The 58,560-nt window shown below is 38.1% G+C and overlaps 6 protein-coding genes across 8 annotated transcripts; 3 read left to right on the top strand and 3 right to left on the bottom strand.

The window, feature by feature from the left end:
• Window positions 1-9,682: 9,682 nt before the first annotated feature.
• Window positions 9,683-14,617, top strand: LOC126782479 (serine/threonine-protein kinase Nek2). Of its 3 annotated transcripts, XM_050507736.1 has the most exons (16): window positions 9,694-9,829; window positions 9,930-10,000; window positions 10,304-10,439; window positions 10,532-10,598; window positions 10,726-10,791; window positions 10,898-10,944; window positions 11,058-11,103; window positions 11,224-11,304; window positions 11,408-11,450; window positions 11,536-11,585; window positions 11,670-11,751; window positions 11,883-11,932; window positions 12,241-12,314; window positions 12,647-12,698; window positions 13,247-13,642; window positions 13,796-14,617. In XM_050507736.1, exons 3-16 carry the CDS (start codon window positions 10,354-10,356, stop codon window positions 14,423-14,425), a joined length of 1,770 nt encoding a protein of 589 aa, XP_050363693.1. In that variant the 5' UTR covers window positions 9,694-9,829; window positions 9,930-10,000; window positions 10,304-10,353; the 3' UTR covers window positions 14,426-14,617. The 3 variants fall into 3 exon arrangements, with proteins under 3 accessions (XP_050363692.1, XP_050363691.1, XP_050363693.1); XM_050507735.1 differs by having other exon boundaries at window positions 9,683-10,000; window positions 10,200-10,439; XM_050507734.1 differs by having other exon boundaries at window positions 9,684-10,000.
• Window positions 14,618-15,707: 1,090 nt separating this feature from the next.
• LOC126782480 (uncharacterized) lies at window positions 15,708-17,141 on the top strand. Its single transcript, XM_050507737.1, has 3 exons — window positions 15,708-16,064; window positions 16,138-16,913; window positions 16,955-17,141. Exons 1-3 carry the CDS (start codon window positions 15,813-15,815, stop codon window positions 17,100-17,102), a joined length of 1,176 nt encoding a protein of 391 aa, XP_050363694.1. The 5' UTR covers window positions 15,708-15,812; the 3' UTR covers window positions 17,103-17,141.
• Window positions 17,142-19,166: 2,025 nt separating this feature from the next.
• Window positions 19,167-22,557, top strand: LOC126782984 (VAN3-binding protein). The gene is made up of 7 exons (XM_050508357.1): window positions 19,167-19,620; window positions 19,719-19,841; window positions 20,870-21,317; window positions 21,519-21,755; window positions 21,829-21,878; window positions 21,972-22,029; window positions 22,156-22,557. Exons 1-7 carry the CDS (start codon window positions 19,261-19,263, stop codon window positions 22,362-22,364), a joined length of 1,485 nt encoding a protein of 494 aa, XP_050364314.1. The 5' UTR covers window positions 19,167-19,260; the 3' UTR covers window positions 22,365-22,557.
• Window positions 22,558-28,817: 6,260 nt separating this feature from the next.
• Window positions 28,818-30,091, bottom strand: LOC126784138 (protein LIFEGUARD 4-like). Its single transcript, XM_050509624.1, has 4 exons — window positions 29,824-30,091; window positions 29,616-29,729; window positions 29,165-29,322; window positions 28,818-29,015 (listed from the first exon to the last, which is right to left on the bottom strand). Exons 1-4 carry the CDS (start codon window positions 30,089-30,091, stop codon window positions 28,818-28,820), a joined length of 738 nt encoding a protein of 245 aa, XP_050365581.1.
• A 2,975-nt stretch (window positions 30,092-33,066) lies between these two features.
• On the bottom strand, window positions 33,067-34,442 carry LOC126784137 (protein LIFEGUARD 3-like). The gene is given in 5 exon segments (XM_050509623.1): window positions 33,067-33,424; window positions 33,599-33,754; window positions 33,967-34,082; window positions 34,176-34,367; window positions 34,370-34,442. Coding segments are annotated over 5 exon segments (735 nt in total). The 3' UTR covers window positions 33,067-33,226.
• Window positions 34,443-46,731: 12,289 nt separating this feature from the next.
• Window positions 46,732-48,132, bottom strand: LOC126783317 (protein LIFEGUARD 4-like). The gene is made up of 4 exons (XM_050508770.1): window positions 47,810-48,132; window positions 47,606-47,719; window positions 47,257-47,414; window positions 46,732-47,163 (listed from the first exon to the last, which is right to left on the bottom strand). Exons 1-4 carry the CDS (start codon window positions 48,057-48,059, stop codon window positions 46,960-46,962), a joined length of 726 nt encoding a protein of 241 aa, XP_050364727.1. The 5' UTR covers window positions 48,060-48,132; the 3' UTR covers window positions 46,732-46,959.
• Window positions 48,133-58,560: the final 10,428 nt, after the last annotated feature.

Below are 58,560 nucleotides of genomic sequence, written 5' to 3'. Positions count from 1 at the left end.
TATCGCGATGTCATGACGTGTTGGTGTCGCTAATATCCCCCATTTAGTACGTCCAACCAACCGACTGTACTGTATTTGGTTAGAGGGGAAAACCCTAGTTAGGATTGCTAGGAACCTGTCCCTCTCCATGCAATCCGTTTAGTTCTAACCTGCCCTCCGCATTGGACGTCTGAGGCCCATAGGCATTTCATTGAGAATCTGACCCACAGGCGAGACAGATTCATAATTGACTATAGAGAGGTTCTATTCGTACCTCATAAAATATTACTTAGATCACCATTATTTTTCGGGTGTCTCTAAATTATGCAACAACTTTTCCAATTGTTAGCTAATGTTCATACGATAATTTTAATTCTTTCGTAAAAGATTAATTATGTGACAAATTAAAGGGAGTGTCGCTTATTCTTTATATCCAGAGTGAAGCTTCACTCTGAAATTTCAGAGTGAAGTTCTAATTTTGGCACACTTTTCGGTCAAATTTTTTCACCATAAGCGATTCAATATTTATGTATGTTATTCAAGATCATCTCTACAAAGTTTCATCCAATTTGACAATGGTTTGAGCTTTCAAAATTGAGATTTACACGAACGGTTCACGTTGAACAGTTTTAATTCATTCATTGATTTAATCTAATTTCAATACCCTAACGATGTCCGAATTTTTGTAGAGATGATCTTGAATAGCATACCTAAATATTGAATCACTTATGGTGAAAACATTTGACTGAAAAGTGTGCCAAAATTGGAACTTCACTCTGAAATTTCAGAGTGAAGCTTCACTCTGGATAGAGACTATATATATATATATATGTATGTGTGTGTGTTGTCTTCGATCTCAAAATATTATGAGATATATCATGTACATGATCACAGACTCACTCACAGTATGTACTGTTGAAGGTATATTAGCCTCCATGAGTTGATGGAGATAAAAAAAAGAGGAAAATTCACCAACAGTCCCTAAATTTATGTGGTAAAGACAATTTGATCTCTGAGCTTTAAAAATGATCAAAGAGATCCATGAACTCTTATTTTGATATCAATAAGGTACTTCTGTTAAAACTTTTGGAATATTCTGTTAAAATATTTTTTTTTCTGTTAATTTTGTCATTTTGTTATTTGTTAGTTGTGAATTTATTTCTTTGAGTTGATCTAATCGAAAATTAAACCTTTTGAGTTGTTCTGCAACTTTGTTATTGTCTTTTTCTCTATATAGATAATCTAGAAATTCAATCAGGCTAGGTCTTGACGGATCAATATCTGCTACTCCAATATCCTTTTGGAGATGAATATGTTCGTCGTATAGGATATTTAATATTCTACAAACGTATTCTATGGAGTACTGGCTTTCTTGAATATGTTTTGAATGAAAGCACACTTGCCACTTATCAGTAGCTTTTTCAGTACAAAAAGACTAGTAATTTTTAGGTCTGACTTCTTTTTTATTGGATAAAAAAGCCAATTTTGTGACATAAGCCTGATCTTCACTTGTTTTTGAGCGAAACAAGCTATGATACCAGCTAGGGTGAATCTAACCGATGCTCAAAATGTGAAGAGGTTTCTGATCTTCTTCAAAAAAAATTTGAAGAACTTCGATATTTTCTTGGGATGCGTAGATTCTACGCTGTATTCGGTAGATAATATCCCAATAATTTTTGGTATTTCTTGGAAAGTTCTTTCTATTTCTTATTAGTTTTTTATATTTTTATTTTTCTTGTTGCAGTTCTTTTAAAGACAGTTTAGCAAACGCTAAAAGCCTAAGTCTAGAAGCTATGATAACTGCTATGATGATAAAATAACCGTTTACCTTTGAGTATAGAGGGTAGATTTAAAGATTAGTAAACTGCTTAGAAAAATAAATTTTAAGAATTAGGTCCACCATGCTCCGTCAAAATTTTAACAAAATGACAAAATTAACAGAAAAAAGAATATTTTAATATAATATTCCAAAAGTTTTGACAGAAGTGCCTTATTGATATCAGAATAAGAGTCTAGGGATCTCTTTGATCTTTTTTAAAAGTCAGAGATCAAATTGTCCTTATCACATGAGTTCATGGACTGTTGGTGAATTTTCCTCATAAAAAAAAGTGCTTTGGTGTAGTCTCGATTGGATTTGCAAACGAAAGAAAAGATTTCCTAATCTGACTAGAAAAGTCTTATGTCATGAGGTCTCTTGCCATATAGGTTGTTATTCTCTCCTTATTTCCATAAGTTGTTTTGGGAAATGATAAGATTAAATAGGAGGGTTTGTTAATCTTATTGGTGAGAGAAAAGATATTTTCGAATAGGTTTTTATTTGGTAAAGATGAGTTGGGAAAATATTCATGAGTTGGTATTTTCCATATTTAATTAATATTTGTTGTTCAAATAAGATGTTTACCTTTTCTAATTGGAGAATTTTTAGAAAGGTTATTATATGGGTGTAATTGTAGTACTTATCTGGATGGTAAGTGAGAGACGTCTCTTTACAATAAGATAGGCATGGCATATATAGATAATGGGACGTGCTAGGGTTTTGGGTGGAGAGCACCGAACAGTGAGAGTAAAAAAGGAGAGAAAAGTCGTTAGTGGCAAGAGATCTTCATGGCTCTATTGAAGACCTATGTGGCTTCAAGTTTTTCGTGGCATTTCAAGACCTTCGTGGCTTTTACGTGGCGTTTACGTAATTCGTGACAATAAAGACATTCATAGCTTTGTAATACATTTGACCATGTTCGTGAAATAATTTTTACTTTTGAGAATTATAATTATGATTGATCATACGTTGTCATTATAATATTTTATTCAATAATAAAGTAAAATTTCGTCAATAAATTCCGCTGCTTATCTTTGATCCGTTCCATCCAGTATTTTCAACTGTTATCATTTAATTATCAGTTATCACTATGACCTTCGGTGAGGGGTCGATCTCTAATACTCCCTACACCATTTTCATTATAAAACACCAAGGTTTTATCAGAGATTCTCTTTTCTCTTGCACTCACTACCATATAACCATATCATGCCTATCAATTCACCTCCATATCTATCTCCCCTGCATATATATCATGCTGCCTTTTGAGCATATACCCTTTTCCAAATTTCAGCCATACAGCTGGTACCGCGCTAGCTATAGCTAGTCGATCTTTTCCTTTGAAATGGCATACATATACGATTCCGATCCTTTACTTATTTACATGATTTTATCCATTGCAGCAGGAGTTTCGCAGATGAGATCTATAAGAAATCTATCCTCATTATTTTTTCTTCTGTATTAATTTGTCAAGTCTCTGATGCCACCAATATTCTCTCAAAGAAGCAATTATAATTAATATAATAATATGTATGCTAGAGCATAAACTTTTTATATATAGGGCTGCTGATCGTTTCATCGATCCAGAACGTCTCATATATAGCTCAAAGATACAACTATAATCCTTTGTCATATCATATTGAAGGAGACAAAACATAATGTGTAGAGATTGGATCGATCGTGGAGAATAATACAGAAAGTCAAGGAGAGATAGATACATAAATGTGCTAGAAAATTATATGAATTAAAGATATGCACCTATAGCTGCAAAAGTACCAGTGAACCCTAGAATATCACATGTTAATCACAAAAAAACAGCACTCTCTCTTGCCTTTAAAAAAAAAAGTACTTCTCTCTCTCTTGTCGTTCTCCACATTCGATCAATTAGTGTACCTTTTGCCCATCAAAACAAAGATGTAAACCCTACAAATCGATCACTCGCTCCACTCTGCCGATAGAGATTTGTCAAGTACGTCTTGATTGCATGAAATTTTGCGTGAGATTGAAGCTAGCAAAGGCTAATCGATCCCACAATGTATGCTTATATGTAGTTAAAGCAGTTGAATGTAGGGTTTATATATACTTGATATATACCAGTCCATCTGTAGTGTAGGGTTCCAGAATCGGATCGGAGTTCATATGCTACTGGATCTTGTGGTGAAGAGGTTATTGATTCCATTAGCACCCCCTTCAACTACTTTGGAGGCGCCTATATAACAGCTCAGAGGACTTCACTGCAGGATTGACCCTAGCTTCCTAAGTCACACACACACACACAAACAAACACACTTGTTGCCATATCATAAAATCCAAACTAGCTCTCTTTATGCATGGATCCCATACCTGATGGTTGACGATCTGCTTTAATTTACGACTTGCAAGTTGCCCTGGTATAATAATGCAGGCTTCGAAAGCGTACGCAAGTACTGTGTCTCTCTGGACTAAACCACAAGGAACAAATCTTCGAACAGAATATGCAAAAGGAAAATGATTTCTTTCTCTAATTATTTGAGAATTGCAAGATGGATAGATGCCGAGACAAATCGATCACTCACGTACGTATGACACGCAAAAAAAAGTGATTGAAGATTCACAACTAGCTCGAACAAATTTGCAAGCTTTTAGAAAACTTTACCTAGGCGCCAATGGGGTACGTGTTGTTGAAATGGATCACGCTTTGGAAAAAACTTGCGTTCAACATAGTATGTATGTATGTGCCTGAACTCTCGTTCATTTGCACACTTGAGGAATTGAAATACATGATCTTAACCATTTAAAACTTTAGTTTATCAATAAAGATCATTACTGTAAAAGATCAATGTAAAAAAAATCGTTTGTTCGGTCGATTGCATCAAACAAATTGACGGTTGATCATAAGACTACTAACTTTCACAATGATTGTTCATTTGTTTGATGCAATCAACTGAGTAAACGATTTTTGTTTACATTGATCTTTTACAGTAATGATCTTTATTGATAAACAAAAGTTTTGAACGGTTAAGATAATATATTTCAATTCCTCAAGTATGCAAATGAATGAGAATTCGGACACACACATACATACTAGGTTGGACGCAAGGCTTTTCCTCACGCTTTTGAGGTTTCGACGGCTTCAAACGTTTAATTTGTTAGTGGCCTAAACTGTTACAAGATCCCAACATGCCATGCATTGCTTGTTGTTTTTGTTAGAAACTTCGAAATGTTATCATACACAAACTAGATTCTTACACCAGAGCGTGAAGTTACTCTTTCAAATTAGCACATATCAACAAATAGATCAAGACATTTGACCGCAACTCCATAAGTGTGTCCCAACCATAGCAGCAGCGACTTCGTGATCACATGAAAAAGATCGAGTGAATAAAACAGAGTGTGGTGCAATTAATCAATCAGAGGCCAATTCCTCTTTTTGTTCGTCATCACTACAAGACGGGGGAAGGTTGGTCGGTGATGGTTTCGCACCACCTTACTTTAAACAGTTCGAAACTTCGAAAGTCCAAAGCCCACCATTAGAACTTGATTTGTTTATAAATGGGTTGTGCCCCGAAATCCCGAATGCAGGGAATTGGGCTTACCACGCAATAGATAACTGTTTTAGTGAGTTTATGGCGTTATGCATCAAAGAGTGATGAGCATCACGCAACTGGTTTTCTACCTTATCTAATACCATCCAAAAAGCGGGCTACCATCAGTCAGAGGCAGATTATTCTCTCCACCAAAGTACAAGGTACTTCATTTACTGCTATTCTTATATCTGTTGATGACACTTCTCTCTGGCAATGATCTTCGTGAATTGGAACATCTCAAAGTCTTTTTTTATTAATGGCTTTGAGACGTTCCGTCTTTCAAGCCATGGCTAATACATGCTTAGAGTTGACATGGCTTCATTATATATGACATGATTTAAAAGTCTCACATGTTTATCCTATATCATTGTTCTGTGATAATTTGGCAGCTTTACGTATAGATGCAAATCATGTTTTCCATGAATGTACAAAACACAATGACAAAAAACTCAAAAAAAAAAAAACATTGACATATGACAAGTTAGGAAAAAAATGCAAGCTGAATGCTTCGTCCCTCAGTACCTACACGCTTCCACATAACATATGTCATTACAAAGACCTTGGGTAAATATCAGTCCTGACATTAAGTTAAGTTGGGCGTTCATGATTTACACTCTCCAACTTGAGGGATCTTCTGCAGTTATATTATTCTTCATAAGTTCATATATCTATTAAATTTTTTACCACAGGTTCACAATGTCACGACCCTAAAATTTTGAGTATAAAACTCAAATTTCGAAGTCATGAAAAACTCTAAAACAATCTCAATAAATCGAAATCATTTTAATGTCACATCAGATCATTACTGAGTTCATAGTACAACTCAGCCAGATTGATTATTACAAACTAAATTTATAATTCAACATTATATCAAATGGAAATGTAAAAATCCTCTCAAATCCTCACCACAAAATAGAATAAAATAACTTCAAGTCTTCATTGTTGTTTGTCGATTTCCGCCAATCCACACCTGCGGAATTATCCCTTACACCATCGAATAGGTGCACCGGGATTGTAAACATAAATCTGGTAAGCTTTGCAGCTCGTATGAGTAAAACAACAATATAACTCGTATACAAATATATACGAAAATCCACAAAGTATCAATCATAAATGCACTCATGAGTCATTGGACGACCCATCTGGTTGTCTAATATAGACAGAAAATATATATGCTCATGAGAAATCGGGCAACCCCTATGTTTACCCAAATGCATTTATAATACAGGTACTCATGAGCGCTGGTACACCTCTGTTACTCCTCATGTTAGTACGCCGCCCGACATTGGGCAACCTCTATGGGTACTCATGAGCGCTGGCACACCTTTGTTACCCCTCATGTTAGTACCCCGGCAGACAAACTAGAGCTCTAACTGAATCGTAACTATCGTTCGGCCAAGGCTAGGTTCCGACATGCCAACACGTCCGAAGACAGGTCCACATACCACAAAAACGTTTTAACATCACTCACGTTAAAACCACGTACAAACAATCATCACATGATATTGTTCAAATCAAATCGACATGCTCAAATAAATAAACATCAACGCTAAAATGAACTCATTCGCAAACGGAAAATATGACAGTATATAATATAGCAAACTATATATATGTACCTATTTTACCAATTATACACATACACAGTCCACTATATCATATACATATCATAGTTCATTCTTTTTAATTAAGCGTAATCATGAATCTTCATAAGGGTAGATTCGTCACTGTGAGATTTTACTCACCTTATACTCCTGAGCGTAATTCCCACGATTCCAAACTCGAATCCTTTACTTGTTGTGTCGATCACCTATAATAGATAAGAAGTGATTTTAGAAGCGTTACGTAAAACCTTAAATGTCGAAACAGTAATAATGTTTTACTCTTCAGCAATTTCTAGTTTTTACGAAATTACTGTTCACGCAATTACTGTTCACGCAATTACTGTTCACGCAATTACTGTTCACGTAATTACTATTCACGTATTACTGTATAAATACATATTAATTACATATTCTTGTACGAGTATATACTATTTACGTATTTCTATACGAGTACATACTATTTACGTATTCCTGTACATCTATGTACTATTCAATCGTAAATACTGTCTTAGTAAATAATAATTACTAATTTACCCTTCAGAAATTACTTTTACAATTACTATAAGTAATTTACATTTACCGTACGTAAAATAAATTAATATTTACTATACGTAAATTACTTTTTACATTCACCGTAGGTAAAAATAATTGTTACAAAAATTACTGTTTGAAATCACTATTCACGCACCGCCGCACATGGCGTCATGTGGTGTTCACGCGCCACTCACTGTGGCAGCGCGTGGGGCCCACACGCCTCTCCTAAAATCGACGCATAGCTCGCCACCGTCGCTCCCAAACCCCTCCATTTTCTCTCCTCATTTCTTCCACGACCTCCTGCCGCCTCTTGGCCACCTCTCCTCCCCTCATGCGCCACCTAAGGCGGCGGTACTCCCTCCACCTCCTCCTCCTCCAATCCTCCACAAAATCAACCCAAATCCAACAAATTCAATCACACAATCACAATAATCCAACTCCTCACCTCAATCGTGCATCGAAACCACCGCGACGTCGCCAGAGAAGCTAGAACCAGGCGGTGGTGGAGTTTGAGCCGAGGGTGAGGCGGCGACGCAATCTAAGCTTCGATTGCTCGCAGGTGGCGCCAGGGTTGAGAAACGGCGATGGCGAGCTGGTCCCCGTGCCCTGGCCTCGCCGGCGAAGACAAGTAGACCGGCGGAGTCGTTGCAGAGAGCGCCTCTTGACGGCGAAGCTTGTCGGTGGCGAGGGGAAGGGCGTCGACCTCGGGGTTTGATGCGGAGGGCCGCACGATGCTCTAGAGGCCGGCGGTGAGGGCCCCGTCGCTCGGAGTGGGAAGATCGGAGGTGAGGTTTTCTGAGGGAGGGAGAGGTCGGGATGAGAGAGAGAGAGAGAGAGAAGAGAGAGAAGGAGGGAGGCGGGGGTGAGGGTTTCCGAAAATGGAAACCCTAGCTCCATTAAATTCCCTTGTATACCCATTTCCAAAATCGAAAACTGACTTCCGTCGTTAATAACTTTCACGTCTGATGTCTTATTTGCACGCGTGACGTGTCCTCGAACTCGTATCGACAAGCTCTACAACTTTCGTGAAGGAAGTTTTTACAAACGAGCGACGAAGTAAAAGTTGATTCTTGCGTCGCGGAAACGTAACGTTTTTCTAAATAAAAGTTCCGATAACGTTTCCGTTTTCGATTTTACAACGTCGCAAAGCGAAACATACGCATTTTAATCACTTTTACAAACTTATCGAATTCTAAAAATTTAATAATTGGTTTCCGAAAAATCGGGTTATTACACACAAATTCCTATCAAACCTTATTTGATTCATGAATGGTAGAAAGACGAAGTTCATCCACAAGAAAAGGTTGTCTTATTTCCAATTAATTGCTCGAAACTTCTTTGAATGTACACGACTACAACGACTCCCCCAACAACGACCAAGTCTTCATCCAAGTCTCTAGCCACCTCAACAATGATGTTGATTCCATTTAAGGAAGATTAGAAACATCGACTTATGATGTCAAGGCTTTTGTTGCTTCAAGATTGTGGATTTTGGAGAATGAACCTCGATCGAGATGAGAAGGCTATTTACAGGTGGCGTCCAAAATTGTCATGTGATGGTCCATAAAGCTGATTATTTGAAAGTGTTAGCATCACTTAATGATAGTGATGCTATGTGGCAATTTAGTTTTGATGATAAGAATTTAGAAGATGATTTTGTGGTTGAGGCCAACTTTCGTGATGGAGAGAAAGAGGAGGATAAATAGGGTGATCGGATAATAAGTGTATAAAAATAATGATAAATTATCGAAATAAAAACGAAACTAGTAAATACGTATCAATGTCAATGAACAAAGGGTAGTAAATACAAAAATGAAAAATGCTAACGAAATATCTCACCAATATCAAATTCACTAATAATTATTCAACTCATTTTCAACTACCAATACATCAAACATTATTGTGATTAATGTCAAGACTACCCAAAAGTCCCCCTACATTCAATCAAACTTGGTTCTCAAAAATCTATGTTTGGTGGTGGAGATGCTACCGGGCCTATCTCGGATTGTATATTTTTGTTTTCATGTCGGAAAGGAAGAACTCTCCGTCCAAATTTGAAAAAAGCGGATAAAAGGGGATAGTCCACATAGAGAAGCAGTACCTCTTTTGTTCTTCTCTGTTGTTTTTGGCTCTTTCCTCTCACCCGTGCAGTGGACCACTTCCTCGTTTTCATTTCAGTCTCCCTCAAGAATCTCTCTCTCTCTCTCTCTCTCTCTCTCTCTCTCTGCAAATTTTGAACTTGAATTCTTGTTTGGCTTTGGGTTGCTTTCTTTCTAATTCTCTTGGCGCTCAACCCTCTCTAATCTCTATCTTCAAAAATAATTAGGAGCAATTAGGTGAAGGGCTCTTATCTAATCTCAACTCCTAATTATAATTTTTTTTGCCCCCATGTGTGATATATCCACCTCACTTTCCTACCTCTCACTCCCTTTCTAGTTTCCTTCAACTGGGAGGTTCACTTGCTCTTCAAAAATCTCTTCTTTGCTTCTTGCAGCTCTTTATTGTTGGTGAGTGTTTCTTTGCTTCCTAGTATTGTTCTTGGTTTCAGTTTCTTTTTGCTATTCCTGTTTCTTGGCTGTTGTTTGGATTTAGCTGAAAAAGATTTGAACTTGAGTGCTTTATTGAGCTCAGAGTGTTAATCTCTTATTGCTCTGAATTGTGCTTTGTGAAAGTTTTGATTTTTACATGGTTACTTGCATGCTGCAGAAACCAAGTTTGGTTCTTTATGTTTAACCCCTTGAAGAATACGATCCGGGTTTCAGTGTATTAGTTTGGTGAGATCCTTTATGGTTTTTGTGCATTCTTTCTAGGAATATTGGTGTTCTAGGAAGAGTGAAGAAGGAGAGTGTTAGGGATTAAGATGGACCAGTATGAAATTCTGGAGCAGATTGGGAAAGGGTCTTTTGGTTCTGCTCTTCTTGTGAGGCATAAGCACGAAAATAAGAAGTGAGTATCCTGACACATTATGTATGATAGTGTTGTTATTTGTGTCTGAGATGAAGTGTTTCTCATGTAATTGTTCATTTATGGATGGATAGGTATGTGCTGAAGAAGATTCGTCTTGCTCGTCAAACTGATAGAACCCGCAGATCTGCTCACCAGGAGGTTGGTGTTGTAGCGTTTCTGGTTTACAATCAATTCCATGAGCATATTGGTTGTAAGGAGTAATACTGATATTATGCATGTAGACATTTAGCATTTTAAATTGCTGTCTTGGTTTGTTCGGATGCAGATGGAGCTTATTTCCACAGTGCAGAATCCTTTTATTGTGGAGTACAAAGATTCTTGGGTTGAAAGGGTGAGCATCCCTCGGGAGTAATTGTTCTTTATTTCCTGATGAGGGTGTGGGAAGTCTTGTTTCTTTTTATTCTCAGCAATTGATGCATCATTGCTTTCACTTTCAGGGCTGCTTTGTGTGCATTGTGATAGGATACTGTGAAGGAGGAGACATGTAAGTTTTTCTTCTTGGTTAAATTGGTTCATCGTCGCTTCTTTAAGAATCATTTTGACTCCTAGTTCCTGCTAGTTTTCCCAACTTTCCGTGTCTGTTTTGGTGTTGTACAGGGCAGAAGCTATAAAAAGGGCCAAGAATGTTAATTTTACTGAAGAGGTTGTTAAATTGGCAGCAATGTTTCCACTTGCTTTTGTATATTTACAATTGGTTGATAGACATTAAATCCAATACATATACTCCACAGTATTTTTTGTTCATACTATTGGAAATGTGCAGAAAATATGTACATGGTTAGTTCAACTCTTGATGGCACTTGATTACTTGCATGCCAACCATATTCTTCACCGTGATGTCAAGGTCAGTGTAAAGCAGAGATTATATGTACTCGTTTACAATTTCAGAATTGCTTCATGAAGAGTGAAAATTCTAATTTTATCCTGATTAATATCCTTTGTCTCAGTGTTCAAACATATTCTTGACAAAGGATCAAGACATACGTCTAGGTAAGTTATTGTTCTTCTGGAATTCATCATTAAATTTGCCTTTGGTAACTGCTTTATAGTATTCATAATGCATGTCTAAATGTAGGTGATTTTGGTCTTGCTAAAATGTTGACTTCTGATGATCTAGCTTCCTCTGTGAGTATCCCAGCTTATGTATTCTATTGTATATATTATATGCTGTCCTTTGGCGTGTTCATGATTTTTCTGCTTCAATTTTAGGTTGTGGGAACTCCGAGTTATATGTGCCCTGAGCTTCTTGCAGACATACCATATGGTTCTAAGTCAGATATTTGGTCTCTAGGTGAGTTTTCTCTTCCCCTTGGCAGCTGTCAACAATTGGTAGAATTGATCAACAACCTCCTTAGCCTTTTTGCACACTATTTCTTTGTTTTACTGCTAAAGAAACACACATGTAATTAATGCATATTCCAGGGTGCTGTATATATGAAATGGCCGCTCACAAGCCAGCATTTAAAGCCTTTGTAAGTTTGCAGATTTTCAGTTGGTCAGATTATGAATGTGTGCACTCTTTCTGATATTTACTTATAAAAGGACAATCATTAGGAATGATGAAGCAAATGGAATGTCAAATATAGCTTTATATAGCTTGGTCTTAGTTTTTTGGAAAGGGAAAATTGTAGCTTTGTCCTAGCTAACTTTTGAATTTTATTTTAAGCCTCCTGCTTATGATTTATATTGCCTTTGCTTCAACATTGTTCTTTGGGTGTATCTGCAGCAAATTCAAATTTTCTTCTTTTTGTTTCTGACGCCTCTTCCTCATTTTCTGCAGGATATACAATCTCTCATCAACAAAATCAATAAGTCAATAGTGGCTCCACTTCCAACAGTCTACTGTGGTGCATTGTGAGTTTCCTTTCCTCTTCATGTGCCTCACATTCTCTATTTATACTGTATATGACATTTACAATTGGACTAGAGCTATGACATTTGCACCGGAAACTCTTATCTCACTTCTTTTCTCTGAAATTAATTAGAGGTGTTGCTGCTACCTGTATTCTAATTCTTTATGATCTTGATATGCAATAGAAATCTGATGAGGAACTAAAAGCCACATTCTTAAAGGTTTTGAGATAATTTCGTAAATTCATCTTTGCATATGCTTGTGTTAATGCATCGATTTGTTAATTGAGAAGGTCGTTTCCCTCATATGTTCTCCTGCTTTTTTTCTTTCACAGTCGAGGTCTTGTTAAAAGCATGCTGCGCAAAAATCCAGAACTTAGACCAAGTGTAAGTTTAACTTGTCAATTTTGCTTTCATGGTAATATATTCTTTGTTGATACCTGCATGTAATACCAGGTCATTAAGAATTTAGTCTGATTATGAGTTAAGTTCTATGTCTGTTGATCTGCTTTGACTTGTTTCTAGGTTTCGTGCGGGTTTATGTTTGTATGAAAATTGACATTAATCTTTGTGTCCGGATATTTGGTCTGGGTTATGGAAGCAAAATTGATTTTTTTTGTCAACATTATTATTATTATTATTGTTATTTATAGGGAGTAATATTGTGTAATAGCTAATAAAATCTTTCTTCTGCAATACAAAATCCTAGTAGTAAAGAGAACAGATAGGTCAATCAAAATGTTGTTGCTTGAAGTATAAGCTTATATATGATGCTTATTATCCTCATCAATTCCCACAATCAAGTCTCCCATGTTATGGTTATCCTGGGCATGCCTTGGGTATGATCACAAACTGTTATATCCTGCAATATGTATTAGAAATGGTGGCTTTGTTGGATTCCTTCACGACATTGAATTTTGTTCATATTTTGTCAGGCTGCAGAGTTGCTTTGCCATCCCCTTCTTCAACCTTATGTTCGTAAGATCCATCTAAAATTAAATAGCCCTCGAAGAAGTACACTCTCAGGTGATTGGTTTCACTCCAGTTATGTAAAGAAAACAAGATTCATTGAGCCAGAAGCTATCCCCATAAACTATATCAGAGAGAAAAGGCGGTCATTCAGCAACGACAGGACCTTAAATCCAAGTATTTCTGGAACTGAACAGGACTCTCCAGGTTCTAGCGTGAGAGATTATGACATCATAAAGTCAGCGGCGACAAAGTTGACTGTTGCCAATACTCCAAGATTGACACCAACAAAAGTTTCTGCAACCCCCAGGAGACAAATAACACAGTCAAAGATTTCGAACATCAGTTCAAAACGTGATTCAGTAAGTTCATGCTCAATTCATACATCTAAAAGGTTCATATTTGCTGGGTTTTTCTAGCATGTGACAACGTTATGGGGCAAAAATTGTTGAGTCATTGTGGTTCATACTCACAGAAAAGTTGTTCTCTTAAAAATCCTACTCTTCTGGATGCAGCTTCCAGTGTCACATTCTCCGGCAAGGAAATCTTTCCTGTCAACACGAAGAGCATCTCTTCCATTGTCAACAAGAGCTACAACATTGCAAACTCCATATAGGGCCAATGTTGGTAGACTGGGGAGTGTTGAGTCACCTGACGTTTCTGTCAATGCCCCTCGAATTGACAAGATGGCTGATTTCCCGCTTGCTTCTTCTGACGACCCATTTATTCACATACGTGGGACTTCATCCACATCAGCACAGTGCTCTTCTACCCCAGATAGCATCAACCGCTCTATCACAAAGGACAAGTGCATGGTCCAAGCTGTTCACAGAACCTATTCCAAGCCAAATTTGATCAATGACAACCATGAAGCTGCTCGTAGTGGCAGCGAGTGCTCTGAGCAACTTGGCACTGGTGTTTCAAGCCATTCCTCTTCTGAATCACATCAAAATCGGTTTGACACCTCGTCGTTCCAGCAACGGGCAGAAGCATTGGAAGGGTTGCTCGAATTCAGTGCACGCCTCTTACAACAAGAAAGGTTTGCTGAGCTTGGTGTGCTTCTGAAGCCCTTTGGACTCGAGAAGGTATCACCTAGGGAAACCGCCATTTGGTTGACCAAGAGCTTCAAGGAGACGACGGTTTAGTTCACCATTCACTCCGATATCTGCTTGTTGTAATTTGTACATTACCAGCTTCCTATAAGTCTCGGAAATCAAAAAGTGAGTAGCGGTTACAAACCTTCATGTTGAAGGTGGGATATAGTGTTAAAGAGAGTGGAACCAAAGACAGTTTCCATTGGATTGGATTTGATTGCAAGTTTGCAACTTTTGTTGGTTTCTTGTTTCCTTAAAGAGTTTTTTTCACCAACAGTCTCTCAACTCTGGTGTACCTACCAATGTGATACCTCAATTCTTAATCGTACCAATGTGATACCCAGACTCTAGTATTGCTATCATTGAAGTACTTTCGTTAGTTTTTTTCAACTTTTCCGTTATCTTGGTGATGTGGCAAGTACGTGAGGCCCACAAAGAGGGTTAAAAGACAAAATTAACCTCATCTGAGAGGAGCAATGTTTTTCCCGCCCTTTACCTTGAGAAAAACACCCAACAATTCCAATTTTGGTGCCAATTTCCCCTCCATACTCCTTAATTTGTGTCTCTTATCTAAACTAAAGAACTACCGCCAACCAGTCGACCACAATCTGATAAAACCTAGATCAATCTCATTTTCTATTTTTACCCTAGCACTTGTTAAACTAACAGAATAAATATAGAAATTTATATGGAACATCTCATTTCCACAATCTCATAATAATATAGAAACACATAACTTAACGAAATTCAACTACATGTACCATTAGTTCTTACAAGCAAAAATCATGGCAGATCAACATAAAATGTGTCAACTAATGATACTTAAACATGTATTTGAATTTCGTTAAGTTATGTGTTTTTATATTCTTATGAGATTGTGGAAATGAGATGTTCCATATAAATTTCTATATTTATTCTGTTAGTTTAACAAGTGCTAGGGTAAAAATAGAAAATGAGATTGATTTAGGTTTTATCAGATTGTGGTTGACTGGTTGGCGGTAGTTCTTTAGTTTAGATAAGAGACACAAATTAAGGAGTAGGGAGGGAAAATTGGCGCCAAAATTGGAATTGTTGGGTGTCTTTCTCAAGATAAAGGGCGGGAAAAACATTGCTCCTCTCAGATGAGGTTAATTTTATCTTTTAACCCTTTTTGTGGGCCTCACGTACTTGCCACGTCACCAAGATAACAGAAAAGTTGAAAAAAATTAACGGAAGTATTTCAATGATAGCAATACTAGAGTCTGGGTATCACATTGGTACGATTAAGAGTTGAAGTATCACATTGGTAGGTACACCAGAATTGAGGGACTGTTGGTGAAAAAAACTCTTCCTTAAATGTTTCTTCTCATCTTTGATCAAACCAAGTCTACAAGTCCCGACTGCCGAACAGGACTCATCTAAATATATGTTCTTGGTCAGTTTCTTAAAACCCTAAACCATGGAAGTCCTACCACTCTATGAGCTCAGCTACTCTGATCTCCTACTTGTGTCGTCAAACGATGTTTCACCGGAAGAGTTTGGAAGGGTGGAGTCAACTAGGAAAGCTATAATGGATGCTCTAGGGCCGATTGGCCCAGGCCTGCTGTCCATCACTGAAGTCCCGAACGCCGCCGCTCTCCGCCGGAACCTCCTCCCTCTGGCTCGCAAGCTCGCCCTTATGGAACCCAATCACCGCAAACTCATTCTCAAGGTAAGCCTCTGTTTCGAAAGACTATCGATTCATAGTTCTTGTGCCAAAGTAGTGAATTTGTGTGTTTGTTTAGGATCACAGATTGGGGAGTGATGTGCCTTTGAAAAACCTAGAGAGAAATGTTTCATCTTTCGCTATGCAAATCAAGTATTCAAATGATACTGAAAATACCCAATTGAATTCAGAGCATGAATTTGTGAGTGGATATGAGGATCTTGGAAATGCGTTTAGAGAGTTAGGAGTTTGCATGGTGGAACTTGGTCTTAGATTAGCTAGAATTTGTGATAGAGCCATTGGTGGCCAAGAACTTGAGCAGAGCTTATTGGAATCTGGCATTGCCATAGCTAGGCTTATACACTATCATTCAGTTCTAGAGAAAACCTTATTGGTTCAGGAAGCTAGCCCGAAAAAGGGTGTTAATTCGAAGAGGATCCGGACTGGTGATGAAGTTAAACTGTCTGATGGCGATGATTTTAGTAATCTCTGGCAACAATGGCATTATGATTATGGGATTTTCACTGTGTTGACAGCTCCATTGTTTGTATTGGCTTCTAATGCACAAGCACCAGAAGAAAAGGAGCAAGAATGTGCTTACCCACATGGGCATACTTATTTGCAAGTATTTGATCCAAGCAAGAACAATGTGTTCGTGGTGAAGGCTTCTCCCGAGAGTTTTATCATTCAGGTTGGAGAGTCAGCTGATATCATATCGCGAGGAAAGCTTCGTGCCACCCTTCATTCGGTTGCTAGGCCTTCCAAGTTTGAACATCTGAGCAGAGAAACTTTTGTTCTGTTCTTGCAGCCTGCTTGGAACAAAACATTTTCAACAGAAGATTATCCCATGAACCAGATCTCAGAGGCTTCTACGGAGATGAAATGTGGTCGGAAAGCAGTAGGCTAACTGAAGAAATACAGAAAATTGTACCACCTCTGGCAATGCGATTGAAGAATGGGATGACATTTGCAGACTTCTCGCGTGAAACCACCAAACAATACTATGGTGGCACTGGTTTGCAGTCGAACAGAAAACTGGTCTAGCAAATTTGTACTGCTAATTCTAATTTCAATCTTTTCAAATGGATTCTTAATCATACTTTATCTTCATATCAGAAATGCTGAGCTGCAAAGCTTAAAAAATTAAGAGGCTTTCCTTATTCCCGTACTGATCCACTAATGGTTATTGCTTCTACAAACTTATTGCTACTATTTAATATTTACTATGAATGTTTCTCAAGTACTTCCGTTGGAAATTAATAGAACCTTACATACATTAGCATTTCTGCTACAATTGCAGGCAAACTTGTCCTACTTGTATGGACGCAACTACAGTAGTATAAATAATTTTACTTGATTAAAAGTTTAAAACTTCTCTCTTGCTCAAATTTTTTTTTGACAGACATGTAGTAGACAATTGCAACTACTAAACCCTGAGGAGCACCCTGCTATATTCTCTTTATCGCATTGGGTTTTTGTGTCATTGATTCCAGTAAAGCAAAACAGAGTCTGCAAACTCTGGCCGTAGAAATAGTCTGATGGGAATAGTTCAACTTTGATTCAGGCAAATGTGGTAGCAGGTCTCTTCTCGACGGCAGTGAATGATTGTTTCCTATCTCATTTGTTTATTAAAGGGCATGCATGGCTATAATCTATGACGTCGGAACCCTTTTGCAAAAGCTCTACAAGAAAAAAGAAAACGAAAGCTTGCATGGTAAAATAAACACAGATAAACCTGGCAACAAAATGTGGTGTATGTGATTATAATCATGTAAATGAAGCAAAAGGAATAAAAGGGTGTCCCAATGAGTCAAATAGCGATTAGCTAAGAAACAAAGTAAGCCTTACAGGTTAAAAAAGAAGGCTGCTCCGATGTATTCTTTCCCGGCTTTTGATCAGAAAAGTTTGCAAAAGAGGTCTGTAATTAACGATGAAAAAGCCAAAGTAGAAGATGATGACGTGCGCAGGCACGCGCATTTTAGCACAAGTCCCTCTCCGGTGAGCAGCTTTGTGAATGGAGAGAGAAGAGAAGGAAGCAGGAGGGGAATGAGGGATATGGTTTTGGTTTACAGTTTGTCTTGACCTCGTATCATGTCGGGCTTTGACGTTGCCTACACCTTTGGCTTAGGAAACACATTTACTCATGCTCTTCAGCATCTTCTGAGTACTGACATCTCATTCTTATGTTATGTTCCTCTCCCTCTACGAGTCTATGTCACCACCACTCCAACTAGAGCTTGATTAAATGCTTCACTATGAGTTCGTTGTTAATACAAACCCCTTCTTTGCATTTCCTAGATGCTCGGATTCTATAATGTAATGCAATGATTCAAACAGTTTATTCTTTATATCTTTGCACAATAGTTTCTTAAATAATTATTTATCGATTGATCCAACGAGTTGTACGGTTCAGATTTTGATGATCAGGAATTCTATGAACCTATGAACCACATTAAACAATAAGTCGGTATCATTGACACAGTTTTTATTATTATTAACACACCTCATTTTTTAAATAATTTTTTATTACAAATTACCACTGTAATATGACTTCTTATAGACAGGGTGTGCAACAAAACAGAGTACGATGACTCAATTATAGTACATAGAATTATAAATGAGTAACATTCACTTTTAAGTTTCCCTAGTTGTTAATGCATGTGATGGATTTAGGTTAAAGCTTAAAGGGATTTGGTATGCTGAAAAAAATGGTGTTGAGCACCTTTGTTTTATTTGGGTGTGTGTGAAGACTCAACTAGTGAAGGGGGTTGATAAGTTTCCTATCATTTGAAGAAAGGATCCCTAGTGAAGACTCACCTTTGTTTTATTTTTAGCAAAAGCCCCTTTGAAGAAAGATGATTAGTCACGTGATCAAACTAGGTCCAAAGTTGTGCCTAAAACCCTAAAAAGGATCCCTAAAACCTCTTTGTGGACAAGTATCCCAAAGTACAAAATTGCTTGCTAGTCATTCTCTAATTATAGCTTGTCTTCCAAATCTCCATATAAAGCTCAACTTAAAACACCAACCTGACCAAAGTACTTCACGAAACTTCAAGATTCAATTTGACCAATTGACTATTTAGTGTTTGTATATATATATATCCCTCTCCAATATGTTGATCCCCAAAACTCACTTCTTCTTCTCATCATATTCAAACCCACTTCCCCTGTGTCACCAAACCCAAGAAAGAACCCACCTTTCATGGAAGAAACACTCCCAATGCTAAGCTCTCGCCGGCCGGAGCATACTCCGGTGGGTCTTGACAACCTCCCCAGAAGCCCAAGAGTCCCAATGGAGTTCCTCTCAAGGTCTTGGAGTGCTTCTGCTTTTGAAGTCTCCAAAGCTCTGGCTCAACCCCCTCCTCTTCCTCCATGCATGAACTCTTCTAAGTCCACCCTCAGTTCTTCTTCTTGCACCACCACCACAACTGCTTCTATACCTGAAGACGTCGCCGGAGAATCTGAAGAGACTCCAGTTCTGTCCGGGAATCAGTTCTACTTTGCTACCTCTGCTACTTCTCAGCTAGTCCTTGACCGCATTATGTCACAGTCCATGAGAGAGGTGGCTCAAACTTTGTTAACAGTCTTTGGATTTGTACTTCTCCATTTATTTGTGATTAAAGTTGTTAACTTTCATTTGGGTTTTGTGGGTTTTGGTAGGAAGTATCACCATTAACATCAGGGAGGCTTTCACACAGCTCTGGACCATTGAACACCGGAGGCTCATTTGAGACTGATAGCCCTCCGGTTTCTCCATCGGAGGAGTTCGACGACGTCATTAAGGTCTTGTTTCTTCTTCTTCTACCCCTCCTCTGTTTCTGAACTCTTTTGTTTTTTCTGAAGATCATATAAATATTGTTAAAACCTGCACTATACTTGTCAAAGAAGGAAACACAGGGGACCGATGTACTCACCTCACCTCTGCAACTCTGTTTCCTTCTGTCACCCACAGACTATCTGATACTCTCTGCACTGTTTACTGTTCTAGTTTAGTAAATTTTTTATAGTAAAGAAAAAAATTGCTTTTTTTCCTTTCTCTTCTTTCTAGGATGAAGAAGCCTTTTCTATGTTTCCTTTAAAATTTGGAAAAGAGTCTTATCAACAAGCTGGGCATTATTTTCCTTGTTCAAGACTTCAAGTCAAAATAGAAAAGAAGTGGAGACAAAGATTTAAATCATCGAGGCAGTGAGATTGGATTTTTCTCTGGCTCTAGTCCAATCCAGGCTCTCTGCTTGAATTGAAATGAGGGGTGGTGTGTGAAAATATATTAACTCTTATAGCATCAGTTTGGTAACTGAATGGATTTTTCTCTGGCTCTAGTCCAATCCAGGCTCTCTGCTTGAATTGAAATGAGGGGTGGTGTGTGAAAATATATTAACTCTTATAGCATCAGTTTGGTAACTGAAATCTCTGTGCCCAGTTATGGTTCTCTAGATATTTGGCTCTTTTGTTTTTTGTAAGCAAAGCCATGGTTGGACTGTGAGAAATGAAACTTACTACCAAGCAAGATGCATGCCACTGATGGCAGTGATTCTGAGCTTTGCATAGTCTCTCTTGTCTTTAAGTCTTAACTCATATGTGATTATGATTAACCTAGTTGAGTAGTTGAAGACAACTACTTCTGCCAAGTTTCAAGTGCCTTTCTGAGTTCTCTTCCTGTGTGATTATGTACAGTTTTACTTGTCACATAACCAAGACAAAGATATTTCCTTTGTCTCTACAAAAACCTTTTCTCTCGTAAATTGAATTATGTTTATACTTTGATCACAGTGAAGATGGGTAATTAACTGTCATGCTAACTGTGGATGCAGTTCTTCCGCAACCACAACAGCATAAATCAGCTGTTCAACAACGGCAGTCGAAGCAGCGCTGCAAATATTAATACTACCCCTGCTACTGGGGGATCCAAAACAGTTGGGAGGTGGTTGAAGGATCGAAAGGAGAAGAAGAAGGAGGAGACCAGAGTCCACAATGCCCAAGTTCACGCTGCAGTTTCAGTGGCTGCAGTGGCTGCTGCTATAGCTGCCATTGCTGCAGCCACAGCGGCTTCATCTTCAACCCCATCAAGAAAGAACAATGAGCAAGCGGCCAAGACTGATATGGCCGTGGCCTCTGCTGCTACATTGGTAGCAGCACAGTGTGCTGAAGCTGCAGAAGCTATGGGAGCAGAGCATGACCATCTTACTTCTGTTGTAAGCTCTGCAGTCAATGTTCGCTCACATGATGATATTACCACTCTCACTGCTGCTGCTGCCACTGGTAACAAGCTTTTGCTAATTGCTAGACAATTTGTCCCCTCCATATACATTAATCAATAGAGTTATGTGCAGCTTTTGCTAAGTTATACTCTAAATGATAATGTTGCATTGTTTCAAATAATTGAATAATTGAATGCCTCCAAGTAATTTAACAATGCTCTAGAAAGTAATTTAACAGAATCGTTGTGTTGATTTTGTGCAGCTTTGAGAGGAGCAGCAACACTCAAGGCCAGGGCAATGAAGGAGGTGTGGAACATAGCAGCAGTGATACCAGTGGACAAAGGAATGGGAATTGGGGTCTGTGGTAAAGGTAATAACAACAGTAATAGCAGCTTTAGCAGCAGTGGAGAGCTTGTCCCTGCTCCCAACACTTTTCTTGGGGCTTCTGATCAAGACCTGCTTGCTAGGGGAACTGAACTCCTCAAACGCACCCGGAAAGGTACTCCCAAATCAAGCGACTCTCCTCAAATCTTGACTCTTTTACTGAACAAGTTTTGGTTGCACCTTTGCAGGTGATCTTCACTGGAAAGTAGTTTCTGTTTATATTCATCGCACAGGCCAAGTATGATCCTGAGTTCAGCTACAAGACTTCATATACTATTTAGCATAGTCTATGCAATAACTGATTTACTATTCATGATACTGTCTTTTATAGGTGATGCTGAAAATGAAGAGCAAACATGTTGCAGGAACATTCACCAAAAAGAAAAAGAGTAAACACTATAGCTATGCTTGGTTTTTCCTACCTGTATCTGTTGCAGCGTTCTAGTGTTGTTGTACAAACTATATTGCAATTTGACAATTAATAACATAGGTTTTATTTGTCTTTTGGAACATAGATGTTGTGTTGGAAGTGTGCAAGAACATGCCGGCATGGCCTGGAAGGCACTTGTTCGATGGTGGAGAGCAGCGCCGATACTTTGGTCTAAAAACAGAATCGCGAGGAGTTGTGGAGTTTGAGTGCAAGAATCAGAGGGAACATGATGTCTGGACTCTTGGAGTTTCTAGGCTGCTATCCATTGTAGCCGAGAGAAAGAACGTGCATTAATATGAAGGAACTCCTAGCAGAGTAGCAGCCTTGTAATCTCTTGAGTAGAAGGTAGGTGAATGATGTTAACCTTGTTAGGTGATATTATCATGAGCAAAATTGCAAAAGCACTGAACTTTAGTATTAAAAAGCAGATGTACAATATTGTGACATGCTTTTGTGAAAATATATATTGCTTAGTTTCATATTTCAATTCAGAAACATAGTTAAGGCCAAGCTAAGTTAAAAGACCTCATGACATACACTAGCATCATCTTCTGAATAGAGCTGAATCAGCATGTGGTTGGCAATATTGAAGGCCAGCGGATTGCTCACCAGTTTTGCAAAAGAAGTTCAAGAAATTAGTTTGTTATTTTCATTTATAAGACAAATATATCATTTGATTCATTTCTATGACCATGCTCCAGTAGAATCATACATATTGTTTTGATCTATCTTTCGTGTCTTTAGTATGTAACACACATATCAAGTAGGGGTGGACAAATTGACCCGAAAATCGAAAAAAACCGGACCCGAACCCAAACCGAATCCGAACAAACCGAAACCCGAATCAAACCGAACCGAAAATTAAAAAACCGAACCGAACCGATTCTATTTGGGTTGGGTTTCGGGTTCAATCCCTTAGAAACCGAACCGACCCGAACAACCCGAAGTCAATGGTCAACGTTACAAAACGACATCATTTTGTCATATTTATAATTTTACATTATTATTATTTTTTTAATAAAAAATAGTGTGGTCGGCCTCACAGTCGCACATAATTTCTAACCTAATTGACCTAATGTATAAGAGGCGCATTATTTAGCCGTCTTGCTTCCTTCATAATGCGATAATTTTATTTTAAACCTAATATAAATGTTATGATACATTAGTTGACACTTAGGAAATCGCCAACTCTAATTCGAAATATGATCGATCGACACCAGCAGATGTGATTGGTATATATATTTAGGGACACCGTAAAAATTTCGTCCGTTTTGAACATGGTTTGACCGTTCGTACCTACGGTTAACTAAAAAAGAGGTGTTTTCACATATTGAAACCCTATTGACCGGGGCTTTGCCAAATATATTTTTTTAGTGCGACCGTGCATGATAGATAACAAAAATTAGGTGATTTCAGATATGCAAACGGCTTTCGGCGTTCGTATATTTGTAATAGGTCCTCCCTTATGGCATAATAGTGGTGTTTTCGATTTACCAAAAAATCTGACGATTAAATGAGGTCCGAATTGGATGAAATTTTTATAGGGTCACTAAATATATATACCGATTACATCGGCTGGTGTCGATCGATCCCTAGAAGTTTCCTTCATATAGTCGCTTCATAATGCGATAGTTTTATTTTAAACCTAATATAAATGTTATGATACATTAGTTGACACTTAGGAAATCGCCAACTCTAATTCGAAATATGATCGATCGACACCAGCAGATGTGATTGGTATATATATTTAGGGACCCCGTAAAAATTTCGTCCATTTTGGACATGGTTTGACCGTTCGTACCTACGGTTAACTAAAAAAGAGGCGTTTCCACATATTGAAACCCTATTGACCGGGGCTTTGCCAAATATATTTCTTTAGTGCGACCGCGCATGATAGATAACAAAAATTAGGTGATTTCAGATATGCAAACGGCTTTCGGCGTTCGCATATTTGTAATAGGTCCTCCCGTATGGCATAATACTGGTGTTTTCGATTTACCAAAAATTTGACGGTTAAATGAGGTCCGAATTGGATGAAATTTTTATAGGGTCACTAAATATATATACCGATTACATCGGCTGGTGTCGATCGATCCCTAGAAGTTTCCTTCATATAGTCGCTTCATAATGTGATAGTTTTATTTTAAACCTAATATAAAGGTTATGATACATTAGTTGACACTTAGGTGATCGTCAACTCTAATTCGAAATATGGTCGATCGACACCAGCAGATGTGATTGGTATATATATTTAGGGACCCCGTAAAAATTTCGTCCATTTTGGACATGGTTTGACCGTTCGTACCTACGGTTAACTAAAAAAGAGGCGTTTTCACATATTGAAACCCCATTGACCGGGGCTTTGCCAAATATATTTCTTTAGTGCGACCGCGCATGATAAGTAACAAAAATTAGGTGATTTCAGATATGCAAATGGCTTTCGGCGTTTGCATATTTGTAATAGGTCCTCCCTTATAGCATAATAGTGATGTTTTCGATTTACCAAGAATTCCGACGGTTAAATGAGGTCCGAATTGGATGAAATTTTTATAGGGTCACTAAATATATATAACGATCACATCGGCTGGTATCGATCGATCCCTAGAAGTTTCCTTCATATAGTCGCTTCATAATGCGATAGTTTTATTTTAAACCTAATATAAAGGTTATGATACATTAGATGACACTTAGGTGATCGTCAACTCTAATTCGAAATATGGTTGATCGACACCAGCAGATGTGATTGGTATATATATTTAGAGACCCCGTAAAAATTTCGTCCATTTTGGACATGGTTTGACCGTTCGTACCTACGGTCAACCAAAAAAGAGGCGTTTTCACATAATAAAACCTCATTGACCGGGGCTTTGCCAAATAGATTTCTTCAGTGCGACCCCGCATGATAAGTAACAAAAATTAGGTGACTTCAGATATGCAAACGGCTTTCAGCGCTCGCATCTTTGTAATAGATTCTCCTTTATGACAAATTAGTGGTGTTTTCAGTTTACCGGAAATTCTGACGGTCAAACTAGGTCCGAATTGGATGAAATTTTTACATGGTCACTAAATATATATACTGATCACATCGGATGGTGTCGATCGATCCCTAAAAGTTTACTTCATATAGTCGCTTCATAATGCGATAGTTTTATTATAAATCTAATATAAAGTATGATACATTAGTGGACACTTCAGCAATCGATAACTCCAGTTCGAAATATGGTCGATCGACACCAGTAGATGTGATCAGTATATATATTTAGGGAACCCGTAAAAATTTCGTCCGATTTGGATATTGATTGATCGTCCATACTTATGGTCAAGAAAAAAGGCGTTTTGACATTAAAATCCTCATTGACCGAGGCTTTGCCAAATGGAATTTTTTGGTGCGACCGCACACAATCGGTGACAAAAATTAGGTGATTTTCATATATGCAAACGACTTTTAGTGTTCGCATATTGGTAATGGGTCTTCCCTTATGACATAATAGTGTTGTTTTCGGGTAAAAACCCATCGGGCTTGCGGGCCTCGGTGAGCTTTTCAGATCCACGGGCTAAATGATGAGGCATAAGTCAATTAGGTATGAAATAATCATTAGACTATTAGTTTTTCATCTTTATGTTAAATTTTATACTTTTAAAATTAATATATAATATTACGTATTTTACATACGGGTAAAACCGAAAAAAAAACCGAACCGTACGGGTTGGGTTGGGTTGTGGGTCACAGTCTCTAAAATAGAAAAACCGAACCGAACCGAACCGAATTTAAAATTTGGGTTGAGTTATGGGTTTTGTCCAAAACCGAACCGAATGGACCCGTGTCCACCCCTAATATCAAGTGTCAACTAACTTACCAATAATTTTAAAACTTAAACCAGCAATTTCACTTGTGATTACTGGATGCCAATGATTTATATAGGTGATGACTACACATTACAGAAGGAGTATGGTCTTAACTAGTTCCTGCAAACTTCTATCCAACTCATTAGTGGTGCTCAATGTCCACAGATTTTCCTCGATTACTAACTAGTTCTTCACTAGCTCCTACATACTACATTTTCTTGTTTACTGTATTATTCTCATAATCTTGCCTCACTTTCCTATGAATCCTTCATAGAACAATGCACCAAACAACAAGTTAGCTCAAAATGAAAACAAAGCCAACGTTAAGTCTTATGAATCGTAGGCACCCATACCAGTCGGTTTTCACATTGGAACAAGAAAGGGAATGTGTGAATGAACAGCAACATGAGTCAATGGAAATAAAGATTCCGTGGTAAATAGAACCTAAAGTTATCCACGAAGTATGTCAAGACGAAACAGTACTAGGTTTGTTTGGTGCAAACAGCCGGGACAATGTGTTTGTTTGGATTTGTGTGATTATATAGTGAAGGCTGCGAACTAATTAGCCTCGGGTGGCTTGGTAAAGTTTATCCTTGATCAATCTTCATCAGTCCTATAGTTACAGCATTATGAATAAAGGTCAAATTAAACAAGAAAAGATTTGGGTGAATGTGGAAAGTTGTTCATTTATCTAGTTATTACGTTCTCAAGGTTCCTTTAAAAAAAACCATTCTCAAATTTCTCCTAAATAGTAAATAGAGACCATAACAAAGTTGCATCACTCGTCAAGTTTCACTTGCCAAGTAATGTATTATTTTGCTATTAAGAGCTAATAACAAAGAAGTAATTCTTTTGCTGAACTACCTACTAATAATGTAGTTCTTTACCAAAGCAATTTACCATAGTCCCTTCTTTAACATGTACTATTCTCATTATGGTTTGGAAAATTTTCAAGAGTAGTACATGAAGTTTAACCCACTATTAATTTGAGTACACCAAATATTAAAACATTAATTCTCATACATGAACTAGAAAGTTCCCCTTAAGATAAGTTCACCACGTTAATTAAGTCGTTAACTCTATATAAATATTCATTCGTTAAAGGGTAGATTAGTAAGAGTGCCTCTCAGACTCTCACTCAGACAGTCAGACCTACCAATAAAGCGCCTTCCCCTTCTTTCTTTTACAGAGAACCAAACTCATCACTCCCTCCCTAATCACAATCACTACATGGAAGCTAATTAAATTTACCGACCATATTTTATTTACTCATTTTGTGTTTATCTTTCTAAACTCATGACATGTGTCTAATTGAGATAATAACTTTGAGTTGAGAAAAAACATATGACATGAGTTTAAAATAGTAGACACAAAGTGAGCAAATGAAAAGTGGTCGACAAATTTGTTTTCGTTACTACATCCCTTCTGCTTTCCAGATTCACGCCCACTAAACTATCGTTCTAATTAAGTCTTACCAAAAACCTACCTAACCCATCCAGACCATCGATCTGGTGATCAGTCTACGACCTGAAATCTACAATGTGGAAGGGCCTCAACCCAGTCTAGAACTTGAGTTCGTTGTCAACGACCCAAACAACAAGGATTACGAGGAGTTTGAGATTGAGGTTCTCCTACAGCAATAGTGCCACCGCCTGTAAAATCTACTCCATCGGGAGGGAGGGTGAAGTTGGATTACTTGGAGAACTTGGCCTCTGTCTCCGCCGCAACAACCATTCGCTACTGTGGTGGTCGAGAGTAATGGAGTTTGTTTTCATAATAAGGAAAAGTCAGTGTGGTAGAGAATGGTGATGAAGTTAAGGGTGGAGGTATCTACAGTACGTGGTGTTGTCATGCTGGTTATGAGCAGAAAAAATTGTGAAAATGTGATGAAAGGCGAATAGATGAAGAGGGTGTCTCTGACCATTTTACCCTAAAGAATTGGATAGCTGTCATACAACTAAAGACGTTACTAACGTCATGCACTTGTATTTAGTCAATAACATAACATGATGTCTTAAAATTCATGTTTTAAGACCTAATGTACCAAAATTCATAGTGGCCCAAACTTCATGTATATAGCGTAAAATTTTCCCTTATGGTTTTTCTTTCCTAAGAAATATGCGCAAAGTGCAAACATTAATATACCAAAATAAAGCTTTAAATGAACGCAAAAGCCAATCAAACCCAGGCACGCATATCGCTAACAAATTTTGGCAAAGCTACCAAAGATATACCTTGAAACAGTGGGCATCCCATCAATTGTTCACAGTTGAAACAGAGAAGGTGAAGTATAGATCAACTAATGTTTTAAAAAGCGAATGCGTACCCAATGCGTTTTTTTAAGATCATTGAGCCTTAGAACTTGAGGCGCATAAGGCGTAAGCCTTATGTTATAAAAAATTAGTAGTTAAATGTGTAAATATATAATTATACACATACAAAAAGAACAAATATACATAAGAGCTTACTAATTTATTGCATTTAGATATAATGAAATTCATAATCCAAATGTTTTAGATAGTTTTCATCAAATTAAACACATTATATAAATAAATATAAAAAGATACTTAAAAAGATTATTTTCTAAGGGGCAGTAAAATGCGTAAAAGGCGTAAAAAACGTAACATAAGGCGTAAAAGGCGAGTCTCGGTCTCTAGACCGAAAAACAGAGGCGTTATGTAAGTAATTTTAAGAGTTTTTTAAAACATTGAGATCAACAGCAATCTGAGTCAAAGGAAATAGTGTTTCAATAGGTACAGAGACCTACAAGTAATCTTCCATTTAGAACCTGCATTAGTTGTTTGTCATGACTTTCACAATTTTACCTAAACCATAACTAACCAGGACCAAATTCACAAAAGAAGGCTAGCTATGAATCTCAGTTACGCAGCATCTTAATTCTCAGCTATCAATAGCTGTGATCAAACTCAGGAAGAGGTTGATCGCATCCAAGTACAGCCCAATTGCAGCGATTACATACTCATCATACTGGTGGCGCTTGATCAGCTCATCCGTGTCGTAGACAACGTAGCCACAGAAGATGATACATCCCACAATGCCGAATATCATATGACTGGTTTTCCCCAGGGGGTGGAAAATCTGCAACATACCAGATAAGATCATCAATACATGAATCCAACGACGATTAACAACCCAAACAACGAAACCGTGTCACGCATAAGAATTGGAAACAGCCAGAGCTTACAAGGCAGGCAAGGCTCAATCAAGGAATTCAGTCCACAATATACCTGAATCAAACTAAACCCAAGAAGAACAATCAAAGCTGCAAACAGAAAGGGACCAAGGAAGCTGAAATCATAGCCTCTCCTTGCAGCCCAGAAAGTATACAGTGTGAAGGTGACGAAGATCACAACAGTCAGACCCCAAGCCTCCAAAAGTACCTTCTCTGTTTTCCAATTCAACAGATTACACAATGTCAGCCAATTGGAATAGATATGCCCAAAAATCACTACACTGCCTACATTACATGTATCAATTGATCAAACACAATACCTGCAAGAATTCAAAACCATGTACAAATTCTAAAGATAACTATCAAATTCTAACATTCCTCTTCAAGAATTAAAAAAAAAACGTGTGATAATTCCAAAGAAAACTAACAACTTAACATGATGATTATGATTAAGAGCATAAATTACAGAATCAAAACGCAAAAGGATTGTGATCAAGAGCACAAACCTTTAGTATAAGCACAACCCGCTCCAACTATGACTCCCATCAAGACTGTGAAAAGCCCCATCAGTATGTAATTCACCGGATGCTTCTTCCCGTAAACGAACAAAGCAAAAAGCACTGCGATTAAGTCAAACATTGGTCAAACAAACACCGAAGCCCTAATTTTTCCACTAAGAACCAAAAAACCCTAACGAAACCGTCAAAGAATTACCGGCGAGGGAAAGAACGAAGACGGTGAGGATGACGCCGAGGCCGCCGGAGGTTTTGGCGAGGAAGTGGGCGACGGGACGGACCAAATCGATTGCTGCGGCTACGGCGGCGGTGATGAAAAGCTGGACGGTGAGGATGGCGTAGACCTTGCGAATGAATGCCCAGCGGAGCTGCGGGTTCTCAGTCATGGAGGGGTAGAGCTGGCGGGCTGCTCCGGCCTCGAGGTCGAGGTCTGTCTCGGACTTGAGATTCGACGGCGTGATCGCCATGGATGTTGTTGTTGCTTAATCGGAGAGAAGAGACTGGAATTGGCCACCGGTGCTTTTGAAAGTGCGGGAAAACAAGTGGGTTTATAAAGATGAAATTTGACCGACTAAAAATGAAAAGGGAGGAAGAATGTTAACTTCTTTATCTTCTTGCGGTATTTTTTATTTATTTTTTAATATTGTTAGTTTTGTTATATGCGGATTGCACTGAAATTTAAAGTCTCGTTAAGTGTAGAAGGATCGGACAAATTTATCTAACTTAAACTTTAAGTTATTTCGTACCGAAATGAGTATTTCTATCTTTAAGGAAAGACGTGGGAATGAATTTGAGTGAGGACAACAAAGGAGCATTTAGGAAAAATTGCATTTGGTATGTTTACACATCTGAAATAGAAACCAATTGGTCTTACTCTTTAGCTGTGTACCTTTAGTACGTAATTACAGTAATTAAGCATGATTTTTATATAAAATACAAAAAGTAGGGTGACTAGCTTTTCAAGAGAGCAGAAAATTGGGTGTAGATCCATATAAGCCCATGTCGCTCATAATATGAAATGGTTCGAAGCAATGAGTTACTGCCTACGATGTATGGAAACTTCACCGGAGGTCCGATTCCCACTCCGAAATCAGAATCAGAATCGGAAGTGCTTGAAAGTTTGATAGAAGCGCGATTCCGAAAAAGTTATTTTTGGGAGTACAGCGGAAACGCACGTTTCCAGTTTGGAAGCGTGTTGTCACAATTAAAGAGAAAGCACGAGGACAATTTAGTTATTTTTCTTCACTTAATTTCAAAACACTAATATGATTGAATCCATTATCCTCTGAGTTTTCTCGTTGTTTCTCCTTCAGTCCTCATTCTGGATAGGATCCAATTTACCTGAGTCCTATCAATGATCCACCAAAATCGAGGAACAAGCTACCGTCACTCTTGAAGAACAAAAGGTCAAAAACTATCTGAAGGTATGCCAGTCATCATTTTAGTTCCTGGTTCTCAAATTCACAAAAACTTGTTTTCTGAGCAGTTTCTACTTAAAATGACCTACAAACTTCAATATTGATACGATTGGGCTGATTTTTTGCTATGTTTTAGAGGAGACAAGGGTGAACAAGTTTACTAGACAATGTTTTTCTTTTAGAGGCTCTGATCAAAGTTTTGTTTAGGCTTGCAATCTGACTGACGTGCAACGATTGAGGGAAGCTTCTAGCATAAAAGGTAAAACTCGTTTCTTTGCTAACTCTTGAGAATTAGATTAAATAGTTTGATGAATTACTTGAGAATTGAGTTAAAGTGTTTTGAGGCATTTAGTTGAGAATTGAATTTACTTGGTTCTGCATTTGTTTTTTTTGTAGAAATATGAGTCAATCCAGTACACCTTTACATATATAGTTCTGAAGGTAGTGTAAAATGCGGCTGAACCATCCAATGTGGATGATAAAGCTCATTTGTGGATTTATGTTAATAAGATTGAGAAGTTTCCTGGGGAGGAACTTGGAGGTTTGAATGCAAATTTTGCAATATAATATATGTTAGTAGAGTTGTGACTCATATGTTGAATGAGGGTGTAAAATGAATTAAAGGTTGTTTTAATTTCAGTTCTCAACAAAGAGCTAATATGAGAAAAGAAGTGAATGATTGCAACATCAGTTCTATTTGAGTTGTTTAAGATTAAATTATTTGAATTTGAGTTGTTTGAGACTATTTGAATCTAGAACCTAAAAGTGTTGAGATAATAACTTTGAATTGTTGTAATATTTGTTATATATATATATATTATTTTATTTTAACGTTTCCAGTACGTACCAACTTCCAAAATAAATAGAAAAAAAACACTTCCACGTATTCGCACCCGATTTCATGTAGCTTAGGTTACTGCTACTGTTTTTCCAACTCTGAAGATGAGTTTATTCCATTATTTAATTCTTTACTAGTTCCTATCTACTATACTTCATTCTTTAACAAGCATAAATCTCATTATCTTGCCTCTCTTTCTTGTGAAACCTGCTTCATTGAATGTACGTACCAAACCACAAATTTAATGGCACGTTTACTAACTTGGAATGGAACTCATCAAGAATGGAATTTATTAGGAATGTGAGATAAAATGGATTTGGATGTGAAGATTTATTGAACTGTTTACTTTCAACATGAAATTAGAACATAAACAATACTAATTACGATTGATGTTGTTTACTTACCATCAGAATCAGAATTAAAATTAATTTGATTACTGAAATACCCATATATATCTATGAAGTTGCTTATTTCTTCTACCAATCAATAATGCTACTGTGCTACACCAATTGTTTTTAATCAAAACGACATACAAATACACTAATTTTCTTTTCCTTTAACACCCAATAAGACAAATCAATTCCAATTAAATTTCACTTATCGATCATGAATAATATAAATAAAAGAAAAAAATTAGAAAATATTATTAGAAAATAAGACGAACTGACCTTAAGTACTCCCGTAATATATATGTGGTTATTTATTTGTGAGGTTTAACAACATTATATATATATATATATTCTTAATTTGAGTTGGATAATTTAGAAATATTCTCAATTAAATTAGGATAGTTTAGGTAACAAAAATTGATATCCGAATTGATGGAGAAATTGACAATGATACCCACCTCTCTCATTAGGTATCAAGTTAGGGATTTTGAGAGGAATCAATTCGTGATGAGGAGGTAAAACCCATATTCATTTTAATTATTTTATGTATTAGTAAACGACGAAATTCTCATATTCCGTAATCAATTCATCTATTTTCAATTTCATTTTACGTTAGTAAACCTGCCATAAAACTTAAAATGAAAACAGAGCCAATCAAACCCAGGTACACATATAGCTAACAAATTATAGCAAAGCTACCAAAGGTACCTTGAACTAGTGGACATCCCAGTCACTCAGTCAGGTACGCATTTGATACAGAGAATGTAAGGACGTAAGGTGTAGACCAACAGTAGTTAAAGGAGACTATGTCTCAATGGTAAACAGACCTACAAGTAATCTTCAATTTAGACCATTCATTAGTTGTTTATCATGACCTTCACAATTTTTCCTAAACCATAACTAGGACCAAATGCACAAGTGAAGGCTAGCTATGAGTCTTAGTTAAGCAACAGCTTGTCAGCTGATATTAGCTATGATCAAACTCATGAAGAGGGTGAAAGTATATATGTACAGGCCAGCTGCAACCACTAGGAACTCATCATCCTGGTTGCGCTTGATCAACTTATCCGTGTCAAAGACAATGTAGCCGCTGACGATGATGCATCCGACAATGCCGAATATCATATGACTGGCTTTCCCAAGAGGGTGGAGAATCTGCAACCAACCAGATATGATCATTGAGCCTTTACCCCAATAACATTCAAGAACTAAAAATCTGAAACACACAAACGCATACGCATAAGAATTAGGAAGAACTGAAAACAGCAATAGCTTAAAGGCAGGCAATAAATGCCTCAAGCAAGAGAATTCAGTCCACAACATATATACCTGAATCAGAATAAACCCAAGTAAAACAGTGAGCGCTGCAAACAGAAAGGGACAAAGGAAGCTGAAATCATAGCCTCTCCTTGCAGCCCAGAAAGTAAATTATGTCAAGCCGATGAAAACCCCAACTATCAGACCCCAAGCCTCCAATAGCACCTTCTCTGTTTTCCAATGCATCAAATCAGTGAAATCACGTACACAATGTCAGCCAGTTCTTCAAGAAATATGTAATTATGTACAGATTGATCAAACCAATTACTTCAAGAAATGAAAACTATGTACTGATTCCCCTTCAAGAATTGAACACTATGTACTAATTCCAATGAGAACTATCACAAGTCAACTTTATGATTATGATGAAGAGCACCAACCTTGAGAGTGAAAACACAGGCCAGTCCAATTATGAGGCCCATCAAGACTGTGAAAAGCCCCATCAGTATGTAATTCACCAGGTGCTTCTTGGCGCAAATCCTCCAAGCAACAAGCACTGCGATTAAGTCAAACATTAGTCAAACACCAAAACCCTGATTCCACAAGAACAAAAACCCTGACGAAACCATCTCTACTGACAAAAAATTACCGACGACAGCCAAGACGACAACGGCGATGAAGACGCCGAGCCCGGCCTTGGTGCCGACGAGGAAGTGAGCGACCGGACGAACCAAATCAACGGTGGCGGATATGGCGGCGGTGATGAGTAGCTGGACGGAGAGGATGGTGTAGACCTTGCGAATGAAGGCCCAGTGGAGCTGCGGGTTCTCAGTCATGGAGAGTACAGCCGGCAGGGCGCTCCGGCCTCGAGGTCCAGGTCCGTCTCGGTGTTCGGGTTCGACGCCGTAATCGCCATCGATCTTTGTTGTTGCTTAATCGGAGAGAAGAGACTGGAATTGGCCACTGGGTGCTTTTGAAAGTGCGGGAAAATATTTGGCGTGTGGGTTTATAAAAATGAACTTTAACCGATTTAAAATGAAAGAGAGAGAGAGGAAGAAGAACGGTAGCTTCCTTCTTTTTCTATTGTGGTGTTTTCTAAGTTTTAAATTTAAACTCATAAATTCTTGATACATATTTCTATTTAATAATAATTTAAATAACATTTTATATGTATTTTGAATGATCAAAATAGATACATGTAATAATTCAGAAAATTTAAAAATAAATTAATTTATCAAAATTAAGATTTTATTTTTGGAAACAATTAAAATAAGAAAATTTACAGAGAAATTTAAATTAATATATATTATGATGGAAAATTAAGCGGGAGATTCAAACAATCAATTCATTCCTTAATTTTCACCGAAAAATATCATTTCTATTTTTAGAGTCTCAAATAAGGTAATTCATGAAAAAGAATTATGATTTTTCATCATTCATTAAATTTCATCTTCATACATTCTTAACAAAGAAATGTTCATCTTCTTCAAACAATCAATTTATCTCTTTCTCTTATATATATATATATATATATATATTCTTCATGTTGTTTATCATTTTAATGGTTAAAGAATTAAAAAAAACAATTGCAATCTATAATGATTCGTAAGAATAAACAATAATCGATATGAACATCTATAAGATTTTAATATATATATATATATATTAATATACTAATCACTATAAAAAATACTCTTGTATATCTAAATAATCACGTATTTTGTGATTTTTTAATTCAAGGTATTTTAGGTTTTTTTATGTGGTGTATTTAGTAAAACTATTGGAATGAGAATTGAAACAGGTGATGTATTAAGTATGTGTGTGTATTAAGAGATTTGAGGTGTGTATTTAAAATCTCTCTTTCTAAAATTTTACTTGTTTTTTTTTAATTTTGATAAGTTATACGTGGACTCCTCTGAAAATTAAAGTCGCGTTAACTATTAGAATGATCGGACAAATTTATATAACTTAACAGAAATGATCATTTCTATATTTAAAGAAAGACGTGGGAATGAATTGAGTGAGGAAATTAAAAACAGAGGAGCATTTAGAAGAAATTACATATTTGGCATGCTAGGAGTATCTTTAACGGCCTTTATATTATAACTTTTTAGATATTTTAGAAAATGTGTTTAGAGCAACTTTAGCAATACTAGTTATATTTTTTCTTTTCAACAAAAAAGCTATAATTTAGTTAAATTTCAACCAAAATAGTTTAAAAGTCATTTTGGCTATCCAATTTAGAAATACGTCTACATCAGTTCTCTCTATTTTAACTTTTTTTGAATTCAAAGTATTTCTTACAAACCTAAAAAGTATCATAACTTTATTTATAAATTATATATAATTCCCTACAAAGAATGTTTTAAATTCAAATATTTTAACTTTGATCTATCTCGCTAGACAAATTTATCTAGTAAGATAATTTAAAGTTAAAGCAAAGTTATAATAGTCTAGGGCAGCCACTAATTGTTTTGTAAAAAAACTAAGTATGATTTCTAAAATATCTTAAAAGTTATAATAGTCTGTTGAAGACGCTCTTAGCTTTTTATGAAAAATAGGGGTAGCACTAGACTCTCTACTATAACTTTACTTTAACTTTGAGCTATCTCACTCAACAAATTTGTCGGACGAGATAGCTCAAAGTTAAAACGTTTGAATTTAAAACATGCCTTGTAGGGAATTATATACTATTTATCAGTGTTCTAAAAAGCGGTCTAGGCGGCTTAGGCGCTAGGGGTCACTCACCGCCGCGTTTATTGACTCGGCGGTCATCTGTGGCGTTTTGTGAATTAGGCGGCCGCATAGGCGGTCTAGGCGTAACTATTCAGTCTTAGGCGATCTAGGCGGTCAACCATTATTTGACATTAAAAAAAACCTTAAAAGGCCGCAACTCTCACTCTGTCTCTTTTCTGAAATATGAATTTCATCAATAGAAAAAGATAAAAGAAATATAAATATTAAGTTTGAGTCCGATACTGAAGGAGTTAGGGAATAATTTGGAGAGAAAAAACTTGAGATTTAGTATTATTGCATTTGTTTCATTATTTATCTTTTCTTCAAATAATTTTTTATGGACGTTTTACTTAAGTTATTGTGAATTTAGACTATTTTAAGTATTTTTAAAATTAATATTAAACATTATTATATAATTTTAATCATTAAAATAGTTTAAATATATGTATAAAAATAAATAAATATTTAATAATTCGAAACCGCCTAGGTACCGCCTATGTGGCCGCCTAACCGTCTAGGTAATAAGAGGTGGTTGTCCGCCTGCATACCGCCTAGCGCTTTTTAGAACCTTGCTATTTATATATTATTTAAACTGTTCCGGGAGAATTACTATTCTACCCTTCTATGTGTCTTAGCCTAATAGGTTTCCTGTTAAGAGATAGATTAGCATCTCCGTAATAGATTAGGACTCCGAATCCTACGGGATTGTGGTTTTGTAATGCCTATATATAGGCCCCCATATCATTCAATAATACACAATTATTTAATCCTGAAACACGTTATCATCACGTTGCTCTAAAACCCTTAACTTTTAGAGCCCTAGAAATTTTTTCTCTTCTACACCGCCGGCCACCGTCGTCTCTGGCCTCCGACATCTTCTCGTCGACGTTCCTCGTCGGCGCAGCCCCTGCTCCCCGTCGCTGCAGCCCCGCTGCCTCTGTACGCAGCCCCGCGCGCAGCCCCTACATGCTGCTCTCGCAGCCCCGCGCGCAGCCCCTGCATGCTGCCCCTACATGCTGCCCCCGCAGCCCCGCGCGCAGCCCTGCCCTGCAGCCCCCGCAACGCAGCCCCTGCATGCTACCCCCGCACGCTGCCCTGCATGCTGCCCCTGCCCCCCGCGCGCAGCCCCTGCATGCTACCCCCGCAGCCCCGCACGCTGCCCTGCCCTGCAGCCCCCGCATCACAGCCCCTGCAGGCCCTGCTCACAGCCCCTGCATGCAGCCTCCGCAGCCCCGCAGGGTCTTTTCCGCATTCGCTCCGCAAAAATATCTTTTTGCCCCGCAAGACCCCGCATCAGAGGATTCAAAATTGCTCTTCCCGCATATATACGCAAGGAACGCGAACTGCACAAGCAAACTCTTTGCTCAAGAGAAGCTACTCCCGTCTTCTCTACCCTTTTGGGCCTATGGCCTGATGAGCCCGATAGCCTTTTGGGCCTTTAAACTATTTCTCTTTTTCTCCTTTTTCTTTTCCTATTGCTTATTAAATCATTTATTTGCACGTTTTCGTTTTCTATCTATGTTTCGCATGCTTGTATAGGAAAAGTGATTACTCGTCGTACTATGGTGATGACATTCATGCCGAGATGGACGATACTTTTGCCATCTACATACGATTCCGATCGTATCCTCCCAAGATTTTTATGTCATCGGACGAAGATCGAAAAAGGAATTCAACAAGCAACTTCATACATGACGATCGATTTGCAGAGCAATTTACTTATATGCGGTCTATTTGGCAGACCAACAAGTATGTTTTTCTTAAAGTTGCTGCTTTTGAAGATATATATATATATAAATTATCGGGCGCTATTAGCCTTTTTCATGTCTTCTTTTCCGGCCTTTCTTATAACGCCGATGAGACCAAAGAGGGATATGATTCCCCTGTTGGTCGACGTTTTTCGTGTGACGGTCCTGGGGGAGTCACGTTATTATTTAAAAAAGAAGATATCGATTTCGTGTGGTCGCCTGAGTGCACCGCTGTTTTGGGTGCGATCATGAGAATCGCCGATATGCATCGATTATTTTGTGACCATATACATCACAACTCTTCTAATTCCGGTTACATACTTGAATAGTTTCGATTATTCGAAACCAATACAACCCTCGTTTCTCATGGATGCGTCGTCATTGCGACTGTTGTTTGAATGTTTGAGTTTTCTTAAACTCATGTCTATAAACGATAATCCCAAGGTCTACGTACTCATTTATTTGAGTTGATTCATTACTCTGATGCAGCACTATTTGTTGACAAAAGATCCCAAAAATAATGAATTCTATGGGACACACTTAAAAGTGATTTAATAAATGTCTATGACGACGTATTACCAGAGTTGACCTTGAAACATGCTCCACATCCGAGAAACACATGTCATTTATTGGCACCTGTATCTATTTCTCGAGGGAATTTTAGAGATGGAAACGTAACATTCTTCCATTCTCAAGTAAGCACATTTTTTAGCCTCAGACTAAGGCTCCGCCCAATCAGATATGCAAGATTTTGTTGCTACAGACTTTTGATTAGTCAATCTATTTTGACTATGTCTTCTGCTTACTATTTTTCAAGTATGACGTTGGCATTGCCATGATTATTGCTCGACTTTAGCTTAAGTCGTCTATTGGAATTGGAAGCTTGTTTGTGTTGTATTAAATATTGGCATATTCTATAAAATCTCTCGTATTTCTTGTTTACAAGATTGACTCGTGAGAATTTTATTTGCCTTGGCTTAGCATGCATGGTCAACGTTGCAACTCACGTGGTTTTTAAATTGGCCGCTTTTGGGTTACATGGGACCCCAATAACACTACATTGTGATTTTGGACTTTGGAATTTGAAAAACGGACCTCGGAACGTCAAAATTGACGTCGTTTTTCCCTGTTACTCTTCTGGCGTTTCCGGAACGTTTTTTGACGTTTTACCGGCGTATTCGCCGCCTTCCGGGCATATTACGGCGTTTCCGGCACCGCCATCCGGTTCCGGACGGCGTTCCCTGTCGGACCTGAAGTTATGGCCTCTATACCGGCCGGATTTCCGGCAATCGGTGCCGCCGGCTTCCGACGAGTTTTTGCGACATTTTTTTTCCGTCTTCTCTCGTCATGTTTTCCGCATATTTGAGCAGTTCTTACTGTCACGTTTTCCCAGTCCAAATTTCACCCTGTTTTGAGTTAATTTGACATGGTTTTCCGGTTAATTTTCCGGTTTTCTCCAAGTCGTTTCATAGCTCAAATGATTTTATTATTATTGGTGACCACCCGCACCAATTGGATGGTTTTTACCACCCAAATTGTTTGGTATTCAACTGCTCCAATACCATGTTTTTCTAACTCTTGAATTGAAGAATGTAGTTCTATTGCCATGTGATACATTCGATGGGATTGCCATTTGTTTCAATCCCCTCTCTTACAATATCCTACGGCGTATTGTGTAGAGCAGTTCACCGCGTTGTTGACTCTCTTAATCTTCATTTTGAGAATGTCCCGCCGTGAAATCGAGTGTCTTGCTAATTGCGTAACCACCCACACTGTCCTACGGCGCAGGTAGTTGTTTTACGGATCTCGTGCGGAGATTATGTTGTATATCTTCGTGCCTTGCTAAGTTTTAAAGGTCATTCATGCCAATGATGGATTTTCATCTTGATATTTGTGTTAAGAATGGAGAGGAATAAATCTGTCAGATTTCATTGACAGTATCTTTTTCAAGCTTCGACAGTAGCTTTGTTAGCCTGCAGACATCGTTTTGCTTGCCTGCAGCAGTAGTTTTATGTAACTCAAGATTCTTTGAATCATGGGTTCGGTTTTACTGTCTTCTCGGTTTTGACATGATCATTTTTGGTCATTTTGAACAAGATATGATGATTCGAGTTATTTGAAATTCACATTATCATCTATTTTTCATGTTCACGAAGCGATTGGAGGACCACCTCACCCATGCTCCACACGGTGAGGCCGAGCCTATCCGTGCCATGCACGGTGAGGCCGAGCCTGCCTATTTCGGCGGCTCCATGGCATTAAGGCCGTCGGTGGCGGCATCCCCTCCTTCACAGGAGCTTGTGATGCCTCCCGTGTCTTCTAATGCCTCCATGACAATCTCTGATGCCAATCGCTCATTTTGCAAAGCTTGTTCTTTTGCTAGATTTAAAGGAAGTCCTTATTTGCTAAGGCTCCAACCGAGAACATTCCATTCTTACAAAGTATTTAAGGTGACATTAGTGGATCCTATCCAACCGAATACGGACATTTTTCGGTATTTTTATGGTATAGGTTAAGAGCATCGACGCGTTGGTCACACGTCGCTTTGCTTTCCACAAGAAACGCTGCATTCGCTAAAGTTTTTAGCTATGATCATCATACTAAGGGCTCACCACCCTTCCCATCCTCTCAAATCTATTTGATTGGATACCGTTGGAGAGTTCACCTCCACGACTTTGATGATTTCGTTTTGCATATCTACTGGGATCGTCGTTGAACATAGTATTCCTCATGTTCATTCACTGCACGATCTAGCAGAGCTCGGACTTGGTTATGGGTACTAACGTGCCGATTTTTGCATGGAGATATGTAATGATGTTGCATGCAGCGACACTTATTCGTTTTAGACCCAGAACTTGCCAAGCGTTTAGTGAGTACCAGATGGTCACTGGATACGGTCCCAACGTTCTTTTCACTAACGCCTATTTGGTTAAAGTTGTTTATGTGCCTCTATTGTAGTTATCTCAATGGGTCTACTTGAAACGATTAAGTATTCTGGTTGGTTATGATTTATGAATCACCAACACTTGTCCGCTATTTCCAATCTATAACCGTTGATCTCTATCCTGCGATATTAGCAGACGGTCACTTTGATGAGACATACTTCCCGTCGTTAGGGGGAGATATGGAATGCTCCCATTCTGGTTTTAACGCCAGGAATTGACATGGTGTGGCACTATGTCTCATTAAGATCCCGCACTACTCAAAGTAAGCAAATGTGCAACGCATTATCGACCTCCAGAAAGTCAAAGATTCGATGCTCAATGACTTTACCGATATTGCGAAAGTGACGAGATCGCACATAAATGATGTGATGTGCCGGTAAGGTTGGAACTCTCAGAATATGAGAGAATTTCATATGACCTGGTCCTAGCACCGTTGGCACCATCCCTAATAGTGGGAAGGAAGCCGGCGATGGCACCATCGTACGCTATGGTGTTGTCGGCGCCTGTGGCATTGCACCACAAAACAAGGGCGGCAAACGCAAAGATGGACTAGTAAGGGTCATAGCTTCGGTCTTGGCTCCTGCCTAGATGAGGGAGAGACCATTATTCTCTAGAATCAAATCTAGAAAGAAGCGAAGTGCGTAAGCACAAGTATTTCGCCCATCATCAAGTGATATCCTCTAAACATGTGTATCAACTAAGTTTCTGTGGGACGCTACAGACTCATTTTGTTGATGTTAGAGAAGAATAGAACTCTCACGAATTGATCGTATACAGCGCGCGCGTGTGTTTAATGTATTGATCTCCCATGATTGATGATGTATTCGCTTATGCTCTTATTCCGTTGTAAAGCATCAACGATGAGCAACTTGACCGAAGTGGAAAGAATCAATACAGGCTGAACTAGACTTGTTATGTTGGTCGTTGTTCGTAAGTGTAATGAGAAAGATGAAGTCATGCGATATACGCAGGACTTATGGCGCAAATATTCTCTCGTTATGGACATAATTGCTTTCCGCTACTTGATCAGTAGTAGTGTCCATGAAAACTGATTTGCAGCATATGATAGTGGTCATAGAATATCTGTAAATGGATCTTGACGCAAATATGAGAGTGCCCGAGGGACTTTAAATGCCTCCAGACCATGGAGAGCTTATGTAATCAGATTGCGACGTTCGAGAGAACGTAGTACAATCGGTTGCAAGAACTCATACCCATATGTGTTCATATGAAGCTAATTCTTGATTCTCTATTCCGTCTAAGTATAGATGATGAAGAGATTCAATGAGCTATACATTCATACATGTTAGTGTTGTTGGGACACTATTGCTTTCATTATGACGTGATTAACTATGCGCCTATGCATTGTCATTGGACTTGCATTGCTTCTTTGACATGGGTTTAGTTCTACACTTAGTGAACCAACACAAATCCTATCCACACCAACGCCGCCAGCAGCTCCAGCAACATCAACGTACGCCTTGGTGTAGCAGTCGACACTGGTAGCGTAGAGGATGCATACAGTTCCGTCTTGAACCAAAATCAGTCCTTCATTGGTTCATTCCCCCATTTTTTTCGCGAAAGACACATTAAATGTGACAAATCAGAATCTGTCCAGTTTCGTAGGTCAACTTCAACGAGACCTATAAGACAACTCGCTCGATGAAATATGGTGAAATTGGTACCGTTGGAAAGGTCTATGTGTCTTCTTTCCATGGACACCAACCATTTGTTCATAGCTATCATATTGAGTGAGTTATGGCCGTTTTAGCAAAGTAGGACAGTCCTGTCCAGAAATTTGCAAGTCAGTCAACTTCGACAGAGCATTGTGAACTGATCCGGTCGGATGAGGTTGTGAACCTTATGTCACTGGAAAGCCACGGGTGTCTACTTTTCAGAACATTTTACGGTTCACTGATACATATTTTGACGAAGAAGTTATGGCCGTTTAAGTAAGTGAAGGTCATTCTATCCGAGAATCTGATTTTCATTGCAAACTCTTGTTTTGAGTTGTTATGCAATCTTGTTTCCTAAGATCTAAGTTTGGCTAAGTATAGCATGGATGATCTAAGGATGTGTGGCTAGATTAATGATTAATCATTAGCCCAAGACTACGTTTGAGAAGCATGTAATGAACGTTGTATACGTTGTTCTTTGTACTCCATGATTATGACACTAATCAGGGGGAGTTGTTTCGTAGACTTCAGGGGGAGTCTACCTCACATGATGCTATCAAATGTAGACGGTGCGTTGTGCTCTTTTTCCCTTCGATCAAGCTTTTGTTTTTACCCAAGAGGTTTTTATTTTGCTTGACAAGGTTTTTACCGAGGCAACGATGTGTGCACCATGCAACCTAGGCATGCGACACAAGGGGGAGTGTTCCGGGAGAATTACTATTATACCCTTGTATGTGTCTTAGCCTAATAGGTTTCCTGTTAGGAGATAGATTAGCATCTTCGTAATAGATTAGGACTCCGAATCCTACGGGATTGTGGTTTTGTAATGCCTATATATAGGCCCCCATATCATTCAATAATACACAATTATTTAATCCTGAAACATAAACTACTTTTTAGTCATGTAATGAATGCTTTGAGTTCAAATAAAGCTAAAATAGATAAAATAATGTAGACGTATTTCTAAATTGACTAACTAAAATGACTTTTAAGCTATTTTTGTTAAAATTTAACTAAAATATGGCTAGTATTGCTAAAGATTGGTCTTTACTCTTTAGCGTATGGGTTGGTGTACATTGGTACGTAATTATGGTAATTAAGCATGAATTTTGTAGAAGAAGAGTAGGGTGACTGGCTTGTTCAAGAAAGCAGAAAATTGGGTATAGATCATAGGTTTTAAGCCTCATACATAAAAACCGAAAGGGGGGAATTATCTTCCAAGTCCATGGTGCTCGTAATATGAAATGGTCTTCTTCTCTTATCAAATTCGAAGCAATGAGGGTGAAAAGAGGGGTAATGTTTCTGAAAGTGAGTTGGAACTGTAGTGAACTTGGCCGGGTGGTATCGATGATAAAGTAGTAGGACGTTTGGGTGTATTGTAGATTTTCTAGAGCAATCGATTGGATGAACAATGAGAGAAGAATTCACGAACAAAAGGCATGAAAAATTAAGTCATCACCAACAGACAACTAGTGTATTATACTAATATACGAAGTTGTGAAAACGTAGCACTGAGCTGAAGATGAAGAACATACATAATACTTAGTCGGTCTTTACTGGCTAGTTACTGCTACTTCTTTTCCAACTCTGAAGATAATAAGTTTCTTCTATTACTTGATTCTTTACTAGTTCCTATCTACTATACTTCATTCTTTAACATGCATAAATCTCATTATTTGCCTCTCTTTCTTTTGAAATCTGCTGCATTGAATGTACCAAACCACAAAATTTAAAGTTTAAAATGAAAGCAAAGCCACTCAAACCCAGGGACACATATAGCTAAACATATTCTGGCAAAGTTACCAAAGGTACCTTGACATCCCAGCAGGTTCACATTTGAGACAGAGAAGGTAAAGAGTAAACTAACAGTCTGAGTCTAAGGAAACAATGTCTCAATGGTACACATGTTATAAAAACAGTGATATATTACATATATAATTTAATAAATTAAATTATAAATAATTATAAAACAGAAACTAAACATGTAACTCTAATAACGAAGAACACGAAAAGTAATTCAACCAAAATACCTAACGATTGGTGATGGAAGAAGTAGTCGAGACGTGTGTGATACCACATTGTCCTTAAGACGTTTACGCCTCCTCTACAGGTGCAAGGATGCTTGGCGCTTGTCTCCCAGGATATAACGACTAAACGATTCTAGGAAGTTGCACTACTAACTAGAACCTTTAACGAACTCGAAAAGTACCTCTTTCTATCACCAGAGAAAAGCTAAGAATTTTGAGAGTGGGAGATGATTGTATTTCGAATGGGATGATTTTACAATAAAAGGATGGTGGCTATTTATACAGTGAGGATGTGCAATCAGCAATAAATAAGATGGCTGTTATAGAAATCAAAATATTCATATATTATAGTTACATATGTTACAAGGGCACTGATTTCAATTATGTTATAATTCTCCATAACACACAATAACTACAAAAGAAGAATTTGAAAAGTCAAAACCGAATTTTCGGAAATGCAAAAAAAATCTGCGTTCCGACACTCAATTCGGTGAGGCATTCGTGTCCGCAGGTCGCACGGGCATACACGAGTTTCCCTTGTGACCTGGGATTTGCACCCCTGCGCGTGCGCGAGAGGGTATAAAAAGGCTTACACACTTTACAATTCATACACAATGGATTCTATATAAAGTCATTTCAACACTTCTCTTTTCCAATGTGGGACAAACACATTTCCCTCATTCTAAGTAGCCATATTTGAGTGACAATTTCTTATTCACCCACAAACCAAATTACACAAACAAACATATGATTTTATAGCCCTCATTATGAAGAACTTAAATCCATGTTCATTTTTGATTAATTATAAGTTTAACTTAATTAAATTAATCAATTGAAATTTGGTTTTAAATGGTTTTTCTAACCATTTTCCAACAACACAGACCTACAAGTAATCTTCAATTTAGAACATCCATTAGTTGTTTGTCATGACATTCACAATTTTACCTAAACCATAACTAGGACCAAATGCACAAGTGAAGGTTGTAAGTCTTAGTTAAGCAACAGCTTCTCAGTTACCATCACTGCGAACAAACTCAAGAAGAAAACATACGTACAGGCAGACTGGAGCCACTAGGAAGTAGGAACTCATCATCCTGGTAGCGCAACAGAGTGAGAGCAAAATGATCTGGCCTCTCCTAAACCCAATAAACTCATGAACCCTGAACCCTAAATAACGAAACTGAAATTAACTATAGCCCAAGTGTGCTGGTTTGCACTGATCGAACTTGGCCGTGGCTGCCTCGGGTGATATTGGTATAGAGTTCAATTGATTAACACGAAAAAAGGCATCAAAAGTCATCACCAACAACCAACTAGCAATATATGAAATCGTAAACACGCAACACTGAGGAAAGAAGACCATCACATATTCACAGAAATCATAACATTCTCGACAGATCAAAGAACACAACGCAGCATCTTACAAAATATGTATAAAGAAAAAAAAAACTAATGATTCTCAAGGATCGAAGACTTTGTGTACTTGAGAAACTTGATAGACCAGAGGAAGATATGTTAACATCCTAGTAATGATGTCCGCGCTAGAGCCAAAACGTAGTCTAAGCAGCGGTGGTGTTTCATGAGGTGACCGGTCATGTACACAACGCCGTAAGTAACGATGCTCAGTGCCACAAATCCGTATATCATCATACCAATTTTACCCAGTGGGAACAACGCTTGGATCAGGCTAAAGCCAAGGCCCTTCAAGCCTGAAAGCAAGAGAGGACCATAGAAGTCAGGATCATCGCCTCTCTTCATCAGTTCGTGTCTTGGTTGGGGGGTTGTACGTCTAATAAAATGAGGCCTCTGGAGATCAAATAAGAAGGCAGGACAGAAAACGGAAACCTTCTTCCGGCCAACATATGGAAAACCAACCGACATATACATGGTCATATGGAAACCACATCCTAATATGATTTTGACTTCCTCTATGGGTCTTATTCCAACAGGGAAAATATATAAGTAGGAAACTTTCGATCACTAGCTTAAAGTTTGTCATACCCCGACAGGCAAACATACAACTAGGAAGCTTATGAAACACTAGCCTAAGGATCATTGCTATATACTCGTATGAGGCAAAAGATTTAACTTCCATATATTGATGAGAAAACTGTAATGATTCAACTAGACACACATTATGTACCGGAAAGAACCAGAGGATTATCCATCAAATCAAGTAATCAACTATGCATCAATGTACAGTAACAAGAGTTATAGTTTCCTTGTGACATTCACTCACAATTTACTCCTACACCATAACCAGGACAAACATTTGAGACAGAGCAAAACTCTGACTCTCAGCTAATCAGCACTCCTGAAAATAGTGAGCAAAGCAAGGAACAGGTTGATTATATCCAGATACAAAGAGACCGCAGCCCAAATGTACTCGTCGTAGGAGTAGCGCTTGATGAGATTGTCTGTGTCATACACAATGTATCCACAAAAGATGATCGCCGCCAAGCACCCGTATATCATCACAGAGAGCTTACCTAGAGGGAAGAAAATCTGCAACCAAAAAATCCATATCACCACCTCAAAAACCCGAACACATCGAATCCAAAATGTACAGCAAGTTAGGCCGTACGAGCCAAAGCATACCTGAATCAGACCAAACACAATGAGAACGAGCAAAGCGCCGGACAAGAACGGACCAAGAAAGTTGAAATCCTGGCCCCTCCTTGCAGCCCAAAATGTGTACAGAGTGAGAGCAATTACGACCACGGCGGTGAGTATCGCAGCCTCCAATATCACCTTCCCTGTTTCCAAATTCACCAAAATTGTAACAATACTTTACAATGTCATCCCTCAACTGTAAATTACACTCTACACAGTAACAGTCCTATTTACTCCACTAAATCATTTCAACCTGGACTTCAATTTAACAAAATTAAACACTTCCAACCTCAAATTAACACAAATGAGGTAAAGATCAAGAGCACCAACTAACCGCTGGTAAAAGCGCAAGTCAATCCGACGGTAAATGCAAGAGAGATGGTGAAAATCCCGAGCAGGATGAAATTGACCGGGTGCCTCTGGTAGTAATAGTACAGCGGACACAACACTGCAAAAAACCAAAATCAGAAACCCTAATTTCACAGCAAATCTCACAAATCAAACACCAGAAGAAAATCGATCGAGTTAGTTGGAGTACCGATGAAGGGAGTGATGATGAGGACGATGTAGAGAGCGAGGCCGGCGCCGGTGCTGACGAAGAAGTGGGCGATGGGGTGGTAGGAGACGACGACGGCGGCGACGGCGATGGTGGCGAGCAACTGGACGGCGATGATGGAGTAGATTTTGCGGATGAAGGACCAGCGGAGTTCGGGGCTCTCGAGCATCATGGGGTAGAGCGGCCGGGCTCCGGATTCCACGTCATCTTTCCGGAAGGGCTGGTTCCACATCTTCGGTTGGAGTGACGATCAAGAGTTGCCGGAATCTTTGGAGAGTTGGATTTTGTTGGTTGGAGAAAAATGAGGGAAGGGGAAACGAGAGAGTCGTGAGTATTTATCAAGTAAAGGGCGGTTTTTGGAGGCTTCGCGATGGGTCGGGTACACACGCGTGAGATTGAGGCGGTTTAGTGACACGTGCAGAAATGTTCTGGATAGGTATCGGGAAGGAAGTCGTTGAAGATGTGCGAAGGTCCTCGGCTGCTCGGCAATTTTTTATTTTATTTTAATTTTTATAGTTTTATTTTGGTAGGCCGAAAATAAATTTTTCTGGTTCTTTCTCATCAATTTTTTTGACCTGTTTGTAATTAGTCTGATTCCTCAGCCTACCTCTGTTTTTTTAAGTGGTATGTGAAGTGGAATTAAGTGATAAGGCTTATCATATCGTAATGATTATGAAAATATAGACATATTCAAGTTGCATTCCGCACGCTGGCCAAGCTGGAACTCATAGGCAGTCATATTCAATGGGGGGAGAATTTGAAATATGCTAGTGTTTGTTTGTTATTTCTATCTGGTTCCAATTTTTAAAAGAAACACATTTCGGTTGATTTTGAACATCTTTGTTTATTAGTAATGTTCAGTTATTTTGTAAGTGCATAAACACAAAATAGTCTGATCATTTAAATTTCGTTTTGTTATTTAGAGAAGGGAAATGATGGAAACTAACCCCTATATTCTCCAACTTCATTATTTCATGGTTATGTGCATTAGGGCTGGACTTTTTGACACCGAAAAAACCGAAACCGGCCATAACTGAACCGTATCGAAACCGAGAAACCGGAACCGAACGGAATCACCGCGTCGGTGTCGAAAACCAAACCAAACCAAGTAATTGGTGCCGGTTATCGGTTTCATGCTTTCAAAAAACCGGTGGAAACCGAACCGAACCGAGAATTGACATTTAAGGTTATAACTTGTATTTGATGAACATATGTAATCGATTGGGTGCTTATGTAAAACATAAATTTGGTAATAAATATATACATGTATAGATATGTGATTTTGTACAAGGTAATATATGATTTTGATTTTTGTATATGTACAATTATGCATGCAGAGATCTAATGTAATGTTTTTGGGTTTTGTCAACTAGCCCTCATGTTAAGACAAGTCTGAACATCCGGTGATGAAACTCATGGAGTTAATGTTTATTTTAGTTAACTTGTTGTGTTTTAGCAAAACACTATTTTTGTTTACTTAATATTTGAGTTTTTGATATTTGGTGAATATAACTTAATTAAAGTATTGAACTTGTAGCTTACTCCTTCACTTTTAATCTTTTTATTTTCACTAGTCAAGTACGAAATGTCAATAAGGATATTAGGTTTTATAACCGAAACAAAACCGAAACCGAACCGAATTATAGGTTAACCGAAACCGCGGTTTCTATGTATATTTTTCGGTTTCAGTGGAAAACATGAAACTAAAAATTCGGTGTCGGTTTTCGGTTAGTGCTCATAAACCGAACCGTTAGCACCGAGTCCAGCCCTAATGTGCATATCTGGTTGGTTTGTATTCTTTTGAGTTTTGCAGGTTATGCTTCAATGAGTTGAATATGAATGCCAATGGGTGAGAATGAAGGTATTGACTTTCCTAGTCAACTCAGGAACTGTGCAAAACTCGAACCATGTGAGATCTTTCTGTCTCTTATCTAACTGTGTCCATTCTTAGTAAAATTGTTTGTGATTATCGTTTATGGGGGAGCCTATAATTGTGGGGGAGTTCGAGATTCAAGGATTTGTGACATTATCCTTGTTTGGTTCAATTTGATAATGGAATTTTATTTTCTGGAAACATATTCCATGTTGTTCTGCTTCTACAAATACTTTTTTTTCTTTTTTGAAAACATGTCCCCTGCTATTATGCCTTAACCTTGGCAACAGATATATAGGTTTCTTTTGTAGTTAATAGATGCTAGTTCTTTCTCTTTGTTCAAGTATATATATCTCTGTTTGATGTTTTGTGCAAGCATTGATCAGGCTATGTACATCCTAGAGTGTTAAGAATTCTGGAACAAACTCATCTTGCATCTAGTGTGCTTGTGTGATTTGTGAAGAACACAGAAGTCTAAAATATTGCAACATCAGTCAAAAACGTGAAGAGTAAACCTGTGTGGAGATCAAGACTGTGATAAAGAGTTCTTGTTCTCCTAAAGAGGTTGCAACTGTGATAAAGAGTTGCTCAATAACTCCTACTGTGTTAGAGTAGGTTGTTCTTATTCTTAGTTGTGGTATAGAACTAAGGTGTCTAGAACAATAGCAGTGGTATAGTGCTACTTGGTGAAATCTTCTGGTTGTGTTACAAAACCAGACAAGTTTGATTGTAAAGGATTTGAGATTAAATTCATTTACAAATCACAGTGTTTTTTTTTCCTCAAAGAGGTTTTTGCATTGTGGCTAAATTCATTTATTCACTTATACATTTGTATTTGATTTGTGTTGCATAGTGTTGCTTGTTCGCTCCTAGATATCTTTAGTTATTGCTTGTTGGTTAAATAGTGATGTTAATGCATGTATATGTCTCTAATTGATATTACCATGGCATATCTTCATCTCTAAAATTGAGAGTTTTAATCCCAAAAGAGATGCATGCGATTCTAAGATAATGTTATACAATGCCCATCGAAGGGTAAAGATTTAGTGAAAGATAAAATATTTTAGTAGCGGACTCAGGAAATTGCTTTTATGGAGGCATATTGACATGTAGCATGTATTTTAAATTTCTATAGGGGCATATATGTTAATATTTGGACTAATATTTGATACTTTGGTTAAGATAACACTAAAATTTTTAATACATTCTAAAAATCAGTGGCGTAGAGTTTAGGGAAAAATCTCTAAACCCTAAACCATTGTTGACACCCCACTTGCCCCGCCAGTGTTTCTACTCTGTTATCCTGTTTTTCTCAAGCTAAGAACTAAGAACATAATATTATCTTAATAAAGAGAAAAATTATGGACCAAAATAAACAATGAATAAGCAATCGATCATTTTGATGTTCAAATTCAGATTCATTTCAACCGAGTGAACAAATTAGTCTTCAAGACATAATCCAAAGGATCCTTCATCCGAAAAAAAAAAAGGAGTGTGATTCAGTTCCGAAAGAAAGGGTTTATCATTGTTGACTATATCCTCTCGGGTCTCGCATATTATTGGGCTTTGAAGATTTACATTTAACCGAACCATTAAATAGAAATCTTGGCCCATAAACAAATGACATGTGGAACAACAGAAACATTGGTGCAGACGTGCAGTATATAAGGCCTTCTCCAATTAAAAAAGTTATTTGTAGCCCTTCGGTTATATTGTGGCACACTAAATCAATTGATATCAATCGTCTCCAACCCAAATGTGATAAAATGTATCCCTTTAATATTTTTTAATGTGTTTACCTTTTAATTTCTATACTATCAATTAATTACAACTTTACTTTCATAAAATATAAATTTAATAAATGTATTATAAAAAGTTAAAACTTGAAATTTTATTTCATCGAAATTAAAATTACATGAAATTTAACAAATTTAAGTTACATAAATTATAATCAAATGGTTAGAAAATACTAATATTCATGATTATTTGGTGTATCGGTCGACATTTCCAGATAATAATCATCATTGGATAGCGGGAATAACTCACATTGCCTAAACTTTTGCATTATTTTCATTTTCTCTCCGTCATAATACTCCTTGTTGGAGTAAAATTGGTGCATGGTTTGCATCGCTATGATTGCCTCTTCTCTAGTATGCTCTATTTGCTCCTCTCTTTTTGTTTTCTCTAAGCATTCTTTACTCTTGGGCCTTCATCATAGATTATGTTATGCCGCGTATGTGTTCGATAATTTCCATTCTAACTTTTGCTTCCGCATCCTACTTTTTGGTAAGTTGTTTTCTCGCCGCATTTCTCCGAATTGAGCGAGAAACAAGATTTGTAGTTGGCATCAAAGTTTGAGTTGTCGCATCCTTGTTCTGAAAAAAAAGTTGGAAATTATTTGTTATATTTTAATTGATTATTAATTGTCACTTTTATTTGTAATTTAGTTGTTAGTTTTAATAAGTGATTATTTTTTGTTGGTTCACTAAAAATTATTACTTTTATATCGGTAGTGTTTTTGTATATTTAAGGAGTTATTACACTAAAAAAATGTTTAATTCGAGTTTAGTGTCGTAGTGTTGTATGAGAATTACTCTCTGTAATCTTTCGGTGTATCTTGTCCTAATCAGTATAGGTTAGTCTGAATAAGGAATGATATATAATCCTTTATTCAACGGGATACTCAATGTAATGGCTATATATAAGGCTTCCTTATCAATGAATAAAGTTGATGATTCTCTCTATTTTGATGCGTATTACATTCTTATGTAACACGTTACATCATGTAGTTCTAACCCTGAGTTCCTAGGTCTAGAACCCTAATTTTAGAAAATATCGAAAAATTTATTCTGCCATGAAAAGAATTCGGCAAAAGGTGATTGAAAAAAAATCATTTTGTCATGAAAATAATTCGACAGAAGAAGATCAAAAATCATGAGAAATCCATCTACTGAAAAACAAATTCGCAGAAAATACGAAAAAATCAAAATTCAGTTTTGAGCTCGGGCACCCATAATTTAACTCTGGGAACCCATCTCCTCCAATCGGTAGATATCGACCCATCGCCGGCAACACATCTCAGAGTTGGACTTCAAAGATCCTTGTCCTTCTGTCATAACCCCATTTTCCTTCCCCTTTCTCCGCACCCGCGCCTTTAGAGGCAAACAATTTCTTCTGACCCGACTTTTCCGGCCGACTCCGGCGGTTTCAGGCGACCGAGCTGACCCAGATAGCTTCGTCTCCTCCTTGCGTGCTCCCTGTGGTGGTGGATCGTGGAGTAGCACGCCGCTTTCCATGCATCGAAACCCGGAAGCCGACCCGAATACCCGTCGGTGACCCGGTTGTGTTTTTCAATTTTCCGGCGATCTCCGGCGAGTTTAGGCTTGGTCTCAAACTCCTTGCCTCAACATCGTCAATAGCCCCTGCAAAGGTTTTGAGCTAAACCGAAAGGTAAGAACTCGAATCAAGAAATTTCAATTCTAGGATTCATGATTTGAGATTTTTGGGAAATTCTAAAATTGGAGGTTTTAAGCTTTGATTTAGACTTTGTTGTGAACTAGAAATTTGTTAAGAATGTCATTTAGATTGTGGTGGTGAAATTTGGTGGTCATTGGCGGCGGCCGGTGAACATTCGAGCCGCATGAATAGTACTATGAACAGTGTTCATGAACCGTTACAGTGAACAGTACTCTGTAAACAATAAATGTAAACATTACTCTGTAAACAGTAAATGTGAACCGTGTTCTGTAAACAGTACATGTGAACAGTGTTTAGTAAAAACAGTAAAATTTGAACATTGTTTAGTAAAACATGAACAGTGTTTTGTGAATAATGTTTTATGAACAACATTTAGCTGTATTGAAATCGTCACCTGATATTTTACGTATCATTTTCTAAGCATTTTATCAGGCTATTAGGTGACTAACCAAATAAGTGAGGAAATTACTTTCAGTGTCGTGGAAGTTGCGCGTAGGAAATAAGGTAAGTAAATCTCACAATGATCATCATGATAGAAGTAGTAGTATAATTATTGAATTTAGTTTGAGTTTTCACCCAAGTCGTTACATCACTAGTTTATAAAAATTATTTTAAAAATATGTTTTGGTTTAAATTACATGAACGTCTACGGTTCATGGGTAAGTGAAACGCTATTTGAATAAATGATTTTGAAAAGATTTTTGTGATTATGGACTATGGTGAATGTGAGTAAATCTCACTATGACGAGCCTACCCTTGGTGGTGACTCATATTTACGTTTTCTTAAAAAGATCGAACTATGACATGTATATAATATAGTGGGTTGTATATGTGTATAAAATGGTAAATACGATACATATATATAGGTTGATATATTATATATTGTTACGTTCTTATTTCCAAATGAATTATACTGTGACAACTATATTTATTTTATTTAAGCAAGAGTTGCTTGTTGTAGTACAATAATATGGGTGGATTGTTATTGTACGTGGTTTTAGTATTGAGTTTTGTTTAAACGTTTTCTATCTTCGGACGTGTGTTATGTCTTCAGACGTGTTTTCTGTCTTCGGACCAGTTTTCGGACGTGTTCGCATTTCGGAACCTAGCCTTGGCCGGGTGAAAGTTACGATACAGTTAGAGCTCTAATCTATCTACCAGTGTACTGCATGAGGGGTAACATATGGGTTACCAGCTTATGAGTACCCATATTTTTGGGATTTTTGGGTGACAGATAGGTTGCCCAATGCCCGGCGGTGTACTGCATGAGGGGTAACGAATGAGTACCCGGGTCTCATGAGTACTCGTATTATAAATGTAATTGGCTAAACAGATGGGTTGCCTGATTTCTCATGAGCATTTATATTTTTAGATATTATTGGACAACCAGATGGGTCGTCCTGTGACTCATGAGTGCATTTATAATTGAATGTTTCAGTATTTTTTTCTTGTATCATATTTGTGTTATATTGTTGTTTTACTCATACGAGATGCAAAGCTTACCGGGTTTGTGTTTACAATCCCGGTGCACCTATTCGATGGTGTAGGGGATAGTTCTACAAGTATGGATTAGCAGAATTAGAGGGTTTTCGCTGAAGATTGTCGAAAATTTCTTTATGTTGTTCATGGTGAGGATTGAGTGAATTTTACATTTCCATTGGTTGTGTATTATTCAATTCAATTGAGCCATGTTTTGGACTCAGTTTCGATGCACTGTTATGATAAGATGATTTCAATATATTTGAAATTGTTTTAAAGTTTTCATGCCTTCGAATTCGAATTTTTATCATTCGAATTTCGGGGTCGTGACAGTTGGTATCAGAGCGTAAGTTGCGTATTTGGCTATTTATCAATATCATCTAGGAGCGATGGCCCGACTGCAGCGGATTCCTATTACATGCTCTTCGGTCTTTATATGTCATTGGGTACGCAAGAGTGTTAGGAGCCACACCTGAAGGTTTGGTCCTCTGAATAGAAGTATTGTGATAATACTTTGATGATTCATCTTCCCTCTAAATATCTTGGTTAATAGCGGGACACAGGAGTGGAAAGTACCTTATCTATTTTGAGTACGGTGCTAGAGTACTATTTGACATGGGAGCATCACACTCTGTTATTGTTAGTTCGGTAGTGGAGGTGTTAGAGTTGATTCCTACATCTCTTGGAAGCTCTTTATGTGTCATTTCACCTCTTGGAGCGTCTCTCAAGCTTGAGAGAATCTGCAAGGGTTGTCCTATCGTGATCGTGGGTAGAAAATTATATGCTTCCTTGATAGTGATTCCAGACCACACCTATGATGTGATCTTAGAAATTGATTGGTTGAGGCCACAACATTCATTAATCGATTGCTTGGACATGGTAGTGTTTTCCATAGTCCCGGGACCCAATTTTCGTTATCATTACCTCAAGTCGGATAATGCCGTGGGAGCAGGAGTCTGGACACATGTGGAGTCTGTGGATCAAGAAGTAGCTATCGCAGACATTGTTGTGGTATCCGAGTATAGTGAGGTGTTTTAGGAGATATCGAGTTTACCTCCTCGGAGAGCTGTTGATTTCTGCATGAATGTAGTACCCGGTACAACACATGTGTTAAAGGCGCCTTATAAAATGGGGCAGAACGAGCTTAAAGAGTTGAAAATGCAGATATATGAGCTATTGGACTAAGGGTTCATTAGATATGGTGTCTCACCTTGGGGTGCGCTGGTGTTGTTTGTGATTAGATGATTTCAATATATTTGAAATTGTTTTAGAGTTTTCATGCCTTCGAATTCGAATTTTTATCATTCGAATTTCGGGGTCGTGACACCTTCGCTGGCGCTTGTGCCCAGAACCATGTCGTCAACCCAGTAGACACCGCCTCAACCCAGAACTCTGACTCCGCCTTGTTCCTGTAATTCGACCCAGATGTAGTCTGACACAAATCTCGGCGTCCAGCTTCGACGACAACCATCCAAGATTCTAAAGCAGCACTGACGCCACCAAGCGGCCTTGAGGGTTGAACGGTGGCACGAGCTAGCGTCGACCACGTCACCAGTGGCAGCAACAAACCTTAACCCACTTTTTAGTGTTCGACCCGGTCTTTCTTCCTTGACTCGACACGACAGAGTTTTGAGAGGTTTTTACGTCTCGGGTAAACTGGTAATAAGGGCATGATAATTTTTCCGGGGTAAAAAGAAGTGTTAATTTACCCATCACAGTAATTTTATATTAATTTTACTGTTTTTATTTATATGATGAATTTAAACTAACCATATGTTTTTCATTTTGGTGAAATTTATCACATGACGATATGAAATCGAATAACGAGAGTTACTTCACAACGTATATTCGTGGATTCAAGCATCATCGTGGAAATCAAGCAAAAACAACACTTTTACATTGTTTATTTAGAAAACAACTAAATATGTTTTTATTAACGTTGATGCTTTCATGCAATTTAAATTCTTCTGAATTTTGTTTTTCATTGTGGACTTTCAACATCCCTTTCATTTTCAATCCGATTCTTTCACTTCTCGAGTGGTATACATGGATATGATTCTCCTGGTACCTTCAACGAGATACTCAATGTAATGCCTATATATAAGGTCTCGTTATCAATGAATAAAGATGATGATGATTCTCCCTATTTTGATGCGTATTACATTTTTTTGTAACACGTAGTATATTATTTCAACAAAAAAATACAATTTTCTTTTTCAAATAATGAGATATATATATTCATTGAACAATGTTGTTATGTATTTATGAAATTATTTACCAAAATAACAATAAAAATAGTTTTTGAGGTAGGACTCACGTGTGCCACTGTGTCAGAAAGATCGGGCTACTTCTGGCACATGACACACTACCCCATGTGTTGGAGACTAAGTGTGGCCATGGGTTGGAGATGGCTAAGATCTAGAAGGGCCAAGCCAATGATCGCCCGTTCTGACTTTGAAACCCTAATTCTGGTGGACACCGATTGGTCCGATCTCTCTCCCGATCTTGTTATATCCATCGCCAACAGAATCATCTGCTTGGAAGAGTTTGCTACTTTTCGTGCAACCTATAAATCATGGAGATCATAAGCAATCAGGAAAACTTCACTGGTTAATTCATTTACCAAGTTCCCATCCTTATGCTCCCAGTAAACAAAGACAACATAAATCCTATGTGCTATCGCGTCATAAATGACAGCTTTGTGTCAAGTCCTGTTTTCGGAAGTGTTAATCGTGGGCGTCGCTGGTTATAAGAACATCAGGTATATGTGGCATTTGCTACAAGATAACAAGTGTGGGTGATATATGGCTACTCCTTCCGAGGGGTTCAGCCATGCTGACCCGGTTCAGTTTTGGGAGTTTGTCGCTAGTCGGGGACATAACGTCGAAGACAGGAGTTGGCCGCTCTACACACAGGTTGGGGTCTGGAGCCGATCCCCTGATGAGCCCAAGGCAGGGCGAAACCAGTGCATTGCCCTGTTGGATAAGGCTGGCTCCATAGGGATGGAGCGCAGCATGGACTAAGTGTGATAGCCGAATGGCTATATCCGTGACAAGTGGTATCAGAGCCGCCTCAACATTGGTGTCGTTGTGTCGCCAAGCGCTCACACGTGTCGCCAAGCACTCACACATGTCCCCGTGTCCCCAAGATACAGGGGGCTCCGCGGGGGAGTCGAGTAGGCAGGGTCGCCTCCATGGGGGAGGACCGGACGAGAGGATCCATGACAAAGTCCAAGACGAGAGATCCGGCGCAAAGTCATTTTTGGGCGATCTTTGGAAACTCTTTTTCGTCGCTCTAGGCATCGCGGGTCGCAAGTGGGGATGCCGTGTACGAGGACGTACACCAAGTTTGGTGGGGAAGGATGTCATGTCCCGTTTTCGGGAGTGTTAATCGTGGGCGTCGCTGGTTATAAGAACATCAGGCATATGTGAGATTTGCTCCAAGATAACAAGTGTGAGTGATATATGGCTGTTCTTTCCGAGGGGTTCATGCAGGCCGACCCGGTTCAATTTGGGGAACTTGTCGCTAGTCGGGGATTTAACGTCAAAGACAGGAGTTGGCTGACCTAGCACAGGTTGGGGTCTGTAGCCGATCCCTTGATGAGCCCAAGGCATGGCGAAACTAGTGCATTGCCCCGTTGGATAAGGCTGGCTCCATGGAATGGAGCGCCGCATGAATCAAGTGTGGCAGCCGAATAGCTAGGTCCATAACATATGACACACTTAACCTGCCAGTAGCTAGGGGCGACCAAGGCCGGCCCTGAGATTTCCGGGGCTCGAAGCGATGAGAAAAATTGGGGCCCTTTGTCAAAAAACATTTCTTGAAACAATAAATTTTTTGAAACAACAAAACATAGTAATAAAACTTTCAATAATAATAAAATGCTATAATGTTTGAAACAAAA

This window comes from Argentina anserina, chromosome 2 (genome assembly GCF_933775445.1).
Source record: "Argentina anserina chromosome 2, drPotAnse1.1, whole genome shotgun sequence".
Classification (NCBI taxonomy): Eukaryota; Viridiplantae; Streptophyta; class Magnoliopsida; order Rosales; family Rosaceae; genus Argentina; species Argentina anserina.
This window is presented reverse-complemented; position numbering and strand designations above follow the sequence as displayed.

Bases quoted from the DNA above. Each gene is read 5' to 3' on its own strand.
- LOC126784138 (XM_050509624.1), bottom strand. From the start codon at position 30,091: ATGGCGATCACGCCGTCGAATCTCAAGTCCGAGACAGACCTCGACCTC. The intron at 29,730-29,823 runs GTAATTCTTTGA...ACTTAATCGCAG, and splicing joins CTTCGTTCTTTCCCTCGCCG to TGCTTTTTGCTTTGTTCGTT. The intron at 29,323-29,615 runs GTTTGTGCTCTT...ATTGGAAAACAG, and splicing joins GGGTTGTGCTTATACTAAAG to AGAAGGTACTTTTGGAGGCT.
- LOC126782984 (XM_050508357.1), top strand. From the start codon at position 19,261: ATGGAAGAAACACTCCCAATGCTAAGCTCTCGCCGGCCGGAGCATACT. The intron at 21,318-21,518 runs GTAACAAGCTTT...GATTTTGTGCAG, and splicing joins CACTGCTGCTGCTGCCACTG to CTTTGAGAGGAGCAGCAACA. The intron at 22,030-22,155 runs GTAAACACTATA...TTTGGAACATAG, and splicing joins ATTCACCAAAAAGAAAAAGA to ATGTTGTGTTGGAAGTGTGC.
- LOC126782480 (XM_050507737.1), top strand. From the start codon at position 15,813: ATGGAAGTCCTACCACTCTATGAGCTCAGCTACTCTGATCTCCTACTT. The intron at 16,065-16,137 runs GTAAGCCTCTGT...GTGTTTGTTTAG, and splicing joins ACCGCAAACTCATTCTCAAG to GATCACAGATTGGGGAGTGA. The intron at 16,914-16,954 runs GATCTCAGAGGC...GTGGTCGGAAAG, and splicing joins GAAGATTATCCCATGAACCA to CAGTAGGCTAACTGAAGAAA.
- LOC126782479 (XM_050507735.1), top strand. From the start codon at position 10,354: ATGGACCAGTATGAAATTCTGGAGCAGATTGGGAAAGGGTCTTTTGGT. The intron at 11,451-11,535 runs GTAAGTTATTGT...GTCTAAATGTAG, and splicing joins GGATCAAGACATACGTCTAG to GTGATTTTGGTCTTGCTAAA. The intron at 13,643-13,795 runs GTAAGTTCATGC...TTCTGGATGCAG, and splicing joins TCAGTTCAAAACGTGATTCA to CTTCCAGTGTCACATTCTCC.
- LOC126783317 (XM_050508770.1), bottom strand. From the start codon at position 48,059: ATGTGGAACCAGCCCTTCCGGAAAGATGACGTGGAATCCGGAGCCCGG. The intron at 47,720-47,809 runs GTACTCCAACTA...GGTTTTTTGCAG, and splicing joins CATCATCACTCCCTTCATCG to TGTTGTGTCCGCTGTACTAT. The intron at 47,415-47,605 runs GTTAGTTGGTGC...ATTTGGAAACAG, and splicing joins GACTTGCGCTTTTACCAGCG to GGAAGGTGATATTGGAGGCT.